At 37.4% G+C, this 72,089-nt stretch overlaps 2 protein-coding genes and 2 pseudogenes across 3 annotated transcripts; all 4 read right to left on the bottom strand.

The window, feature by feature from the left end:
- Olr565-ps (olfactory receptor pseudogene 565) lies at window positions 8,659–9,545 on the bottom strand (annotated as a pseudogene).
- Window positions 23,542–24,314, bottom strand: Or12e7b-ps1 (olfactory receptor family 12 subfamily E member 7B, pseudogene 1; annotated as a pseudogene).
- Or10ag59b (olfactory receptor family 10 subfamily AG member 59B) lies at window positions 33,927–34,871 on the bottom strand. The gene is given in 1 exon segment (NM_001000666.1): window positions 33,927–34,871. A coding segment is annotated over 1 exon segment (945 nt).
- An 11,496-nt stretch (window positions 34,872–46,367) lies between these two features.
- On the bottom strand, window positions 46,368–47,590 carry Or10ag58 (olfactory receptor family 10 subfamily AG member 58). Of its 2 annotated transcripts, XM_087653684.1 has the most exons (2): window positions 47,572–47,590; window positions 46,368–47,347 (listed from the first exon to the last, which is right to left on the bottom strand). In XM_087653684.1, the coding sequence occupies exon 2, from the start codon at window positions 47,322–47,324 to the stop codon at window positions 46,368–46,370; it is 957 nt and encodes a 318-aa protein (XP_087509810.1). In that variant the 5' UTR covers window positions 47,325–47,347; window positions 47,572–47,590.
- Between the last annotated feature and the right edge of the window lie 24,499 nt (window positions 47,591–72,089).

The following is a 72,089-nucleotide window of genomic DNA, read 5'->3' as shown; positions in this document are numbered from 1 at the left end:
GGAAAATTGTAGGCCAGAGGTTTTCTGGCTGGGTTCATGTCTTACCTAGTCACAGGAGATGGTTAGTTCAGACTTCATATCCCCCATTCTGAGGAGTCTTAGCTAGTGTCACCCTCATAAGTTACTAAGAGTTTCTATTGTTCTAGGTTTCTAGGTTGTCCCAGGGATGTTCTCCTACCCCATTCCACTTGTCTCTCCCAGTACTCTCTTCCTCTGCCCTCCCAACACCTGACCACTCATGCTTCCACCCACCCTTCCACAAATATAGAGTCTATAGAGGAATTTTAGTCTAGTAACATGGGTGCTCTGGCAAATGATCACTTCCAAAGATATGATCTGGCTGGAATGCAGACAGTCACACACCTTTAATCTCTTCGGCTGGAATACACATTTTTAACTCCTCTGTCGAGAATTCTGCCATGTCCCTAGGACACACCTTTGAATCATCTGGCTGGAATGCACAAGGCCCTTTAGTATACCCTTTAATCCATGGCATCTAGTTGAGGGGCAGATAAAGTTATGAAGTGATGAATCTGAGAAAAAAACTGATAGAATGAGTTTGAGATAAGATATTCCCAACTCTCAGAACAGAGAGGAAAGAGGCTCCTTAAAGAACAGTGAGAGAGAAAAAGTTCAGTTCAGTTCAGAGAGGAGAGGAGTCAGTTGGGAGCAGTTTAGTTCAGAGGCAGTTTTTCCAAGCAGAGCAATTCAGTCAGAAGCTGAGAGAAGCCAACTGCAATCAATGAACTTGGAGATGAGTTTCATCCAGAACAGCTTAATTAAACCAGCCAGCCTGACTTCAAAAGGACCTAGGAAGAATAAGTTTTGTCTGCAGTAAGTCTCAAGAGGTTTGAAACAATCTAGGCCTAGGTTAGCTGACAAAGGCTGGACGTTAAAGCCTTCAAGGCCTGGGCTTGCTGAGTATTAGATTGTATGGAGTCTAGAAGCTTCCACATCTAGGCTCTGGGATACATAGAACTTAGAAGAAACTACTTTGTGATCAGCCCGAGCCATGTAACTTAAAGCTTGAGTATGGCACTTATCTCATCACTTCATCTGAGGACATAAAAGTGACATTTACCTTTCCATCTGTCCATGTATGTGCTTAGTTTTGAACATTATGACTTACCTCTATCCCTTTCTCAGTGAGATTCACCTGTGGCCCTTATTCCTTCTTGTTACATAGCTCCTTTGGGTTTGTGGACTGTGGCATGGTTATCATTTACTTTGTAGCTAATATCCATATGTAACTTTTTTTAAAGATTTATTTATTTATTATATATAAGTACACTGTAGCTGTCTTCATATACACCAGAAGAGGGCATCGGATCTCTTTACAGATGGTTGTGAGCCACCATGTGGTTGCTGGGATTTGAACTCATGACCTCTGGAAGAGCAGTCGGGTGCTCTTAAACGCTGAGCCATCTCTCCAGCCCCATATGTAACTTAATACATACCAAATTTGTCTTCCTGGGTTTAGGTTACCCTGCACAGGATGCTTTTGTGTTTGTTTGTTTCTAGTTCCATCTGTTTACCTATACATTTCACAATGACATTTTTAATAGCCAAGTATATTCCATTGTGTAGAAGCACTACAATCTACTTATCCATTCTTCCATGGAGGTATATCTAGTTTGTTTCCAGTTTCTGGCTACTATGAATAAAATTGCTGTGAACATCATCAAACAAGTGTTCTTGTCCCATGGTTGATCAACTTTGGGTATATCCCCAGGAGTGGTACAGATGGGTCTTAAAGCTATTTACAATTTTCTGAGAAACCACCAAATTCATTTCCAAAGTGACTGCACAAGTTTGCACTCCCACCAGCAAGGGAGCAGTGTTCCCCTTGTTCAACATCTTTACCAGCGTGAGCTGTCCCTTGAGATTTGGAACTAAGCCATTCTGATCAGTATAAGATGGGAACTCAGAGTCATTTCCATTCGTGTTTCCATGATGAATAAGACTGTTGAGCATTTATTTAAGTGCTTCTCAGCCATTCAAGATTCCTCTGTTGAGAATTCTTTTAGAAGATCTGTATCCCATTTTCAAATATGATTATTTGATTTTTTTGCTGTCTAGTTTCTTTCATTTTTTAATATATATTTTGTATACATGTCAGGTGTGGGATTGGTGAAGATTTTTCCACTTCTCTATGCTGGTGTTTTGTCCTTTTGATTACAGAAGCTTTTCATTTCTACGTGGCCCCATTTATTTATTCCCCATTTATTTATTGATCTTACTGCCAGTGCTATTGGTGTTCTGTTCAGAAAGTCTTCTCCTATGCCAATGCATTCAAGGCTATTTCACAGTTTCTCTGTCAGGTTCAATGTGTCTAGAATTATGTTGAGGTTTTGGACCACTTGGATATAAGTTTTATGAAGGGTGATAGAATGGGCCTATTTTCAGGGGCATGCCCACCTGCTCTGAACCAGTTGCAACCTCTCTCCTCAGCTCCCTTGTCTGCCCGTTGCTCTGTTGCCTTCTATAACTCCCACAGAACAAGCTAGATTCTGCTACACTAAGTACCCTCAGATCAAGGCTGCCACTGGAGTCTTGCTGAAGGGGGACAGGAGAACATCAGGTTAGGCCTTCTTTCGGGATACCTACTGTACCAGGAATAGCAAGGGAAAACCACATGGCCAAAGGCTAGTGTAAGAACACAAACAATAAAAGCCAGGGCTACAGGGCACTTTCAGAGTAAAGCTATCCCACTACAGCAAGCCATGAATATTCTAACACAAATGATGTACAATAAAATGATCTTAAATAAAACCTTAAAAAGATAACTGATACCTTTAAAGCAGAAATGAATAAATCCATCAGAGAAATACAGGAAAATTCTATCAAACAGAGGGTTTTAAAAAGGAAAATACTAAATCCCTTATATAAACATTGGAAAAAATAATTAAACATGTGAAGTTTGATGCATCATTTAAATCTTGGTAATATTTATTTCACAAATGTGTGTTCCTTGCATTTGGGGCATAGATACTTTAATTGAGATGCCATCTTGATGGATTTTTTTCTTTGATGAATGTGCAGTATCTTTTCCCTTTTCTTTTTATTAATTTTGATTGAAAGATTATTTTGGAAGATATTAGAGTGACCATGCCAGATGGCTTCTTGGGTCAATTTTCTTGGAAAATCTCCTAGCCCTTAACTTGGAGATTTGATGTGAAGATGTTTTTCTTGTATGCAGCAGAATGATAGATGCTGTTTTCACATCTATTTTGTTTGTTTTTTTTTTAACTGGAGATTGAGTTCATTATATTAAAGGGTATTGATAACCTATGGTTATCAATTCTTGTTACTTTGATATTGACAGGTGACAGGTGTATGGTTTTCTATGTCTACTCGTGTTTCCTTTCTTTTGGTTTGGCTGGTATAAAATATTTTCCTGTGTTTTTACAGGAATATTTAATTTTCGTGGGTTGGAATTTTTCTTCCAGTACTTTCTGTACTTGCTGGAAGCAAGGATAGATACTGTTTAATTTGGTTTTGTTATGGAATATGTTCTATTCTCTATCTACAGTGATTGAAAGTTTTGCTGATTATAGTAATCTGAGCTGATATCTGTAGTCTCCTAGAGTCTTCAAGATTCTCTTTTGAGAAGTCAATTGTAATCTGATAGGTCTGCCTATATAGTAGTTGGCCATTTTCCCTTGCAACTTTTAACACTCTGTTTGTTCTTTATATGTAGTGTTTTGATTATTATGTAGCTAGAGGCTTTTTTTTTTTCTTCTCCAATCTATTTGGTGTTCTGTAAGCTGCTAATACATTTATAGGTATCTCATTCTTTTTTATTTTTTTTGTAGTTGTTGCATTGTTCTTTTTTTTTTTTATTATTATTAACTTGAGTATTTCTTAAATACATTTCGAGAGTTATTCCCTTTCCCGGTTTCTGGGCAAACATCCCCCTACCCCCTCCCCTTCCTTATGGGTGTTCCCCTCCCAACCCTCCCCCCATTGCCGCCCTCCCCCCAACAGTCTAGTTCACTGGGGGTTCAGTCTTAGCAGGACCCAGAGCTTCCCCTTCCACTGGTGCTCTTACTAGGATATTCCTTGCTACCTATGAGGTCAGAGTCCAGGGTCAGTCCATGTATAGTCTTTAGGTAGTGGCTTAGTCCCTGGAAGCTCTGGTTGCTTGGCATTGTTGTACATATGGGGTCTCGAGCCCCTTCAAGCTCTTCCAGTTCTTTCTCTGATTCCTTCAACGGGGGTCCTATTCTCAGTTCAGTGGTTTGCTGTAGGTATCTCATTCTTTAAGTTAGGAAATTTTTCTTCTCTGATTTTGTTGAAAGGCCTTTCAGCTAAGAATTTTCTTCTGTTGCTATTAGTCTTAGGTTTGTCCTTCTCATAGGTCCCCTCTTTCCTGGATAATTTGTGTCAGAAACTTTTTACACTTAAAGCCTTATTCTAATATATCAATTTGTTCGACAATATTTTCCTTTTTTGTTTTTCAAAAGAGTTATTAATTTATTATATATAAGTACACTGTAGCTGCCTTCAGACACACCGGTAGAGGGCATCAGATCCCATTACAGATGGTTGTGAGCCACCATGTGGTTGCAAGGATTTAAACCCAGGACCTCTGGAAGAGCAGTTAGTGTTCTTAACCAATGAGCCTTCTCTCCAGCTCTTCCTTGACAATATTTTCTATGCCTGTGATTCTTTCATCCATCACTTTCAGTGTATTGCTTGCAATTGTAGTTCCTATTGGTTTACCTAGATTTTCTGTCTCCAGGATTTCCGTAATTCAGGTCCGTGTATGTGTGTGTGTGTGTGTGTGTGTGTGTGTGTGTGTGTGTGTGTGTGTATGCTTGCGTGTATTGCTGCTTCCTTTCTCATTTTCAGGACTTTAACAGACTTATTCATTTCTTTTAAGCAGTTGACTGCATTTTTATATCTTTATTTATTTATGGGATTTATTTTCTCTTTAAAGATCTCCATCATGTTCATAAGATCGAATTTAAATAATTTTCTCGTGCTTCATCTATGTTAGAATATCCAGGGCTTGCTACTGCAGGGTAGCTAGACACTGGTAGAATTATATTGCTTTGGCTATTGATTGTTTTTATGCTGGCCTGTAGCAATTTGTATTTTGGGGTTATTACATTTTTAGATTCTGATTTTGTTAAATGGGTATATTTTTACATGTTTTCCTCCTTTGTTTCTGTTTGCTCTTTGTTATTCTAGCCTTAGTGGCCTTGGTTTCTGGTGATTAGCAAGTCTTCAGATCCAGTAGAGTGTTTCCCCAGTGCCTTTTTTATTGCCTGTTAAGATCAGTGGGGTTTTTTGGTAATAATGTTACTTCTGCATTTCCTAGATGAAGTTTAGCTTGTGTTCTCTGATGCCAGTATGGCCTCCAGAATAGCAGGAAGGTGTGGGCTGAAATATGAAGCCAATGGGATGCAGTCCAGTTTATAGCTCCTGGATGTGCTTTAAGGGAAATTGATAGATATATGGGATAGAGCATTGTGCATCATCTTACATGGAGCCTTTGTTATTTGTGTGACTTAAGGGAAAACAGGACTTAGGGAAAGAGTTCTGAAGTAGAATATGGATCCCAGAGGATGATATCTCATATTAACATCTTAGTAACATTTATTTTCTTTCATAGCAACATTTATCATATATAAAACTTCATCTATAATCAAACATATATTGTACTTAATACAGTCATTACTAATAGAACTATGGACATCTAAATGATATTTTTAAGTCCTTATGCATTTAGTTAAGTAACATAAACTTTTCTTTAGTATGTGTGAGGCACTTGGTATTATTCTCAATACTACAAAAACCTGAATAAGGAAACCTGGCGATCTTATGTTTAAACTGAGTTCTTTGTAGAGTCATTTCTAATCCAAACTAAGTACATGAGTGCCTGTTTTTGAGCATATACTCATTGTTTACTATACATTTTCTTTCTCTTGATGTGCTAAAGGCCATGATCAAGCCTTGCTAATTGATTTAATTCCTCTGATTTGTTCAACCAAAGGAAGCAACAAAAAACACACGCACACACACACACACACACACACACACACACACACACACACAAACCAGGGAAAGGTAGCACTACTCACAGCATGTTAGAGTACCCTAAATAATTCAGAAACTAAGAAAATTGCCCACAGACATGTTCTGGGTCCAACTTGATAGTGGCAGTTCCTCAATTAAGTTTCTGCTTGCCACAAGACTGACATTACCTTATGGTAAGTTCACAAAAACTGAAAAACATACCTATCTTCTTTAAGAAAAAGCCCACCCTAACAAGACTATTTCTTGTAAGAGAATTACAAGATTTGTTGTAATATAACAGCATTTCTGCTAATGACTAAAGATATTCCCAGTGTGCATTTTTGCCTAATGCTTGTGGTTTGAGATTAGAACTCTCAACTCTTCTAAGAGCTTCGTCATCATGTAGTCTAACTCACTGAACTAGTAAACCTAAGTAAATGCTTTCTTTAAAACCAATGAAATTTGTAAGTGAATATTATGCAAAGTTGTATGTATGAAAACTGAATGTCTAGTTATTTGGTAGTGTGTACAACACCATCCTTCAGCACATACAAATAAAATTTTATTTGGCAATATTGGCCATTTAAAAAACAAATGATACATACATAAACATGAATAGTTCTGAAATGTTACTGTGAACAAATTTAAAATCATTTTTTTCTCCATCTTTATTAAATTGGGTATTTCGTTTTTTTGTTACATTTTTTCTCCATCTTTATTAAATTGGATATTTTTTCTTTACATTTTTTCTCCATCTTTATTAAATTGGATATTTCTTATTTACATTTCAATTGTTGTTCCATTTCCTGGTTTAGAGGCCAACATCCCCCTAACCCCTCCCCCTCCCCTTTCATATGGTTATTCCTCTCCCCATCCTCCCCCCATTACTGCCCTCTCTCCAGCAATCCTGTTCACTGGGGCTTCAGTCTTGGCAGGACCAAGGGCTTCCCTTTCCACTGGTGCTCTTACTAGGCTATTCATTGCTACCTCTGCAGTTGGAGCCCAGGGTCAGTCCATGTATATAGTCTTGGGTAGTGGCTTAGTAAATTGGATATTTCTTATTTACATTTCAATTGTTATTCCCTTTTCTGGTTTCCAGGCCAACATCCCCCTAGTCTCTCCCCCTCCTCTTCCATATGAGTATTCCCCTCCCCATCCTCTCCGCATTACCACCCTCCCCCGAACAGTCATGTTCACTGGGGTCCAGCCTTGGTAGGGCAAAGGGCTTCCCCTTCCACTGGTGCCTCTGCTAGGTATTCATTGCTACCTATGAATTTGAAGCCCAGGGTCAGTCTTTGGGTAGTGGCTTAGTCCCTGGAAGCTCTGGTTGGTTGGCATTGTTGTTCATATGGGGTCTCAAGCCCCTTCAGCTCTTTCAGTCCTTTCTCTGATTCCTTCAACGGGGGTCCCGTTCTCAGTTCAGTGGTTTGTTGCTGGCATCCGCCTATGTATTTGCCATATTATGGCTGTTTCTCTCAGGAGAGATCTACATTTGGTTCCTGTCAGCCTGCACTTCTTTGTTTCATCCATCTTATCTAGTTTGGTGGCTGTATATGTATGGGCCACATGTGGGGCAGGCTCTGAATAAGTGTTCCTTCAGTCTTTGTTCTAAACTTTGCCTCCCTATTCCCTCCAAAGGGTATTCTTGTTCCCCTTTTAAAGAAGGAGTAGAGGGGTTGGGGATTTAGCTCAGTGGTAGAGCGCTTGCCTAGGAAGTGCAAGGCCCTGGGTTTGGTCCCCAGCTCCGGGAAAAAAAAGAAGCAGGAAAAAAAGAAAAAAAAAAAAAAGGAGTAAAGCACAAATTTAAAATCTTGTTTGGAATTTGCCATAATAAATTTCAGATAATTCTTTATGTTATACTTTCTCAATGTTGACATAATATTCTTCTTTTTTAAAGATTTATTTATTTATTTACTTATTTATTATATATAAGTACACTGTAGCTGTCTTCAGGCACACCAGAAAAAGGCATACGATCTCATTATAGATGGTTGTGAGCCACCATGTGGTTGTTGGGATTCAAATTTAGGACCTCTGAGAGCAGTCAGCACTCTTAACCACTAAGTCATCTCTGCAGCCTCATAATATTTTTCTTTCTTGGAGATAAATCATCAGAGTCACAATAATAACACCACACTTCTAAGTTGCAATGCACAGAAAGAGCAGGTTTTTAATTTTCATGCCTACATATGGCTGATGGCCATTTTAAGATTGTATATATGATTATACTTTAGTAGAAAATTATGAATATAGATGGAACATAAATAATAACACAGCACTAAGAAAGATCAGTGTCTCATTCACAAAGATTATCACACATAGCAAGTGAATCATGGGTGGGGGCCAATGTCAAAGAGGTGACTGGTTTGGTAGGAATACTCAAATGACAAGGAGAACATGTGCAAACCTTCCCTATGTAAACCAGGATTCTACTGATCTAAAAGCCCACCACTAGGCCTTAGCATAGAGGCCTACAGAAGGTGCTATAGCAGTAGCTAGAAAGTAGCTCTCTGTGACATCCAGGATAAGAGTATCCCCGTGTCATAGTTAATCAAAGAAAGTACTTCAGTTATTAATACACACAAGCATGCCATTATTTCTCATGTAACAATTTTCTCAGTGCAACCATGACTGCTACTTAACCTGTATTTAAGAGTTGAACATGAGGATCACAGTGGGGTTAAGAAGAGGAAGCAGTTTGTCAGTTCCTAGAGAATTGGAGGACTTTGACCTCTAATAAGTAACAGTGGTTGATCTAAAACTCCAAAAACAACACATTCAAATTAAAGAACATATTGTGAATGCTTTTGTCTCTCACATGGCTCTTGGCAACTTCAGGATGGTGGTAATGACTTTTCTATATGAAACAAGTATCAACATATGATGGGCTGCCACAAGGAGGATCACGATAAGTAGACAGACAACTCATTAAGAGAAATGTCTCCAGAGGCCAGCTTGAGAATGGTGGTATGTCACAGAAAAGGGGGTGGATTTGGTTTGAATTGAAGAAGTTTATAGGGAGTATCTGAAATGCTTGCCCAAACTGGAATGGTATGCTACTGAGCCAGAAGCCTTTTGTAAGCTATATGTACTTTTTTACTTTATTGGATTCATAAGGGATAGTGCAGAGGGTTGCAGATTGGAATATAAGGGTTATAGGACATCACAGCTAGAAGGAAACTGTCAATGGTTCCCTTCACAATAAGAAGCAGGTTTGTATTGCACAGGCTAGGGTGGATATACTTCTATTTTGACTACCAATGTTGAACAGAATCCTCAGAAGAGTGACTGATAAAAAAACAGATTTCCTGAGAAGAAAAGCTTGGCATAAAAATATACATAGGCTTCTGTAGTGCAGGAGCAATTTTCATAAGGAAAGTAATGAAGCTAATTCCAATTATGATAATCAAGTAAATTATAGAGAACTTCCCTAACTAAAACTATTGGGGATTGGGAAGTTCAGAACACCCCCAAAGGATGAATTATAATTGTGGAGGCCTTGTTCTTTGTCCTGATCTCTTGTGTTCAGTGCTTGGAAGTGATTCAGTCAGTAATACAAGTCACATTACTGTATTTGCTTTTCTTATGTTATATATCGGCTACAGGTACCATAGTCCAGAGCTTCCTAATACTTTTACAAGAATGTAAAATAGTACACATCATATATATTTTCTCCAATGTGAAATTTGTTTCTTGCCAGTGTGGAAATGCAGTAATAATTTTCAGTATATTTTTGCTTATTTATTTATTTATTTATTTATTTATTTATTTATTTATTTATTTGCATTGGTGTTCAGGAATTGCCTCACAAACCAGTTGCACTAGGGTCTCATTTAAACAGGACTGGTTTATTGAAACTATTCCCCAAGACTCAGAGTTATAGCTCAGACTCAGAACCTGGAAGCTATGGCGTTGGACACAATCCAGAGTGAAAGGGAAAGAGAAATTTGCTCCTAAGGAGATACAGATGTGTGGCAGGGTGTTTGGCCTTCTTCCAAGTTTCTTCAGCAGTCTAGACATAACAGTTCAAACTAGCTTGGATTTGAATGAAAGCCACGTTTGGAAAATTTCCATGAATAATAGTAATAATGAGATTTTGAACATAACAGGACATATGATCAGCCTGACCTCATCCTGAGCCAAATTATTTTTCTTTCTCTATACTCAACCTGCTTTTTATGTCAGCAACATGGGATGCCTTAAACATTTTAGTGTTATAAACCTTTAAATTTTTTTCTTTAAATTTTTATTCCTACTATACTTATCATAATTTATAGGGCCATATGCCTGATGCATGGAAAAGAAAAGAAAAAAACAAAACTAAAACAGATTTTAAAAGCATCCTCAGGGTTTGGGGATTTAGCTCAGTGGTAGAGCGCTTGCCTAGCAAGCGCAAGGCCCTGGGTTCGGTCCCCAGCTCTGAAAAAAAGAAAAGAAAAAAGAAAAAGCATCCTCAGGAATGTATACTTAATTGAATTCATATTGCATTAGTCAATAGCTGCATTTTTTCAATGAAAATCTTTTGTTACAATCGCCATTATTCCCATCATCAGATCCATAGCTCTCATCTTGGGGACTTGCTTCTCTTATCATAATTGTCCCTGATTTGTGGGTCTATAATTTGATTGCTGTTGTCCATTATAATTTCTAAAGTCATTATAGTTTCTTTTTTCTCTTTTTTATTGGATATTTTCTTTTTTTACTATTTTTTTTTTTTTTTGGTTCTTTTTTTTTTTCGGAGCTGGGGATCGAACCCAGGGCCTTGCGCTTCCTAGGTAAGCGCTCTACCACTGAGCTAAATCCCCAGCCCCTGGATATTTTCTTTATTAACATTTCAAATGTTATCCTCTTTCCTGGTTTCTCTTCCTGAAACCAGCTCTCCCACCTCTCCTCCCCCTGCTTCTATGAGAGTGCTCCCTCCACTCCCACTCCCTCCAGGCTCCCTGCCTTGACATTTCATTATACTGGGGCATCCAGCCATCACAGGACCAAGGCCCTCTTCTCTCATTTATGCCCAACCAGGTCATCCTCTGCTATATATATAGCTGGAGCCATGGATCCCTCCTTGTGTACTCTTTGGATGGTGGTTTAATCCCTGGGAGCTCGGGGGGTATGGTTGGTTGATATTGTTGTTGTTCTTATGGGGTTGCAGCTCCCTTCTGCTGTTTCAGTCCTTTCTCTAAGTCCTCCACTGGGATCCCGTTCTCAGTTCAGTGGTTGGCTGCAAGCATCAGCATCCGGTATTTGTCAGGTTCTAGCAAAACCTCTCAGAAGATAGCTATACCAGGCTCCTATCAGCATGCCCTTCTTGGCATCCACAGTATTGTCTGGGTTTGGTGTCTTTATGTGGGATAGATCCCTAGATGGGGCAGTCTCTGGTTGGCCTTTCCTTCAGTCAGTCTCTGTTCTACATTTTGTCTCAGCATTTCCTTCTTGGGTCACCTCTTCTTTTGACTGGTGTGCCCTGACTTATTCACTTTAAAAATTCAAATGTACTATTAATGTTTGTATTATGTTTGTGTCATGCATGTGGCAGTGGAAGTACACTTTTTTTGGAGCTGCTTTCCTTCTCCATTTATATGGTTTCTAGGAACTCAAGTCATGAAGCTTGCACAGCATGGATCCTTATCTGCTGAGTCATCTTGTCAACCACACTGGCTATTTTTTAAGTTATTGTATCAGGGTTCTCTAGAGTCTAAGAACTTATGGAATGTATCTATGTATTAACGGAATTTACTGTGATGACTTACATTCTATAGTTCAACTAACAGAATAAGAGCAGGTGTGAGTGGGACGTCCAAGAATCTAGTAGTTGCTCAGTCCACGAGGCTAGTTGTTTCAGCTGGTCTTCTGTATAAGCTAGAATCATGAAGAAGTAGGTTCCAATAGATGTGCTGGCAAGTAAGTGCAAGCAGTCAAAGAAGAGTGTGTCTTGCTTCTTTCCTTGCCCTTATGTAGGCCTCCAGCAGAAAGTGTGGCCCACATTAAATGTGTGTACTACCCCCTGGATCTGGAGCTTGCTTTGTGTCATGCTGATTTGAATTAAGAGACTTGCTAGCCTCAGTCTCCTGAGATTAAAAGCATGTATTATCTTTCCTGGGCCTAAGATTTTCATGGCCACAAAGCCTCAAGATATCTAAATAAAGATCTAGGTGAGAAGGCTATGCCTTCTAGCCTCATGTTCTGTATCAAAGCTGTATCCTTCATTTCTGGTTTGTAGTTCTTTCCAGATGTAGTCAACTTAACAAGCAGGAATAGTCATTTCAGTTATTATATGTGTATACACGTATGTTTGTGTGGTTATGTGCAACTTGTATATCACAGTAAACAAAGACCAGAAACAACAAGATTTGTCTGTGTCCGTAATTACAGGCAATTGTCAGCAAACTTCCATGAGAAATGGGTCTTAAGCTCATGAGTCTAGAGGAATAATATATATTCTGCGTTGATATACTGTCACTCTACAACACCAACATCCACCACTAGCCTGCCTTTTATCTTTTAGATGGTAGTCATTTCAACTGGAAAAAACGTGACAGCACAATGTACTATAATATAGTTTCTTTAATGACTATAGTATTTAACAGATTTTATGCATTGGTCAGATATCTTAATGTCATACGCATGTCCTCTCATGAGCTTCTCACAGTCTTACTACTTATTTGTTGTCTTAGTATTGAATTGTTGAGTTCTATGTGTCTTTTTTTTTAATTTAAAAAATAATTCCTTTATTTTGAGAAACTCTTTTTTTTTACTTTTTTAATGTTTTTTTGTTTTTTTTTTTGTTTTTTTTTTTGTTTTTTTATTAACTTGAGTATTTCTTATATACATTTCAAGTGTTATTCCCTTTCCCGGTTTCCGGACAAACATCCCCTCCCCCTCCCCTTCCTTATGGGTGTTCCCCTCCCAACCCTCCCCCATTGCCGCCCTCCCCCCATAGTCTAGTTCACTGGGGGTTCAGTCTTAGCAGGACCCAGGGCTTCCCCTTCCACTGGTGCTGTTACTAGGATATTCATTGCTACCTATGAGGTCAGAGTCCAGGGTCAGTCCATGCATAGTCTTTAGGTAGTGGCTTAGTCCCTGGAAGCTCTGGTTGCTTGGCATTGTTGTACATATGGGGTCTCGAGCCCCTTCAAGCTCTTCCAGTTCTTTCTCTGATTCCTTCAACGGGGGACCTATTCTCAGTTCAGTGGTTTGCTGCTGGCATTCACCTCTGTATTTGCTGTATTCTGGCTGTGTCTCTCAGGAGCGATCTACATCCGGCTCCTGTCTGTCTGCACTTCTTTGCTTCATCCATCTTGTCTAATTGGGTGGCTGTATATGTAAGGGCCACATGTGGGGCAGGCTCTGAATGGGTGTTCGTTCAGTCTCTGTTTTAATCTTTGCCTCTCCCTTCCCTGCCAAGGGTATTCATTTTCCTCATTTAAAGAAGGAGTGAAGCATTCACATTTTGATCATCCGTCTTGAGTTTCGTTTGTTCTAGGGATCTAGGGTAATTCAAGCATTTGGGCTAATAGCCACTTATCAATGAGTGCATACCATGTATGTCATTCTGTGATTGGGTTAGCTCACTCAGGATGATATTTTCCAGTTCCAACCATTTGCCTACGAATTTCATAAACTCATTGTTTTTGATAGGTGAGTAATATTCCATTGTGTAGATGTACCACATTTTCTGTATCCATTCCTCTGTTGAAGGGGTTCTGGGTTCTTTTCATTTTCTGGCTATTATAAATAAGGCTGCGATGAACATAGTGGAGCACGTGTCTCTTTTATATGTTGAGGCATCTTTTGGGTATATGCCCAAGAGAGGTATAGCTGGATCCTCAGGCAGTTCAATGTCCAATTTTCTGAGGAACCTCCAGACTGATTTCCAGAATGGTTTTACCAGTCTGCAATCCCACCAGCAATGGAGGAGTGTTCCTCTTTCTCCACATCCTCGCCAGCATCTGCTGTCACCTGAGTTTTTGATCTTAGCAATTCTCACTGGTGTGAGGTGAAATCTCAGGGTTGTTTTGATTTGCATTTCCCTTATGACTAAAGATGTTGAACATTTCTTAGATGTTTCTCAGCCATTCGGCATTCCTCAGCTGTGAATTCTTTGTTTAGCTCTGAACCCCATTTTTTAATAGGGTTATTTGTTTCCCTGCGGTCTAACTTCTTGAGTTCTTTGTATATTTTGGATATAAGGCCTCTATCTGTTGTAGGATTGGTAAAGATCTTTTCCCAATCTGTTGGTTGCTGTTTTGTCCTAACCACAGTGTCCTTTGCCTTACAGAAGCTTTGCAGTTTTATGAGATGCCATTTGTCGATTCTTGATCTTAGAGCATAAGCCATTGGTGTTTTGTTCAGGAAATTTTTTCCAGTGCCCATGTGTTCCAGATGCTTCCCTAGTTTTTCTTCTATTAGTTTGTGTGTGTCTAGTTTGATGTGGAGGTCCTTGATCCACTTGGACTTAAGCTTTGTACAGGGTGATAAGGATGGATCGATCTGCATTCTTCTACATGTTGCCCTCCAGTTGAACCAGCACCATTTGCTGAAAATGCTATCTTTTTTCCATTGGATGGTTTTGGCTCCTTTGTCAAAAATCAAGTGACCATAGGTGTGTGGGTTCATTTCTGGGTCTTCAATTCTATTCCATTGGTCTATCTGTCTGTCTCTGTACCAATACCATGCAGTTTTTATCACTATTGCTCTGTAATACTGCTTGAGTTCAGGGATAGTGATTCCCCCTGAAGTCCTTTTATTTTTGAGGATAGCTTTAGCTATCCTGGGTTTTTTGTTATTCCAGATGAATTTGCAAATTGTTCTGTCTAACTGTTTGAAGAAATGGATTGGTATTTTGATGGGGATTGCATTGCATCTGTAGATTGCTTTTGGTAAAATGGCCATTTTTACTATATTAATCCTGCCAATCCATGAGCATTGGATATCTTTCCATCTTCTGAGGTCTTCTTCAATTTCTTTCCTCAGTGTCTTGAAGTTCTTATTGTACAGATCTTTTACTTGCTTGGTTAAAGTCACACCGAGGTACTTTATATTATTTGGGTCTATTATGAAGGGTGTCGTTTCCCTAATTTCTCTCTCGCCTTGTTTCTCTTTTGTATAGAGGAAGGCAACTGATTTATTTGAGTTAAATTTATACCCAGCCACGTTGCTGAAGTTGTTTATCAGCTTTAGTAGTTCACTGGTGGAACTTTTGGGATCACTTAAATATACTATCATGTCATCTGCAAATAGTGATATTTTGACTTCTTCTTTTCCGATCTGTATCCCCTTGATCTCCTTTTGTTGTCTGATTGCTCTGGCTAGAACTTCAAGAACTATATTGAATAAGTAGGGAGAGAGTGGGCAGCCTTGTCTAGTCCCTGATTTTAGTGGGGTTGCTTCAAGTTTCTCTCCATTTAGTTTAATGTTAGCAACTGGTTTGCTGTATATGGCTTTTACTATGTTTAGGTATGGGCCTTGAATTCCTATTCTTTCCAGGACTTTCATCATGAAGGGGTGTTGAATTTTGTGAAATGCTTTCTCAGCATCTAATGAAATAATCATGTGGTTCTGTTCTTTCAGTTTGTTTATATAATGGATCACGTTGATGGTTTTCCGTATATTAAACCATCCCTGCATGCCTGGGATGAAGCCTACTTGATCATGGTGGATGATTGTTTTGATGTGCTCTTGAATTCGGTTTGCCAGAATTTTATTGAGTATTTTTGCGTCGATATTCATAAGGAAAATTGGTCTGAAGTTCTCTTTCTTTGTTGGGTCTTTGTGTGGTTTAGGTATAAGAGTAATCGTGGCTTCGTAGAAGGAATTCGGTAGGGCTCCATCTGTTTCAATTTTGTGGAATAGTTTGGATAATATTGGTATGAGGTCTTCTATGAAGGTTTGATAGAATTCTGCACTAAACCCGTCTGGACCTGGGCTCTTTTTGGTTGGGAGACCTTTAATGACTGCTTCTATTTCCTTAGGAGTTATGGGGTTGTTTAACTGGTTTATCTGTTCCTGATTTAACTTCGATACCTGGTATCTGTCTAGGAAATTGTTCATTTCCTGAAGATTTTCAAGTTTGTTGAATATAGGTTTTTATAGTAAAATCTGATGATTTTTTGAATTTCCTCTGAATCTGTAGTTATGTCTCCCTTTTCATTTCTGATTTTGTTAATTTGGACGCACTCTCTGTGTCCTCTCGTTAGTCTGGCTAAAGGTTTATCTATCTTGTTGTTTTTCTCAAAGAACCAACTTTTGGTTCTGTTGATCCTTTCTATGGTCCTTTTTGTTTCTACTTGGTTGATTTCAGCTCTGAGTTTGATTATTTACTCCCTTCTACTCCTCCTGGGTGTATTTGCTTCTTTTTGTTCTAGAGCTTTTAGGTGTGCTGTCAAGCTGCTGACATATGCTCTTTCCTGTTTCTTTCTGCAGGCACTCAGCGCTATGAGTTTTCCTCTTAGCACAGCTTTCATTGTGTCCCATAAGTTTGGGTATGTTGTATCTTCATTTTCATTAATTTCTAAAAAGTTTTTAATTTCTTTCTTATTTCTTCCTTGACCAGGTTATCATTGAGTAGAGCATTGTTCAATTTCCACGTATATGTGGGCATTCTTCCCTTATTGTTATTGAAGACCAGTTTTAGGCCGTGGTGGTCCGATAGCACGCATGGGATTATTTCTATCTTTCTGTACCTGTTGAGGCCCGTTTTTTGACCAATTATATGGTCAATTTTGGAGAAAGTACCATGAGGAGCTGAGAAGAAGGTATATCCTTTTGCTTTAGGATAGAATGTTCTATAAATATCCGTTAAGTCCATTTGGCTCATGACTTCTCTTAGTCTGTCGACATCACTGTTTAATTTCTGTTTCCATGATCTGTCCATTGATGAGAGTGGGGTGTTGAAATCTCCCACTATTATTGTGTGAGGTGCAATGTGTGTTTTGAGCTTTAGTAAGGTTTCTTTTACGTATGTAGTTGCCCTTGTATTTGGGGCATAGATATTTAGGATTGAGAGTTCATCTTGGTGGATTTTTCCTTTGATGAATATGAAGTGTCCTTCCTTATCTTTTTTGATGACTTTTAGTTGAAAATTGATTTTATTTGATATTAGAATGGCTACTCCAGCTTGCTTCTTCTGACCATTTGCTTGGAAAGTTGTTTTCCAGCCTTTCACTCTGAGGTAGTGACTGTCTTTGTGTCTGAGGTGTGTTTCCTGTAGGCAGCAGAATGCAGGGTCCTCGTTTCGTATCCAGTTTGTTAATCTATGTCTTTTTATTGGGGAGTTGAGGCCATTGATATTGAGAGATATTAAGGAATAGTGATTATTGCTTCCCGTTATATTCATATTTGGATGTGAGGTTATGTTTGTGTGCTTTCATTCTCTTTGTTTTGTTGCCAAGACAATTAGTTTCTTGCTTCTTCTAGGGTATAGCTTGCCTCCTTATGTTGGGCTTTACCATTTATTATCCTTTGTAGTGCTGGATTTGTAGAAAGATATTGTGTAAATTTGGTTTTGTCATGGAATATCTTGGTTTCTCCATCAATGTTAATTGAGAGTTTTGCTGGATACAGTAACCTGGGCTGGCATTTGTGTTCTCTAAGGGTCTGTATGACATCAGTCCAGGATCTTCTGGCCTTCATTGTTTCTGGCGAGAAGTCTGGTGTGATTCTGATAGGTCTGCCTTTATATGTTACTTGACCTTTTTCCCTTACTGCTTTTAATATTCTTTCTTTATTTTGTGCGTTTGGTGTTTTGACAATTATGTGACGGGAGGTGTTTCTTTTCTGGTCCAATGTATTTGGAGTTCTGTAGGCTTCTTCTATGTCTATGGGTATCTCTTTTTTTAGGTTAGGGAAGTTTTCTTCTATGATTTTGTTGAAGATATTTACTGGTCCTTTGAGCTGGGAGTCTTCACTCTCTTCTATACCTATTATCCTTAGGTTTGATCTTCTCATTGAGTCCTGGATTTTCTGTATGTTTTGGACCAGTAGCTTTTTCCCCTTTACATTATCTTTGACAGTTGAGTCAATGATTTCTATGGAATCTTCTGCTCCTGAGATTCTCTCTTCCATCTCTTGTATTCTGTTGGTGAAGTTTGTATCTACAGCTCCTTGTCTCTTCTTTTGGTTTTCTATATCCAGGGTTGTTTCCATGTGTTCTTTCTTGATTGCTTCTATTTCCATTTTTAATTCCTTCAACTGTTTGATTGTGTTTTCCTGGAATTCTTTCAGGGATTTTTGTGTCTCCTCTCTATGGGCTTCTACTTGTTTATTTATGTTTTCCTGGAATTTTTTCAGGGATTTTTGTGTCTCCTCTCTGTGGTCTTCTACTTGTTTATTTATGTTTTCCTGGAATTTTTTCAGGCATTTTTGCCATTCCTCTCTGTAGGCTTCTACTTGTTCTCTAAGGGAGTTCTTCACGTCTTTCTTGAAGTCCTCCAGCATCATGATCAAAAATGATTTTGAAACTAGATCTTGCTTTTTTGGTGTGTTTGGATATTCCATGTTTGTTTTGATGGGAGAATTGGGCTCCGATGATGCCATGTAGTCTTGGTTTCTGTTGCTTGGGTTCGTGTGCTTGCCTCTCGCCATCAGATTATCTCTAGTGTTACTTTGTTCTGCTATTTCTGACAGTGGCTAGACTGTCCTATAAGCCTGTGCGTCAGGAGTGCTGTAGACCTGTTTTCCTCTCTTTCAGTCAGTTATGGGGACAGAGTGACTGCTTTGGGGCGTGTAGTTTTTCCTCTCTACAGGTCTTCAGCTGTTCCTGTGGGCCTGTGTCTTGAGTTCACCAGGCAGCTTTCTTGCAGCAGAAAACTTGGTCTTACCTGTGGTCCCAAGGCTCAAGTTCGCTCGTGGGGTGCTGCCCACGGGCTCTCTGCAGCGGCAGCAACCAGGAAGACCTGTGCCGCCCCTTCCGGGTGCTTCAGTGCACCAGGGTTCCAGATGGTCTTTGGCTTTTTCCTCTGGCGTCCGAGATGTGTGTGCAGAGAGCAGTCTCTTCTGGTTTCCCAGGCTTGTCTGCCTCTCTGAAGGTTTAGCTCTCCCTCCCACGGGATTTGGGTGCAGAGAACTGTTTATCCGGTCTGTTTCCTTCAGGTTGCGGCGGTGTCTCAGGCAGGGGTCCTGCTGCTCCTGGGCCCTCCCCCACGGGAACCCAGAGGCCTTATACAGTTTCCTCTTGGGCCAGGGATGTGCGCAGGGGTGAGCAGTGTTGGTGGTCTCTTCCGCTCTGCAGCCTCAGGAGTGCCCACCTGACCAGGCGGTTGGGTCTCTCTCTCTCCCTATGTGTCTTTATAGTGGGGCTTCCACAGTTTTGTAGGTTTGACATCAAAGCTGTGGACATTTTATGTTGTTTGTTCTAATCTCATGGAGAATCATGTTGAAAGTATATGTCTACCTGAGCAAAAATATAGATAGCAGCAGAGAAGAACTTACTTCTGGAGGCTATCATGAATAATTAATTTATTTTTATTTTTTCCACCATTCCCTGAACAATTAATTTATATCTTCATTAAAGTTATTAGAAATTTTTGCTCCTTCAGGAGGAAGGAGCAATTTCAGTGTTTTATCAAAGAATGTTAATTCAGTACCCTTGTATCTACTTTATTAAATTATTGCTTAATCAGTTTGCTCAATTGAAAACTGTAACATAAATCTTGTGCCTCATTTTCCATTCTCATTTGTAATTGTCTCTTAGCAGGCTACACCTCTTTTCTTTCTAGTTTAAATGTTTACATAATTAATTAGAATGCTTGGATTATCTTTTATTCATCAGTACAAGTATCTAATTTCACAAGTAACTGTTTTATTCATATAATCTTTGAAAAGGACTTGATGAAATTTAAGAAATGTGAATGGATTAATAAAATCTTCCACAGAGATGGTCTGAATAAATTCAATGTCCTTCATTTGCTTTGTTTCAAACTGTCATACATTGTTTGCTGATGATCTATATAGAAATGTATTTCAGATAAAATCAGACATTTATTAGTCAAATTCTATTTTGCTCATATTAATAAGCTCAAAATTGTAAGGGCCACATGTGCCACAGAATAGCTATAAATGTTGTCTAACAAAAAATTATAACATAATCATTAAGGATGTAGTATGTATGCACCTGTGTGTGTGCATGCATGCTGAGTGTGCAAACGTGCACAAGAACAAATGCGTACACTTACAAGTGCTTGTCTGTGCCCACACAGACGACAGAGGAGAATATATATAACCTTCTCTATAGATATTCACAGTATTTTTTTTAATTTTTTATTTTATTTTTCCATCTTTATTAAATTGGGTATTTCTTATTTACATTTCAAATGTTATTCCCCTTTTGGTTTCCAGGCCAACATCCCCCTAACACCTTCCCCTCCCCTTCTATTTGGGTGTTTTCCTCCCCATCCTCCCCCCATCACCGTCCTCCCTCCAACAATCCTGTTCACTGGGGGTCCAGCCTTGGCAAGACCAAGTGGTTCCCCTTCCACTGGTGCCCCTACTAGGTTATTCTTTTCTACCTCTGAATTTGGAGCCCAGGATCAGTCCATGTTTTTTAGGATATCTAAAAAGAATTTTTTTTAAAAAAGAAGTTAGAGAAAGGTCTGAAGGAAGGGAAGGAGTTTGCAACACTATGGGAAGAACAACAATATCAACAAACCAGATTCCCCTAGAGTTTCCAGGGACTAAATCACCAACCAATGAGTACACATTGGGGGGACCTGTGGCTCCAACCGCATATGTAGCAGAGGATTGCATTGTCTGGCATCAGTCGGTCCTTGGTCCTGTGAAGGCTCTTTTCCAGAGTGTAGGGGAATGCCAGGGTGTTGAAGTGGACATGAGTGGGTGGGATGGGGAGCATCCTCATAGAAGCAGGGGACAGGGCGATGGGATAGCGAGTTTCTGGTGGGAAAACTGGGAAAGTGGATAACATTTAAATTATAATCAATGGCATTTCTCATGTTGGCAACAAGCTGGCCATGCAAGAGTTCATGATCTTACCTGTGGAGGCATTAGTTTTCCAGGAAGCCATGTGCTTTGGGGCAGAGATTTACCACAACCTGAAGAACATCATCAAGGAAAAGTAGGGAAAGATGCCACCAATGTTGAGGTGAGGGCAGATGAGTACCTAACATCCTAGAGAACAAAGAAACACTGGAGCTGCTCAAGACTACCATTGAAAACTCTGGCTACATTCACCAGGTTGTCATTCGCATGGATGTGGCTGCCTTCAAGTTCTAGAGGGCTGGCAAGGATGACCTGAACTTCAAGTTCTCATGTGACTCTAGCAGGTAAATCATACCCGACCAGTTGACTGACCTGTACAAGTCCTTTATCCAGCACTACCCAGTGATGTCCATTGAAGACCCCTTTGACCAAGACAACTGGGATGGCTGGTAGAAGTTCACAGCTAGTGCAGGCATGCAGGTAGTGAGCAATGACTTCACAGTGATCAACCCTAAGTCGATTGCCAAGACCATAGGCAAGAAGTCCTGCAACTGCCTCCTGCTCAAAGTGAACCAGATCAGCACTGTGACCAAATCTCTGTAGGTGTGTAAGTCGGCCCAGCTCAATGTTTGGGGCGTCATGGTGTCCCATCGACCTGGAGAGACTGAGGACACTTTCAGACTGACCTGGTGGTGGGGCTCTGCACTGGGCAAATCAAGACTGGTGCCCCTTGCTGATCTGAGTGCCTGGCCAAATGCAATCAGATCCCTAGAATCGAGGAAGAGCTGGGTAGAAAAGCTAAGTTTGTTGGCAGGCCCTTCAGGAAACCCTGGTAAAGTGTGGATTGGAAATCCTTGGAGCCACCAACTGCTTAGGTCTTCTGTCCCTGATGTCATCCAGGTGGTTCAAGGATGGCCCAGTGCTTGCACCTCCCATGTCACTACTACCTTAGAAGTGTACACCTTACCACCAGGAACACTGCTGAAGACCACGGTTTTGTAATCATGAGATTAGTCTGAATCGTTATTTCTGTCATATGACTTCCCAGCTAGTGTCTGGAGCCCCAAGAACTCCAGTGCAGTTTCTAGGGTGCCCACCATCAAGACTCCCCCATGGTTTACATGCAAAAATAAAAGCTGCAGAAGACCCATCCCCTCCCCAATAAAAGCCCAAAACCAAAAACCTAAGGTTATATGATTGCAAAGAAAGCTCTCTTACCCATTGAAACATTTTATCACCTTCCCATAAAACGATTTTATTTTTTGGACTTGATTATAGTATCCTGTACTGTGAATTTTCTTGAGAAGCATGTCTGTTGCAATATCAGAAAGCTGGACACAGTTGTTAGAAATTAAATACAGGGACAAAGAGTGGAGCAGAGAGAAAAAAAGGCCATTCACAGACTGCCCTACCTGGGAATCCATCCTACATGCAGCAACCAAACCCAGACACTTGGTGATGATAAGAAGTGTTTAATACATCTGTTGCCTGAGAGGCTCTGACAGATTCCCACCAATGCAGATGGGGACGGGGACAGGGACGCTCAAAGCCAACCATTAGACTGATCTCAGGTACCCCCAATAGAGGAGTTAGGGGAAGGACTGAAGGAGCTGAAGGGGCCTTATCTGGTATCCATGGGAGGGGAGGTCCTTGGTCCTGTGAAGGCTTGATGTTACAGTGTAGAGGAATGCTAGGGTGGTGAGGAAGGAGTGGGTGGGTGGGTGAGGGAGCACACTCATAGAAACTGGATAAGGGGGATTGGGACAGGGGTTTTGCAGAGGGGAAAACAGGAAAGGGAATAAATAAATAAAATATCCAATTTAAAAAATTAAATGAAATAAATACATAATCAAGATTTTCTGCACTAATAAAAAAACAGTTGCGAGCATAAAAGCAGCTATTTATCACAGTGTTATGGCTATATGCTATACAAAATAATAGTAGGTTTAAATATTTTTTATTTTTATTTATACTATGGTATATATAGTAGATTCCAGAACTCTGAGAAACAATATATTAACATTTTCTTCAACTATTTTAGCAATTCAGCCAACACACATTGATATTAAAGTGCACATGTTAAGTATGTATAATGAATAATTATTTGTTAAACTATTTAGACAAATTATCTGTATATTTATATCATGTTTCAATATTTTAATTCTGTTCAAAGTTTTCCCATAGAAACTGCTATTTACACTGTATGTACTTTACATTACATAGCCTTTTCTTTTATTATATTTTCTTGAAGGCAGACAGATTCATACATGCATTTAAAACAAGGTTCAGGCGACTATTCAAAATAAAAAAGCATTTGAGAAACATTAAGTGATTATATTTCAAAAACTGAATCAAAATGTACCTATTAGTAACTGTGTAAGAAGCACTTTAATCATTTGTTCCAGAACCATTATTTTATAAGTGACAGCTTTCTCAGTGCAGCAACCATGTCCTTGTTCCTCGGACTGTATATCAGTGGATTGAACATTGGAGTCACAATAGTGTAAAACAGAGACAGCAATTTGTCAGTTCCTGGAGAATGAGTGGATTTTGGCCTCAAGTATGAAACAGTAGCTGATCCAAAAAAACAAAAACACCACAAGCAAATGGGAAGAACATGTGGGAAATGCTTTTGCCCATCCTGTGGCTGTTGGCAATTTCAGAATGGTGGCAATGATTTTGCTGTAAGAGGAAAGTATCAACATAAAAGGAAAAACAACAAAGAGCATAGCCACTAAGTAAACAGACAGCTCATGCATTGAAGTATCCCAAAAGGCCAGCTTGAGAATGGGCGGTAAGTCACAAAAGAAGTGGTGTATTTGGTTAGAATTGCAGAAATGTAGAGAGAATATCTGACAGGTTTGTCCTATCTGGAATGGAATGCCTCCCAGCCAGGAACCTGCAGCCAGCTGAGTGCACTTTGTTGGGTTCATGAGAAGAGGATAGGGCAGAGGGTTGCAGATGACCACATAGCGGTCATAGGACATCACAGCCAGCAGGAAACACTCAGTGGTCCCCAGCATAATGAAAAAGCACATTTGTATGGCCCAGTTCGACACAGATATGCTTCTGTCTTGAGTAGCAATGTTGAACAGAATCCTAGGAAGTGTGACTGATACATAACAGATTTCCAGAGTAGAAAAATTTGCCAGGAAAAAAAAATACATGGGCTTCTGTAGTACAGGATCAATTCTTGTTTTCACAATTATGAAACCATTTCTAATCAAGATAATCAAGTAAACTATGGAGAACATTCCAAACAGAAATCCTTGGAGGTTGGGAAGGTCTGAAAATCCCAGGAGGAGAAACTGTGTCACAGTGGAAGTATTTTTCTTAGTCCAGATTTCTATGAATTTCATCTGTGGGAATTATTCAAGCAAAAGTGAGAAATAGTTCCTTGTCCTTGGACTCTTTATCTCACATATAAAGTAATGATAACACAGGTTCAAAATTTCCAATGCCCTTAAAGAAAAATTATATGTTTTGTATATGCTCCAAATTTTTAAAAAGAAAAATTTTATTTTTACAAAGGCATGCAAAACAGTCATATATATTTTCGAACTCATGAAGTGTTTTGCATTTTGTGGGAAGTGATGAAAATCCATAGCATATTAATTTTTATCTTAATCCCAATTAATAATCTCTGCTTCTACTTACTTTAATAATTAATCTTTATTTTAGATTACATGTTTCTACTTCAGTTTGTTCTCTCGCATGATTAATTGAACACGGCCAAATCATCCTTGTTGAGAAGGGTGAAGGGAATTCAGGGGTCTCATTAACATCTGTGGTCAAGAAATGAAGATAAATGGAGGATACCTCATTTTATTCCTTGTCTGCTTCTACTATAGAGAAGCAGCTTTTTTGCAGCTCATCCTGAACGTGTTCCAAGTACTTGCATCGTCCCAATCAACTTTACTCTACACATCCATGTGGGAACGGATATGAGTAATCAGTGTGTTTCTTTTCAATTTCTTTATTTTGTATTAGTCTCTGAACTTTTAACTATTAAATTGTTTTAGTCTTACAAAACTCACTAGGAATTGTCTGAAAATGGATACACCCCAAAAGAATTTCCTAAAAAGCTATCAATGCACACACCTCTTATTTCAAAATTAATATTTCACTGCTCCCAACATTTCACTTGTTTACCCACTTCCCTATATTTATACTATATACTCCCATACATGTATTTAACTTCATTTTATAGCACCTGTATTTTTCTACATACTGTGTGTGGCTCTGAAATCACAGTTGAGTATGTAAGAATTAAAAATTTTTACTTTTTCAGAGGTATTTCCATTAGGATATTCTTTTCATTACTTCCTGTCTAATTGCCACAATTTTAATTATCTATAGACAAATGGAGAAACTGTCAACAAGGAGGATTCTGACTGCTAATCATGATTTATGGAATGTGTAGGGTTTGCTTTTAAGAGTTGACAATCAAAATATTGAAGACACATAAAAATGAGTACTGATCTTGCAAAAACTTTCACTTCCCACTAATTTTATAATGATTAAATGTTAAAAAGTATCTCCTTTCTATTTTCATTTTTATATTAATATTAAAGTACTACCCAAAATAGGTACTATTTCAATAAAACTATAAAATACTTTCAAGGAAAATATAGATACTTCAATGTTAACTTAACATATAAAATACCGTAATTGAATATATAAAATAAATAGAAAATTTCAGATTAAACCTAAAATTACTAAATTAATGCTCCAAGGAAAAGCTACACTAAAAATGTTTAATTCTTTAAATTAATTACAAATATTTAAACTTCTTTTTAACATCCTTAATTAAATCTATGACTTATCATAAAGTCAATAACTTGAATAGAAAAGAAATATTCTTTTAAATTATTTCATGTTATGTTCATAAACATAATGCATGTTGTATTTCATTGCATAAATATTGCTCTCAAAGATTGTCATCACAGAAGACAGAAAAGTTCAAATGGAAAATCCCTGATGTAATAGATTTCTAAATCAAAGTCTAATCACACTTCCAAAGTGCTAAAAATGGATGAATCATTAGCAAGTGTTTAATTTTCTATCTATCTGAACAAAATGTTTTCATTTTTATTTTGTTTTCTGTATTTGGGTGGGAATATTTTAAATTTTCATTTGTAACATCATCTTAAATTTTATTTGCATTTTAATAATTGATCATTCAAAGCTATACGTTAAAAAGTTGATGAAACTATACTGATCCTTCCAAATTATACATATATAGTTTTCCTGTCATGCTGCATTGAAGTACCAGCCTGATATACACTAGGCAAGCATCAGTTCCTATTGTACTTCTTGAACTTCTGTGTCTATAATACTTAGTGCTTCCAAAATAATTGTTATTGTTTCGGACTGTTACAAACCTTTAAAAAACCAATTCATACTTTAAAAAAGAAAGCCACTAGTACCTTTGGAAATAGGGAGTTTTGTTCCATTTGAATACTTTATGCTTATTTATCTGACATCTTCAACAGAATGATATTTTTGCCTACATTTCCTCCAATTTTAACTAATGTATTCAACATGGAAGTGTACACAGGGACTATTCTCTGACAAAATTAAGAAAAGAGGTTGAAAGTCATTTGAAGTTACACGAAATTAAAAAGTTTTTCTTTTAGCAAAAATCACTAAAGACATACACACATATGCTATAGTTGTATATATATTTTTATAATCACTTATAGATTTAATCCTTCAGTAATAGGAACACCTTGACTGTATTTGGAGGCTGACGTGCTTTAATGACACTAATTTTTTACCATTTTAAAGTATAGATTTTTTAAGAACCATGAACTCCAACTTATTCATATAAAACAGTCAAGTACATTTACAACTGAAAAGAAAGCTTGACAGATAAATACTTTTTTTTTTATTAACTTGAGTATTTCTTATTTACATTTCAAACGTTATTCCCTTTCCCGGTTTCCCGGCAAACATCCCCCTCCCCCTCCCCTTCTTTATGGGTGTTCCCCTCCCCACCCTCCCCCCATTGCCGCCCTCCCCCCAACAATCACGTTCACTGGGGGTTCAGTCTTAGCAGGACCAAGGGCTTCCCCTTCCACTGGTGCTCTTACTAGGATATTCATTGCTACCTATGAGGTCAGAGTCCAGGGTCAGTCCATGTATAGTCTTTAGGTAGTGGCTTAGTCCCTGGAAGCTCTGGTTGCTTGGCATTGTTGTTCATAAGGGGTCTCAAGCTCCTTCAAGCTCTTCCAGTTCTTTATCTGATTCCTTCAATGGGGGTCCCGTTCTCAGTTCAGTGGTTTGCTGCTGGTATTCGCCTCTGTGTTTGCTGTATTCTGGCTGTGTCTCTCGGGAGAGATCTGCATCAGGCTCCTGTGGGCCTCCACTTCTTTGCTTCATCCATCTTGTCTAATTGGGTGGCTGTATATGTATGGGCCACATGTGGGGCAGGCTCTGAATGGGTGTTCCTTCTGTGTCTGTTTTAATCTTTGCCTCTCTATTCCCTGCCAAGGATATTCTTGTTCCCCTTTTAAAGAAGGAGTGAAGCACTCACATTTTGATCATCTGTCTTGACTTTCATTTGTTCTAGGCATCTAGGGTAATTCAAGCATTGGGGCTAATAGCCACTTATCAATGAGTGCATACCATGTGTGTTTTTCTGTGATTGGGCTAGCTCACTCAGGATGATATTTTCCAGTTCCAACCATTTGCCTACGAATTTCATAAAGTCATTGTTTTTGATAGCTGAGTAATATTCCATTGTGTAGATGTACCACATTTTCTGTATCCATTCCTCTGTTGAAGGGCATCTGGGTTCTTTCCAGCTTCTGGCTATTATAAATAAGGCTGCTATGAACATAGTGGAGCACGTGTCTTTTTTATATGTTGTGGCATCTTTTGGGTATATGCCCAAGAGAGGTATAGCTGGATCCTCAGGCAGTCCAATTTTCTGAGGAACCTCCAGACTGATTTCCAGAATGGTTGTACCAGTCTGCAATCCCACCAACAATGGAGGAGTATTCCTCTTTCTATGCATCCTCGCCAGCATTTGCTGTCACCTAAGTTTTTGATCTTAGCCATTCTCACTTTTAATTGAATAAAATATGCTAACATTGTGATACAAGTTAACACATAGTATTCTCTCCATATCATTATTATTTTTTTGTATTGGATTTATCGTAAAACATATTTCATAGTTCATTCTTTCTTCTAAAGCTTAAAATGTCAGAAGAGTAGAAGGAAATTTGAGCAATATTTGTGATTAGTTAAAATTATATACAAAATTACTTTCACTTATTTTAATGTTTGCTTCCAACTGCTGATATTTAAAAAGAAGATTCGTGCTATGGCCATATTAGTTATTTGGAAAATGTAGTTTGAAGTTATCTGTGTAGTATTGAGTCAATCATAATCCTTAACTTTATTGTAAGTTTAAATTAACAATAAGAATGTTTTGTTTTGGGAACTGGAGAGATTGCTCAGTGGTTAAGAGCACTGACTGCTCTTCCAGAGGTCCTGAGTTCAAATCCCAGCAACCACATGGTGGCTCACAACCATCTGTGATGGGATCTGGTGTGTGGGAAGACAGCTACAGTGTACTCATATACATAAAATAAATAAATAATTAATTAATTAAAAAAGAATGTTTTGGTTTTAAGCCTTAAATACTTCAATTACTTCAAACAAGCCAATAAGCATGTAGTGTACTGTCAGAAGACTCAGTGAGGTTTAAGTAGGAGATGTGCTCTACTCTGGGATTAAGTTCCATTCCCATGCTACATTCTGCTAGAAGAAAACTCATGTATCCTCCCACTGTAGGATTTAAGCATACAAAATTGAAACCAAGGAAATTCCTTGGGTTTTACACAAATTGTGTTTTACTTTTCCATGTTGTGATTATTAAGAGAAATTGAACATTGAAACTATCAGAAACTGGCATGTATATATTTGTGTGTGTGTGTGTGTGTGTGTGTGAGAGAGAGAGAGAGAGAGAGAGGGAGAGAGAGAGAGAGAGAGAGAGAGAGAGAGAGAGAGAGAGAGAGAGAGAGAGAGAGAGAGAGAGGGAGAGCGAGTCTGCCTGTATAGTACTAGATCTGGAACTCATTGTACTATCATTGCTGGCCTTAAATGGTCTTTCCCTTCTGGATATAATGGTATTCATCCCATAACTAGAGTTATCACAATTTTTTCCCTGTGATATAAAGAAAGAATAAGAAGATGATTATGATACAATCTATAATACATATTGGTAATCTTCATTCGTACTTTAATTTTATATGTATGTAAAATTCACATGTGAGGTGCCAACATTTTAACAAACGCATACTTACATATAAGTGTCTTTCTTGTTTGCTAATTTTATGTACTTTATATGTTCTCATAAAAATACTTTTGTATTGAACTCAAGAAGTTAGACCGCAGGGAAACAAATAACCCTATTAAAAAATGGGGTTCAGAGCTAAACAAAGAATTCACAGCTGAGGAATGCCGAATGGCTGAGAAACACCTAAAGAAATGTTCAACATCTTTAGTCATAAGGGAAATGCAAATCAAAACAACCCTGAGATTTCACCTCACACCAGTGAGAATGGCTAAGATCAAAAACTCAGGTGACAGCAGATGCTGGCGAGGATGTGGAGAAAGAGGAACACTCCTCCATTGTTGGTGGGATTGCAGACTGGTAAAACCATTCTGGAAATCAGTCTGGAGGTTCCTCAGAAAATTGGACATTGAACTGCCTGAGGATCCAGCCATACCTCTCTTGGGCATATACCCAAAAGATGCCTCAACATATAAAAGAGACACGTGCTCCACTATGTTCATCGCAGCCTTATTTATAATAGCCAGAAACTGGAAAGAACCCAGATGCCCTTCAACAGAGGAATGGATACAGAAAATGTGGTACATCTACACAATGGAATATTACTCAGCTATCAAAAACAACGAGTTTATGAAATTCGTAGGCAAATGGTTGGAACTGGAAAATATCATCCTGAGTGAGCTAACCCACTCACAGCAAGACATACATGGTATGCACTCATTGATAAGTGGCTATTAGCCCAAATGCTTGAATTACCCTAGATCCCTAGAACAAAGGAAACTCAAGACGGATGATCAAAATGTGAATGCTTCACTCCTTCTTTAAATGAGGAAAAAGAATACCCTTGGCAGGGAAGGGAGAGGCAAAGATTAAAACAGAGACTGAAGGAACACCCATTCAGAGCCTGCCCCACAGGTGGCCCATACATATACAGCCACCCAATTAGACAAGATGGATGAAGCAAAGAAGTGCAGACCGACAGGAGCCGGATGTAGATCGCTCCTGAGAGACACAGCCAGAATACAGCAAATACAGAGGCGAATGCCAGCAGCAAACCACTGAACTGAGAATAGGTCCCCCGTTGAAGGAATCAGAGAAAGAACTGGAAGAGCTTGAAGGTGCTCGAGACCCCAAAAGTACAACAATGTCAAGCAACCAGAGCTTCCAGGGACTAAGCCACTACCTAAAGACTATACATGGACTGACCCTGGACTCTGTCCCCATAGGTAGCAATGAATATCCTAGTAAGAGCACCAGTGGAAGGGGAAGCCCTGGGTCCTGCTAAGACTGAACCCCCAGTGAACTAGACTATGCGGGGAGGGTGGCAATGGGGGGAGGTTTGGGAGGGGAACACCCATAAGGAAGGGGAGGGGGGAGGGTGATGTTTGTCCGGAAACCGGGAAAGGGAATAACACTTGAAATGTATAGAAGAAATACTCAAGTTAATAAAAAAAAATACTTTTGTATTGATGTGCCAAAGACATACTCAGGAGGGGCCCCACCCGCTCAAAGGAGAAGGGTATGGAATGATGAGGGAAGACTGTGGGGAGGATTGGCAAGGGGGCAGTGATCATGATGCAAAATAAACAAATAAATTAATTAATGGAGAAAAATATTTTTATAAAACACTTGTCAATATTCATTAAAAAGCTACAGGCAAGTGTACTGAGACATTCTTCTCTTAGTTCTTATACATTAATAGCATTTACTGTATTAAATAGCATGATTTCGCATATAGAACCCTTGCCTATAAAGAAACAAACCATATTTAATACCTATGGTCACGTCTAATGAAAATATGAACACCCAAATGAGACCTTCTATGTATGTAGCTAAGAATAACATTTTCTCAGCATATGTGATGATCTAGGGAAGTGTAGAGACCTGATCCTTTAAATCGAACTGTAGCCACTTTGTACTCAGTCTTCATTTTTGCTCATTAAGTACTTTCAAGTTCAGGTTCTCAGACTCTTCTTCCCAGAAGTAATTATCCATAGGTGACATTAAAAATGTCACTAATAAACCAAATCGTTACAGTTGATTCATTTGTATCCTGTTATCTCAATGTTCTGAAGTTCCCCTTTACCACCTATCACTCTTCTTACCTCAATCAGAGCCAATCAGCTTAAAGATTAGCTGATAATACTTTGTCTAGTTAGCCAAAAATTACTCTACCACGTCCTAACTTACCTTTGAACTTTTAAACAAGATTTTCCTACAGAAAACCTCCCCTGAGGACTGACTAGTTCCACAATTAGGTTTTTCCTCTTGTGGTCTTGGACATCCAGCAGTATGCTGTGTGTTCATTAAACCATTTGTCCTTAACTGAGATTGGTGTACTTGTCCAAATCTCAACAGTAAAATTCATAACACTACGAACAAGCAAGAAAACGTAACTGAGTGGTTTGGAGAGGCATTTTGTAAACCAAACTGTTCACATGTATCTTATTTTTTTTAGCTTTTTCTCTTTTTATAACTATGAGTCTTTCCTATGAACAATGTAATAACATGTAATATTATTATTAGAAATATATTTGGTTGACATCTTTTCCCATCTTTATTAAATTGGGTATTTCTTATTTACATTTCACATGTTATTCCCTTCCCAGGTTTCCAGGCCAATATGCCCCTAACCCCTTCCCCTCCCCTTTGATATGGGTGTTCCCCTCCCCATCCTCCCCCCATTACCGCCCTCCCCACAACAATCACGTTCACTGGGGGTTCAGTCTTGGCAGAAGGGCTTCCCCTTCCACTGGTGCTCTTACTACGCTATTCATTGCTACCTATGCAGTTGGAGCCCAGGGTGAGTCCATGTATAGTCTTTGGGTAGTGGCTTAGTCCCTGGGAGCTCTGGTTGGTTTGCATTGTCGTTCATATGGGGTCTCAAGCCCCTTCATCTCTTTCAGTCCTTTCTCTGATTCCTTCAACGGGGGTCCCGTTCTCAGTTCAGTGGTTTGCTGCTGGCATTCGCTTCTGTATTTGCCTTATTCTGGCTGTGTCTCTCAGGAGAGATCTACATCCGGTTACTGTTGGCCTGCACTTCTTTGCTTCATCTATCTTATCTAGTTTGTGTATGTATGGTCCACATGTGGGGCAGGTTATGAATGGGCGTTCCTAACTGTATCTTTTTGTTAATATTTTCTTTTACTATCTACTGTTCACACTTTGCATTTGCTGTCTGTTTGTGTCGTAGAGAGTCTGATCACAAGCCACTTGGGAGTGGAAAAGTTTTGTTTTTGTTTCATTTGCATTTGTGTGTGTGTGTGTGTGTGTGTGTGTGTGTGTGTGTGTGTGTGTGTGTTTCTGAGTGATAGTTCACCTAACTGTCAATAAAGAAAGTTAATGTGAAGGCTTAAGCAGGAAGCTGGAAAGAAGAAGTACTTCTAAAGAGTTTACTTCATGTGTCTTGCTCAACTATGTCCATCTTACTAGGGATAACATCACTCATAGGCTGTGGGCCTCCTACTTCAAGCAGAAATTGAGAAAACATCTCATTGATATGCCCAGAGTCCAATCCAATGGAAAGAAATCTTCAGTCAGGGCTCTGACTTTCTATGTGTCTCTAGTTTTTTAATCACAAACTAGTGTTTGTTGACAAAAACTAACCAGTTCATCTATGTCTTAAAACAGAAGCAAAGTAAAACCAAACAAAACAAAATCACCACCTTAAAAGTTTGTAAAAGAGAATTACTTTGAGATAGTATATCAAAATATCTGCTCAAAGGCTCAGTACATTCCCAGTCTATATTGTCCCTGCTATCTGAGGTTTTAGATTAGAATTCTCAGTTCTTCTGGTAGCCTTGCTTTGTTCTGTTATTATGGACCCCAACCAACTGGAGTAGTAAATTAAATTAAATGTTTTTGATTATAAAAACATGAACTTTGGAAAGTGAATATTGCACAAAAATGTATGAATTAAAATGGAATAGTTATTTGTTTGATAGTTCATACAGAATTTTGCCTTAACATATACAAATTAAATCTTATTTGGAAATCATTACTACAGTAGAGTCAGATAGATATCGTGTAACTAAATCGAGTTCTATAATGTTAATATAACCAAATATAACCAAATATAAAGTGAAATATGCCCATAGAGTTAAATATTAATTGCCATTATGATATGGATGTTACTTGGAATAATTATGGAAATTACAAAAATATACAAAGGCAAAAACTTGTTATATAACACTGCAACTATAAAACACAATGAACAGAAAGCTGTTTTAGCCTAATATATGGCTGATAGAAATTTCAAGATTATGAGACAATTTTACACTAAGAGAAGATTATTAGCATAAAAAGAAGCAAGGCAAAAAACAGAACCAAAAATATCATCTAAATCTTTTCAGCAATGTTCACACTACAAAGATCAATATCAAATGGATAGCACAATAGAAGTATCTGATTAGATAGGAACCATTAAAAAGACAAAAAAAAACCATTTGCAATTCACCCTTTATAAGTGAGAAATCTCCTGACCTCAGAGCACACCACTATCTGGAGGCATAGATTGGATGTTAGTTACTAGAGATTAGCAAATAGGGTTACAGATGACCACACAGAAGTAGTTAAGAAGTAGCATTCTGTGACCCCCAAGACAAGAGTACACTGCGTCGCAAGAAGTTAATAGAATACTTTAGTTTTCAGGGCATACACTGTGACATTATTTTCTATATAACAGTTTTCTCAGGGCACCAATCACATCCTTGTTTCTGAAGCTGTATATCAGGGGGTTGAACATAGGGGTTACAATGGTGTAGAATAGAGAGAAGACTTTGTCAATTTCTGGAGAGTGGCTTGACTTTGGCCTTGAGTATGTAACAGTGGCTGATCCAAAAAACAAAAATACAACAAGCAAATGGGAAGAACATGTGGAAAATGCTTTTGCCTGTCCTGTGGCTGTTGGCAACTTCAGAACAGTGGCAATGATTTTGCTATAAGAAGCAAGTATCAACATAAAAGGGACTGCAGCAAATAGTATAGCCACTAAGTAGACAGACAGCTCATTAATAGAAGTGTCTCCACAGGCCAGCTTCAGAATGGGAGGTATGTCACAGAAGAAGTGGTTGATTTTGTTAGAACTGCAGAAATGTAGAGAGAATATCTGACAGGTTTGTCCTATCTGGACTGGGATACCTCCCAGCCAGGAACCTACTGCCAGCCGAATGCACTTTGTTGGGTTCATGATCAGAGGATAGTGCAGAGGGTTACAGATGGCCACATAGCGGTCATAGGACATCACAGCCAGCAGGAAGCTCTCACTGGCTCCCAGCATAAGCAAGAAGCATGTTTGTATGGCACAGCTCGGCACAGAAATGTGTCTGTCTTGAGTAGCAATGTTGAACAGAATCCTAGGAAGTGTGACTGATACATAACAGATTTCAAGAGTAGAAAAATTTGCCAGGAAAAAATACATGGGCTTCTGTAGTGCAGGATCAATTCTAGTTATCACAGTAATGAAGCTATTTCCAATTATGATTATCAAGTAAATTATGGTGAAGATTCCAAACAGAAACCCCTGGAGATTGGGAATTTCGGAAAATCCCAGAAGAATGAATTGTGTAATGGTGGAGGCATTGAGCTTTGCCCTGATCTGTGTGTGCTCCATGCTTGGAGTTGATTCAGTCAGCATTGCTACTGCTGTTACTGCATTTGGTTTTCTTATCTTATATATAAGCTACAGTTACCATGTTTAGAACTTCTTAACATTTCTAAAAGAATAAAAACAAATATACATTTCTTTGATATATTCTCAAATTTTGTGAAGTCTATTTCATGCCAGTCAGGATATGCAGTGGAAAGTTTTATTTTATTTAATTTTTGCATTTTTTGCTCTTTTGAATTATTATGCATGCTATTTTAATTTTAGGTATCAGTATTTTAAACGCAAAATTTGAGTTAACATTTAGTTTAACAATAAATCATTCTTATAGTTGAATTTTTCTCTGTCCAGTAATTTGTTTTTATGATTACTAACTTGAGATTAATTTCATAAATTCTTAAATAATATATGAGCATTTTCTAAAAGACCTTAAAAGTTTCAGAAATAACACATATTAACATTTAAACCTTCTTCCTCTTTTAGGTTTAAAAGTTTTATTTATACACAGTATATTTTGGTACAATTCTTCATTAACTGTCCACCAAATACTATATGGAATTTATTATCTGTGCTTTCTTCTTTTCAGGATACAAACTATGAAAACCAATATCGTAATTTTTTAAGCAGATACTAAACTTTCTCTCCTTAAAGTAGGAACTTAATATAAAATAAAGAATGTTAAGGTCTTTCTATCTCAGTATGTTCAAGGATCATAAGCTGTACCCCCTTTCTCATCTGCACACATGGTCAAGGAAGTATAACTAAGGCTATTATCTCTCCATTTTGAAGATGCATCTATTGTAGCAAAATCTGGTCCTTCAGAGCTTACTTCATGCTCCACCATGCTCTTCATATTTGTCCTTATTTTTCTTACCCACCTAGTTCACTTGTTCCATTCTTCATTTTTTTGATTTTTGCTGGGTTTTATGACTTGGAACACTGGCAAGTTATTATTCCTTTCTCTTATGCTTTATATACCTCTAGAATTATAATTTCCTTTTAAAACTCCTTTACATTATTTTTTGCTTTTTAATATTCATTATAAAATTTCAATTATTTAGAACCTTTTGTAAGCATTTCTTTCATAAATAACAAACCCAAACACACCTTTATCCAAAAATTATCATATACTCTTTTCATGTTACCCATTATCTTCCAGGTACATATTGTCTAACTACACATTTCATTGTTTTCAATAGTAGATGCATTGTCTTTAGTTGTAGAGCCTTTGGGCAAAATGTTAAATTTACAATGATCATCTACTCTATGAGAAACTGACTGTGGTATTCTCAATATTGAAAGTGGTGGGGGGAGGGCGGCAATGGGGGGAGGGTTGGGAGGGGAACACCCATAAGGAAGGGGAGGGGGGAGGGGGATGTTTGCCCGGATACCGGGAAAGGGAATAATACTCGAAATGTATATAAGAAATACTCAAGTTAATAAAAAAAAAGAAAGTAATTAACAAGTTCAGTGATATTCACCTAAGGATTAATCAGTAAATTCACTTCAAAGAAGAGTTTGGCTTTCAACTGAGTTTTGAAATTGTTATGTATAGTTGGTGTTCAAAAATTTATTCCAAAGCATAGATGCAAATTTGGTATGTGGAGGGTTTGAGACTAACTTGGTTGTGACAAGGATAGGAATAGTAAGTAAAAAAATATTTTCTCCTTTGTACTATTTCATATGTTATAATAGAGTTAATGTAGTAATAGAACTTGATTCTAACATTCTAACATTAAAATTTACACTTCTCTTAATAAAAATTTAATATGAAAATGCAAAATTATTATAACGGAAACCAAAAGTTACAAATATTTTTTATTAAAATGTCAGGTCTAAAGGGTCATCTCAAGATCATAACACATTACAAAAGTTTCTCCCTTCTTGATTACACTACATAATTCATTTAAACATGTTTCCTGGTCTCCTTAATTCAGTGTAGAGTTATATTCACAGATTTTGACAAAATCTTTCAGCCAGATCATCTTCCTGAAAACCAGGAATTATGTAGGTGACATCTGCTTCCTTAATGATGTCCTGAAATGATGAATAGTATAAAACATGCCTTTTGATTTGGTTTTACTCTACTCAATTAAGGAATAGGAGAGCAGGGTCTTCCTAATATTGTGGTCTCCATGTGTTTACATTTAAAACAATTTTAATAAAACCGTATGTTTCTAAGTAGAACTATAATGTTTCTTAAAACATATAGATAAAAATTATATTAGTAGATATTTTGCATTCTCTACTTCTACATGAAATTTTTTGGTTATTTCTGTCTCAGTGGGAAGTATCAATATTTTATCCAGAAAATAAAGTCATCAAAATATATTGTAATCCTATATAAGATTCTCAAATAACTAATAAGTGGTATAAATAAATAACATTTTCAATGGAAAAGCCATCCACTTTATTCACATTTATTTAGTTTTCCATTTTAAACTAAGGTTAGCATGAGCAACTGTAAATGTGCATACTTACAGAAAACATACCTCCATCTTCCTTTGTTGCTTATTTCAATGTTTAGCATCTGAATCCCTGGCTTTGTGCATGCTAGGCAAGTGGTCCATCAATGTACTAAACGATCAACTCCTGCATAATAAGCATCTTTTCCCATGAAGGATCCTCAAGTCTTTTAGCAGTTCTCCTAATTTTCTGTTAGAAAACTTCATAACAATTAATTTTTACTAAGAAATGGAGTTCAAAAGAAATATATAAAAATTATGTAAATATAATATTCACATATGAAATAATAAAAATAAATTGAAAAGCTGTTATGTTACACAGTGAGATATAGTCCTTTTGGCATTGACTAAAGATATTTGTACTTATTTAAATCGCATACATTGTGAAAGAATGAAGTTCTTGAATGTCAATACTGTAATATCCAATAATGTAGTAACCCAATATACAGAAAGCATATAGAAACCCTATAGAGCAAATATATAAAATAGAATCAAAGTAGGGAATTAAAAGTAGATTTGAACACATAAATGTTCTTTTGAAAAAAATCTAAACTCAGGTGAAGCATATGCTAATATGTCCCTAATAATTTTAAAATCTGTTATCAAAGATCTTAATTTTCAGCAACCATGAGTACTTTTGATAACTGTAGTTAATAGGCATATTTCAATGATGTTCATTCAACATTTTGATCATTTTTCATAGTTAGATTTTTATGAGATATGATCTCTAAATCTTATATTAGTAAAAAAGCTAAATATATATAAGAAAAATTATTACTTTGAATGTAATTAAAAATGAAAAATCAATTATTACTTGACTTATGATAGCACATAAGGAGAAACTCATCCTCAATGATGTTGAGAATGTTTTCTGCTCCATAACATTTTATAATTAATGGTATTTCATATTTTGTTCTCAACTAACCTACATCATATCATCCTACAGCTAACATAAAAAAACACATGAAAATACAAATTTGATATATATCCAAAGTAAAATTATGCTAAACATGATCCTTACCTTTATAAATTTACAGAATAAAAATTTCAAATATGTGTGGTTTTCTAAGCTTAAGTATTAATTTATTTAAAGACAAGTTAGTCACCTTCTCAAATGTATTTCACATTGTGTGCTTTAAGTACAATACTGTCTCTGCTCTGGGAATAAATTCTTTCCCAAGTCACTTTTTAATTGAAGGGAATATGTGTCCTCATGAATCAAGAGGCTGAACAAAACAAAACAAAACAAAACAACAAAGAAGATACACTTTAGTAAACTATGTTTTGTAGTCTAAATATTCTTTTCCTATTTTGTGATTATAAGAAGATAATAGGAACAGGACTGGTATCTCAAAGTTGACAGGCAGAGGCAAAAGAATTGTTATTTTGAAGCCTCCTAGGGCTTCATAGGAAGACTTTGTTTCTAAACAAATAATGAAATGAAAAAAAAAAGTTTAGAGAATGTATTAACTTTCAAAAAATAAAACCATTAAAAACCATCAAAAATTTGTAACTATTTTATTTAATTTCATATATTTATTTGAAACCTGAGTCTTTTTTATTCCTTCTTTTTATTTAATCATTTTTTATACTCCAGATTTTATTTCTCTCTGAGTCCACCCTATGACTGTTCCACATCCCATACCTCCTCTCCAGGGCCCTGTCTCCATGAGGATGTCCCCAACCCTCCCTAACACCCCACCAGACTTCTGAACTCCCTGGGGCCTCCAGTCTCTTGGGAGTTAGGTGTATCTTCTCTGACTGAAGACAGACCCAGCAGTCCTCTGCTGTATATCTGTTGGGTGCCACATATCACCTGATATATCCTGCCTGGTTAATAGTCCAGTGTCAGAGAGATCTCAGGGGGTGGAGAGTAATTGAGATTGCTGGTCCTTGAACAGGGCTGCCCTCCTCCTCAGCTTCTTCCAGGTTTTCCCTAATTCAATCACAGGGAGTAGTAGCTTCTGTCTGCTGGTTGAATGCAAATATCTGCATCTGATTCTTTCACTTCCTTGTTGGGTCTTTCAGAGAGTAGACATAACAGGTACATTTTTGTGAGTCCTCTATAACCTCAGAAATAGTGTCTGGCCTTGAGGTAACCCACTTTGGGCCTGTTGCTGGACCTCCTTTCCCTCAAGCTCCTCTCCATTTCCATTCCTGCAGTTCTTGCAGACAGGAACAATTATGAGTCAGAATTTTGATATGTAGGGTAGCAACCCTATCACTCATTTAATGCCCTGACTTTCTGCTGGAAGTGGGCTCTACCAGTTCAATTTCCCCACTGTAGGACATTTCATCTAAAGTCCCTCCCTTTGAGTCCAGAAAGTCTAGCACCTCCCAGGTCTCTGATACATTCTAGAAAGTCCAATGAATTTCCTACCTCTCAAGGTTGCCTGTTTCCATTTTTTTCTGATGGCCTTCAGGGCTTCAGTCCTTTTCCCTCACCCAATACCAGATCATGTTCTCCCCTTCCCCCCATCCTCTTTCTCCTCCGGTTCTGTCCCTCCCTCCCCACTTGTGATTGCTTTCTTCTCCCTCCTAAGTGGGACTGAGTACTTACTTCGGCCCTACAGCTTTTTGAGTTCTGTGGAATATATCTTGGGTATTATGTACTTTTATCTTTGGCTAGTGTCCACTTATTAGTGAGTTATACCATGCATGTCCTTTTGGATCTGAGTTACCTCACTCAGGATTATATTTTCTAGTTCCATCCATTTGCCTGCAAAACTTAGGATGTCTTCTTTCTTAATAGCTGAGTAATATTCCACTGTGAAAATGAACCACATTTTCTATATTCATTCCTCTGTTGTGGGACATCTGAGTTCTTTACAGTTTCTGGCTATCACAAAGAAGACCACTATGAATATAATAGAACAAATGTCCCAGTGGCATGATGGGACATCTTTTGGGTATATTCCCAAGAGTGGTATTGCTGGGTTTTCAGGTAAGTTTATTTCCAATTTTCTGAGGAACCTCCAGATTGATTTCCAGAATGGTTGCACCAGTTTGCAATCCCACCAGCAATGGAAGATTATTCCTCTATCTCCACATCTTCACCAACATGTGTTTTCACCAAGGTTTTCTTATCCATTCTGATTGGTGTAATGTCATTTTGATTTGCATTTCTCTGATCACTAAGGATGTTGAATATTTCTTTAGGTGCTTTTCAGCCATTCATGATTCCTCTGTTGTGAATTCTTGGTTTAGTTCTATACCTCATTTTTTGATTGTGTTGTTTGGGTTTTTTGGTGGTTAGCTTCTTGATTTCTTTATATATTTTAGATATTAGCCTTCTATCGGATGTAGGGTTAGTAAAGAATTTTTCCCCAATCTGTAGGTTGCCAATTTGTCTTATTGACTATATCCTATGCCTTAAAGACACTTTCCAGTTTCATGAGGTACCATTTATCTATTTTCAATCTTAGAACATGAGCCATTGAAGTTCTGTTTAGGAAATTTCTCTGTGTACCAATGAGTTTAAGACTTTTTCCCACTTTGTCTTCTATTAGATTCAGTATATCTAGTTTTATGTTGAGGTCCTTGATTCACTTGGACTTGAGCTTTGTATAAGGTGACAAATATGGGTCTATTTTCATTTTCCTACATACAGACAGCCAGTTAAACTAACACCACTTATTCAAAATGACTTTCCATTGTATATTTTTAGCTTCTTTGTCAAAGGTCAAGTGCAAAAGTGTGCGCTTTATATTTGGGTCTTCAATTCTATTCCATTGATCAACATGTTTGTCCCTGTACCAATTTGTATCACTATTGCTTTGTTGTAGAGCTTGAGGACAGGTATGGTGATTCACTCAGTCATTCTTTTAGATGCTTAGTCCCTGTATTTTCTTTAGATAAGAAAAATTCTGGACTAAAATTTTTGAGATGGGTGGGTAACTTCATCCCTCAAATGCTGGCTGTGCCTATCCACTGGATATGGTCTCTATAGGTTTTCTCTCTCCTGTGTTGAGTATTTCAGCTAATGCCATCCCAGTTGCATCTTGGGAGCATCTTGCTTCCCTGGCATTTGGAACTTTCTAGGAGCTACCTCTAGTTCCCGATCCCCAACTACTACATACCTCCATACAATTTCCTGATTTTCTGTACTTCTTCTTTATCTCTCCCTACACTTGATCCTGCCCTTTCTGTTTCCCTCTCCCTCCTCTCTCTCTCTCTCCCAAGTCTCCCCCTATCTCTACCTCCTGTGATTATTTTGTTCCCTCTTCTAAGTACAATTGAAGCATCCACACTTTGGTCTTCCTTCTTCTTGAGTTTCCTATGGTCTGTGAGTTGTATTGTGGGTATTTGAGCTTTTTTCCTAATATCCACTTATCATTGAGTACATACTATGTGTGTTGTTTTGTGACTAGGTTAGTATACTCAGGATGATATTTTCTAGTTACATCCATTTGCCAGTGAATTTCACGTGGTCATTTTTTAAATAGCTGATAAGTAGTCCATTGTATAAATGTACCACATTTTTGTATCCATTTCTCAGTTTAGGGACATCTGGGTTGCTTCTAACTTCTGGCTACTGTAAATAAGGCTGCTGTAAACATAGTAGAACGTTATAAAGTAATATAACTAATTTTTTTGTAGACTCACAGATGCTCCCATTCAAATACATGTTGATGTGTCAAAATATGGTGGAGAAGAATACTAGAACAATATGCAGCAATTTATAATGTTAATGCAGATGAAAGTTTTTAGAAAAGAGAAATGGACTATATACCTTAGATACTTCAACCATCATGTCCCTTGAAGTATCTCGTACTCAATAACAGTTGTAATATTTTTACTTTAGTGTAGTCATTAATATTTTATAATACTAAATAATTGTTATTTATAGAGGAACTTTTATCCACTAACACATGGCTAGAGTCTGCCGTGACAGGGGACCACACACCTTTAATGCCTCTGACTGGAATACAGCAAAACCCACAGATAATCATTAAAGTAAAGTTAGTAGAAGAAGCAGGCATGTTTCAAAGTGGTGTCTAATTGAAGAGCAGACAAAGTGATGAATCAGAAAAACATTTGACAGAATGAGTCAGAGACACAATATACACCACTCTGATGAGACCAACCTATGAAAGATACCCTATTTAAGAACAGTGTGGGCAGAGAGAGACTGCAATGGTAGTCCATGCAGTACTGCAGTGGAGTTCAATTTTTTTCATAAGTTCATGCAGTTCAGTGCAGTTCAGTGCAGTTCAGCAAAGGCAGTTGAGGCCAGAGAAAAAAAAAGCCAAAAAATTAGAAGTAATTACCATGTTTAGTTTGATGTCAAGCAGAGCAATTTCATGAGAAATTGAGAGAAGCCAAATGGAATCAGTCAGCTTGGACAGGAGTATGATCCAGGGCAGCTGAGTTTAACCTCCCTCTCAGGGTCCAGAAATAATAGAATGGGTGAGGTTATTCAGCAGAGAGCCTCTGAGAAGACAGTTACATCACATTAGCAAAAGTTACTTTTATAATTATTATAGTTTATATTCAAACCATTATATAATGATAGTAAACCTCTGCATCATTTAGAAATAGTTTTTTTATTTATGTGAATATGTGTGCATGCATGTGGTGACATAGAGGCTAAAACAGGACACTTGAGGTTATAGAGCCCGAGATACAGATGGTTGTGAGAAACCTCATATGATTTGTGAAATAAACACCCACAATCTTGAAGCTCAACAAGAACTGTTAGATGCTAATGCAACTAACATTCCAACTTCTGATAAACTTCCCTAAATTAATAATAATATTTTTTCACTAAAATATTATAAGAGTAATAATACAACAAGAAGTAAAAATGTAAAAGAAGTCATTGAACTTTAAGTTTCCCAAAATTCTGTAAAGGGATCAAATTCCTAAAGCAAGTTGGAAAATCTTTAAGGAAAATGAATTTGCCTACATAAAAGGTTTAGAGATTTGATGAATTTAGCATTATTGGTTATGAGTTACATGGAGTAGATAAACTAGAGTTTCATTTGACAGAAAGTTCTTTTCAATGTTAAAAGTAATATATAATATTTAGGACACTGACATCCAAACTAGTCATGACAACTAGTAAATGTTAGGTATTTATAACATTTATTTATGTTACAATATACAATATATGAAATTAGTCCATTATATTATATAATGTATAGTATATAATACAATAAAGATTATTTCTCATGACTTTGTAGCAATAAATAAGCTATCTAGATGACATTGATTTTTAAAATTTATTTTAAATGTAATAAAACTTGTGAGTACTCCTCAGTTCCACTTAGGAGGGAGAAGAAAGCAAGGAAAAGGGGGAATGGAGGGACAGACATGGATGGGAAAGGGGACAGGGAGGTAAGAGGGGAACATGATCTGGTATTGGGTGGGGGAAAAGGACTGAAGTCCTGAAGGTTAACAGAAAGAATGGAAACTGGCAACCATGGTAGGCAGGGGGTTTAGGGGACCTTCTTAAATGTATCAGAGACCTGGGGGGTGAGAGATCCTCAGGATTCAAAGGGAGGGACTTTAGATTAAATGCCCTAAAGTGGGGAGAAGGAACATGAAAAGCCCACCTCCAGCAGAAAGACAGGGCATCAAGTGAGCGATAGGGTTGCTAACCTACAATCAAAACTCGGACCCATAATTGCTAATTGTTCCTGTCTGAAAGAACTGCAGCAATGGAAATGGAGAGGAGCCTGAGGAAAAGGAGGTCCAGCAACAGGCCCAAAGTGGGATACAGCTCAAGGGGTTGCCTTAAGGCCTGACACTATTACTGAGGCTATGGAGGACTCACAAAAAGGTACCTATTATGACTGCCCTCTGAAAGACCCAACAAGGAGGTGAAAGAATCAGATGCAGATATTTGCACTCAACCAGCGGACAGAAACTGCTACTCTCTGTGTTTGAATTGGGGAAAAGCTGGAAGAAGCTGAGGAGGAGGGAAACTCTGTAAGAAGACCAGCAATCTCAATTACTCTGCACCCCTGACATCTCTCAGAAACTGGACTGTCAACCAGGCATGATATATCAGGTGATATGAGGCACCCAGCAGATATACAGCAGAGGACTCCTGGGTCTGGCTTCAGTCAGAGAAGATGCATCAAGAGAATGGAGGCCCCAGGTAATTTAGAGGTCTGTAGGGTAGGTGTGTTTGGAGGGGTATTGTGGGTGCTGGGGTCAGCTTCCTGGAGACAAGGACCTGGGGAGGAGGTATGGAATGTGGAACAATCAGAGACAGTCAGAGAGTAGACAGGGAGGGGTGTTAAAAACAACAACAACAACAACAACAACAACAACAACAACAACAACAACAAAAACCCAATAGGTAGAATGTCTAGATAACACAAAATTCATTGCTGCAGTTAAGGTGGCCATGACTTTTATTTCCACATGTCCCTACCAGAACTTAGGAAATCATTAAATTGGAAGTAATCCTAGTGCATACACATGATATTTGCATAGTAATAGGAATTGTTTTAGTTTTTAGCAAAAGATAAAGCAAGGTTCTATAATACAACTGAATGCTGCCATCTGAGGTATTTCAAGTGGACTGACAACAGAAGGCATGGCAGATTGAAGAAAGAAGTTCAAGAAGTTAGAGATACTAAACAGATCATGACTCTAGCCTCTTTTTTATTGACAGTAGAAGTTCTAGTTTACTAACTTTACTTCTCAATGTCAAACCACTTTATTAAACTGTTATAACTACATAATTGCCATTGTGGGAAACATTGGGGAGATTTGTGACTCTTCAGAAGTGTGATCTCCATGAGATAAACAGAGTCCATCTCTGCAGTTTGGTGCTGTTGCATGACTTCATCAGATCTTTGTGAACAATCGTGCTAAGCTGACATTGAATATTCTCATATAATTATTTAGTCTACCTTTCAGTATGACTTTTCTCTGTGCTCAGAAACAGGAATGTCTCTCGTCTCCTTTCTGATTTTCTAATAAAATTTACTGACATAAATTAATAAATAATTAATATAATCTTATTGACTATTAGACAGAATTCATTTGTAGTAAGTTAGAATGAGTTTGTGCAAGGATGTTGGAAGACAACTTCCCATTGGTGCTCTCAGGTTGATGAGGATGACTCACAAATTGCCAGTCTTTCAGAAACAGAGACAATGCCAAACCCTGCCTTTGGCATCGCTCCCTGTGTTCGTTTATAGCTCTCTATTGGTAACTGATTTCATTGGACTTTTTCCATGACATATGTGTTTGAACTTTACTTTTTTAAAAACAATCCTTCCTTCTGACCAACTCCCTCCCCTCACCCCGTTCCCCATTTTTTCCTCTTTAGTAAGGGAATATCTCAGTTTCTATTTTATTCCATTATATCCAAAGTAGCTTGAGAGGGTGTTTACTTTCTGGAGTTTTTTTTTTAATATTTTCTTCATTCTTTGTGAGGTACACTCATCTCCCAGACCCTCTCTATCCTCCCTTCACCATTGCAAACTCCCTCTGCAAAGGAAACAACCAAAAAAAAAAAAAGAAAAAAGGAAAACAAGAACAAAAATAAAAACATCTCATCTCTCCTGGGGAAGAGGCAGTATGTCACACATAGTACACCCTTTTGTCTCACATTTCATTTAAATGAGTAATTGTTCTAAGTCCTCTGACTTCTACTATACCATCAATATTGGATCCCTACCAGTATTTCTGTCAAATATCTTCTTGTTGTTATGTGCCATGCAAATACTGCTGCTTTGGTTTTGCAGTCCCCATCATCTCCCTTAGAGGTTGACAGATGGGGTACTGTTGAGATGGACCACCTCAAAGTCCTGGTTCTGGGGCTGGGCGGTAACTGAGTTGGTCAGCTTATTAACTCTACCACCTCCAAGTCACAGGACCATGCTGTCTAAGTGAGGGGCCAGGACATTTCGGCTGCTTATGGCAGTCTGTAAGGGTGAAGCCAGCTCTTCCACATCCCTAAAAAGGTGGGTGGGGGTAGAGCCAGCTTATCTCAGCCCTCTGACATTGACATGAACCCAGGTTGTAGCCCAGATCACAGACATTCACACTGATGATATCTCCAATATAAGTCATATTACATTTTTACAAATTGTTTGCATAAGAATTTTCTCAGTGCTATTGTGACATCCTTGTTTCTTAGACTGTATACCATGGGGTTAAACATGGGAGTCACAACAGTATAGAAAAGAGAAATCACTTTATCTATCTCACCTGAATGACTAGTATTGGATCTAAAATATGTAATCATACCTGATCCAAAAAATAACATCACAACTGCAAGATGGGATGAGCAGGTAGAGAAGGCTTTGGCTCGACTTTTGGCTGATGCCAATTTCAGGACTGCAGAGATGATTTTACTATAGGAAAAGACTATTAACAGGAGTGGAAAGAAGGAAAACAATGCAGCACCTAGGAAAACCATCAGCTCATTGATAAAGGTGTCCCCACAGGCCAGGTGAAGTATTGGGGGAATGTCACAGAAGAAGTGGTTGATTTCGTTGGAACCACAGAATGATAGAGAAAATATCTGTGATGTCTGCCCTATCTGTACTGGCATTCCACTGATCCAGGAGCCAATCACCAATTGAGAGCATACTCTTTGATTCATAACTAGAGGATAGCGCAGGGGGTTACAGATGGCAATATAGCGGTCATAGGACATTACAGCCAGCAGGAAGCACTCTGTGGCCCCCAGGATAAGAGTGCAGCACATTTGTGTAGCACAGCCAATGAAAGAGATGGTCCTTCTCTGTGTTCCAAGGTTGAAGACCATTCTGGGAAGAGTAATTGATACAAAACAAATCTCTAAAAAGGAAAAGTTACCAAGAAAAAAGTACATAGGGGTCTGAAGAGCAGAGTCTACCTTTGTGAGTAGTACAATGGTGCCATTGCCTAATATGATAAAGGAATATATGGCAAGCAACAGTCCAAATAGAAGCCACTGGAGATCTGGAACATCTGAAAATCCAAGAAGAACAAAATCCTTCAGATTCGTTAGATTTCCTTCTTGAGGTTTTGGCTGATGGTTCATCTGTGAAGCAGATTCAGTCAGCATGGGTTCCTTTCTTTCCCTTTAGTGTAAGAGGCTTTTATCCTAATATACAGACATTCTGATTAATTTTAAGTATCTGGTAAATTTTGTCTACTATAAAACTACTGATGTTTACAAATTTTACTTTCAGCTGTATTAGACCATATGTGTTATTGCTGTATAAGGTCTCTAAAATGCTTTCAAAAATTAATGTTAACCTGTTTCAGTCTACAAATCATGGTATATTCTAAACTATGTTCCAGACAGCAGAGACCTTTCAACTATGAGAAACCATTTCTGATACACACAACAACCTCTGATATCATTAGTTATATTTCCTGACAATCCTTTCATTGGAGTGGAGAGTTGGCTCAGCAGTTCAAATCACTGGGTGTTCTTACAAGAGAAGCAGGTTTGATTATCAGCACATACATGGCAATTTACAACTTGTCTGGAACTACAATTCAAACTGACCTGGAATGTACACTTGCTTGACCAATAGTTATACAAATAAAAGAGAATTTAATAAAAGTTTAAAAGACAGTCCATTTCTGTTTAAAGTGAACTTTTTAGATATCAGAAAATTATATCATTGGTATTTTCCAAATAAAAATTTTAAAACATTTACTGGAAATATAAAATCCATAAGTTGTTTCCAAATGATATCTACTGAGGAAAAATAATTTTCATCAACACAGTCTCCCATGATAGACAAACCACTCTTAAGGGCAGACCCCATGCCAAGAAGTAGATGGCTAACACAAATTAATTCAATGGCATTTTGGAAGGTTCTTTGTTCCATAATCTCTTTTTAGGGAATTATTTATTAAAATTACTGGTGTTTTGCATACATATTACAGTTTCTGGTTTTGTGATTTGGGGGACTTTAGTGTCTAAATATATGTGTCTCTATGATATGTGCTTGTGCTTTTCTTGGATTTTTTTCTTCTGTTTCGTGGTTTTGTCTTCCTTTGGTATGTTTGCGTATACTCTTATTACTTTTTAGATACCTTTTATATTCTAATGAGGGAAAGAAAAGGTTGTGGATATATGTGGGAAGATTTCTGTGAGGGCAAACAATAATTGGAATATATAGAATCATCAAACATTTATTTTAGTTCTAAAAGAAAAAGCAGTGGAGTAATATATAATGGTACATACCAATGTCTTAGCACAGTGTATTTCAAATATGCATACTACTATTTATTCATTTCTTCAAATATTTTAATATCAATTTATGATTAAAATTTCCAAGTGTTTCTATTAGCTTGTTTGAGAACTACAGCATATTTTGTTTATTTATTTCAGGGGTTCCCTCTGTTTTAGAATTTAAAATTTGCACATATTTCCCTAATTTTTCAATTCATAGTTACAAACAATTTAAAAATAACCACAAAAATTTGAATAGCACAGTTAAAAGAAGTATCTTTCTGAATTATATGAAGTAGAGATTTTAGAACATTTCATTCATTTAAAGCAGCTTTTTAAAATGTATTTTATTGTATATATTATTTGTTTACATTTCAAATGTTATTTCCTTTCCCAGTTTCCCCTCCAAAACCCCTTATCCCTGGAATATTATTTCTTATAAGGTAGGAGGCCAATAGAGAAGAAATGGCACTGTCTGTAGAGGGAAAGGAGTACACTCCTATGACTCTGTGAACCATAACAATTTTGAACTTCTCCAGTAATCAGAAATTCAGGTAAGAATTTTAACTTTAACTTTTAAAAGAATGATTATAATATAGAAATTAGAAAATCTAATAATTTTGACTAGACTTTTATGGCTATACCTTTTAGTAAATTTTCTTTATTAGTCTTGAATTTCAATCCAAACTGTTTGTATTTTTGTCAGTGAGACAATAAAAAATACACCTTGATCATGTTTGCTTTTTGAGAGCTAAATAAATCAGTGTTAAGATATCATTTATTCCAAGGGAATACAAATTGGAAAGAAAAACGTCAAAATATCACTATTTGCAGATGATATGATAGTATACAAAAGTGACCACAAAAATTCCACCAGAGAACTCCTAAGCCTGATAAAACAATTTCAGTAAAGTGCTAAACAGACTGAGAATGAAATTGGGGAAATGACACCCTTCACAATAGTCACAAATGATATAAAATACCTTGGTGTGACTCTAACCATGCACATGAAAGATCTATGTTAAAAGAACTTCAAGTCTCTTAAAAAGGAAATTGAAGATCTCAGAATATTGAAAGAACTCCTATACTTATTGATTGGACATATAAATATAGTAAAAATGGCCATCCTGCTAAAAGCGATCTAGAGATTCAATGCAATTACCAACAAAATTCCAAATCAGTTCTTCATAGAATTAGAAAGAGCAATTTGCAAACTCATTTGGAATAACAAAAAAAACCCAGGATAATGAAAACTATACTCAACAATAAAAAAACTTCTGGGGGAATTAACACCCCTGACTTTAAGCAGCATTGTAGTGCAGCAGTGATAAAATCTGCTTGGCATTTGGACAGAGTCAGGCAGATAGATCAATCGAATAGAATTGAAAACCCAGAAATCAACCCACACAACTGGGGAGGAACCTCAAACAAATGGGCACAGGGGAAATTTTCCTGAACAGAACACAAAAAGCTTATGATCTTAGGTCAACCTCATTAAGTTGAAAAGCTTCTGTAAAGCAAAGGACACCATTGTTAGGACAAAATGACAACCCATCAATTCAGAAAAGATATTTACCAATCCTACATCTGATAAAGGGGTAATATTCAATATATACAAGAAACTCAATAAGTTAGATTTCAGAGAAATAACCCTATTAAAAATGGGGTACAGAGTTAAACAAAAAATTCTCAGCTGAGGAATATTGAATAGCAAAAGAAGAACCTAAAGAAATGTTCAACATCCTTAGTCATCAAGGAAATGCAAATCAAAACAACCCTGAAATTCCACCTCACACCAGTCAGAATGTATAAGATCAAAGAACTTCTGGGGGAATTAATATCCATGACCTTAAGCACCATACAGGTGATAGCAGATACTGGGAAGGATGTGGAGAGAGAAGAACACTCCTCCATTGTTGGTGGGATTGTAAGCTGGTAGAATCACTCTGGAAATCAGTCTGGCAGTTCCTCAGAAAATTGGACATTATTCAATCTGAGCATCCAGCTATACTTCTCCTGAGCATATACCAAAAAGATGCTACAACAAGCAGAACACATGCTCTACTATGTTTATAAAAGCCTTATTTATAATATTCCCAAGATGAAAAGAACCCAGATGTCCTTCAGTGGAAAAGTGGATACAGAAAATGTGGTACATTTACACATTGCAGTACTACTCAGCTATTAGAAACAATGACTTCATGAAATTCATAGGGAAATGGATGGAACTAGAAAATATCATCCTGAGTAAGGTAACCCTGTAACAAATGAACACACATGATATGCACTCACTGATAAGTGGATATTAACCCTAAAGCTCAATTACCCAAGATACAATTCATAGACCACATGAAGCTCAAGAAGGAAGACCAAAGTGTGGATGCTTCAGTCTTTCTTAGAAGCAGTAGCAAAATACTCAAAGGAGGAAATATGGAGACAATGTGTGGAGCAGACACTGAGGGAAAGGTCATCCAGACACTGCTCCACCTGGGGATCCATTCCATATTACAACAGCAAGCCCAGACACTATTGCGATGCCTAAAAGTGCTTGATGACAGGAGCCTGATAGAGATATCTCCTGAGAGACACTGCCAGAGCCTGACAAATTCTGAGGCAGATGCTTACAGTCAACTATTGGACTGAGCATGACATCCTCGATGAGGAGTTAAACAAAGATTGAAGGAGTTGAAGGGGTTTGAAACCCCAAAGGAAGAATAAGAATATCAACCAACCAATCCCCCTGAGCTTCTAGGGAGCAAACCACCAACCAAAGAGTACACATGGAGCCACCCATGACTCTAGCTGCATATCTAGCAGAGGATAGCCTTGTTGAACATCAAAGTGGCTGTTGGTTCTGTGAAGGCTTGATTCCCCAGGAATGCTAGGGTTGTGATGTGGGAGTGGGTGGGAGGGTAAGTGAGTGACACCTCATTTCTTCTGCATTGGGAGGGGGGAATGTAATAGGGGATTTCTGGAAGGGTAATCTTGAAATCAGACATTTGAAATGGAAATAGATGAAATATTCAGTAATAACTTATTTATTTACTCAAAGAGATTTTTGTTTTGTTTTGCCACTTTTGTAAACCTTTAGATATTTTGTACTACTGGGTTATTTTCTTCCAGGAATGCATCACACTGCTTAGTAAAACTTTATCTAAAGACTTTATTGATTTACTTTACTGAAAACTTTTTTTTTCTGGCTCAGGATTTTGGTATGTTCAGAGGAAGTATTTTCATATAGAGACAAAGAAATTCATGTTAAGGAATCAAATTGTACTTTTTTAAATCTTGAAAAGTTTGCTTCCTAAGAAATTCATCTGAGATGAAGTCTGACTCTTCATGTGTACCTGTTTGCCTTTCATCTCTTCAATACCATATTTTGAATAGTGCCCAGAAATAAAAAAAATGTAGTAATAGAATTAGCAGTATAGGACAAAGTCCTACTAACATGTATGCAGCTGAATTGTTTTCAACTTTTTTTTCACTGTATAACATACAGTCTGGTGTAACAATTGGGCATAATTTGTTAAGCTATCAAATGAGCTAATAATTCTAAAACTACTTAAGATTATTGTGTGAATCATACATCTTAATACAAGCAAACAAACCAAAACAAAACATGCTTGAGTTATTCATGACACATATGTTTCTTCAAATGTTATCTATATTTGTTCTCAAATTTTACCTTTGATTCTTCTATATTTTCTGTTTGACTTAGTCCAAATGATTTAATCGAAACTTAGTCCAAAAAACATTCTCTGAGTCTCTCCATTTGCTTGACATTTATTATGGAAATGAATGTCATTTCCCTAGAATGATAAAAAACTAAAAGAAAGTCATAAAGCCTTCCTGAAGGTAACTTACCCATGAATCTGTTTTTACATTTTTTTTCTTCTTTCTGTCACCTCTCCTTAATGTGGCTCAAACATCAGGACTCCACATGAGAACCTTTTGTTGAAATTTTCTCTATGGTTTGTTATGGCCTTTATCATACAAATAGTAAGTGATATTTCAGAAAAGGCTATGACTAATTTCCTACTTTAGTCTGTTTATTCTTCAATTAATGGTCTACTGCATGGTCTGTTGTGAGTTATTTAAATTTGAATTAAAGTCTGTCTAAAGAAAAATTTCACTTTCAAGCAGAAGAAAATGATAATTAATGTGGAGAAATGAAAAATAAAATGTTTTACATCATGTTTTTAAGCCTTAATGATTATTATAATATACTGCTATAAAATATTTCCTAAGTCATTCAGTTTCAAGTTGTGTAATATGAAATTTTAGTAAAACAACACTCCGACTACTGATGTATCTTCTACTCCAGAGGAGAAGAAACTACAGATAGCAGAAATTATTCAGTGTGCTCTACTCAAATAGCATTCTTCTTTGTAATAAGTGTTTACAATAATAAAAATGATGCCAGGTTATTTGTATTTTAACTCTCTCTTTTCTGAATAAATCCAAAGACTTAAAAGAATTTCTAACAGTGTTCTAAGTCTTCCAAAGTTCAGAATTTCCAAGTTTTCAGGGTGTATTTTGGTATGCATAAGAACTCTATGCAAATGCTTTAATAAATTTAAAGTACTACATTGAAATTAAAATAATTTTTAATATTTTAAAACATCCTTATTCCATTATCTTTTTTCTAGAATGATTATTCTTTTAATTTCTGTTCTATAATCTATTTCCTTGGTTGTTTAATTTTTAGTTTCATAATAAAATATGATTAAAATTAAACATAGAAATTTGCCACTTAATTTATTAAAATTTTGCTGCTTCAAAGTTTCCTCTAAAATCATGTTTAACAAATTATCATAAGTACAACTTTGTCTATTTTGATGTATTTCAACATCTTTGCTTACTATAAGAAACACAATATAAATTATATTTATACAACTAAATACTTGTTAACTTTTAAATTAATTTAATTTATAAAATAGGTAGAATGTTATATGTAGAATTATTAAGATTGATTGAATTGATATTAATCTAATGATATCAGTATAAAATAATTCATATTTACCTTTCTTACACAATTAATTTTGACTTTTTGTCACCCAAATTTAGACATTCCATTTATTTTAAGTGGAACCAGTCGTATCTTCAAAGGTTTGTAATCTTCTGTTAAGTAATTTTGTTTCTGAAGACAATAAAGTAAATGTAGTTCTATCTCCCACTAGCTTTCTGTCATAGGTCTCAATTTCTACCTCAGGGAATGTCTTTTATGTTTACCTATTTGCCCATTTTATTTTTTCCAGATTATGTTTAGTCCACCTTGACATAAAATTTGGCTCCCAGTGGAATTGAAAACACAGTGTAGTTTATTTCCTGGATACTGACAGCATTAGGCAAGAGAGTCCAGAATTCACAGCTTGACATTAATTATCTATTTTGGCAAGTTTACAACTGCGATGTTCTCTATTTTGAAGGCACTAGATATTGTCTTGGTTCACAGTTCACTGACTCTGTAAGCTTGTTTGTTTGTTTTTTTTTCTCCAGTCACTATTCTATAATGGCTTCTGTGTCCTTTATTCACAGAAAAGTTTATGCTATAGTTTTAATAACAAATATAAAAAAGGCAAGCTTTTTTTAGGAGGGAATGAAAATCTGGAATAAGTTCAGTTGCAATAATAAAATGTCCATGAAGAACAATGTCTATATATTCCAAGCTTCTATGTTTTCCTGAGAATGACAATCACTCCTAACATTTAGGTAGCTTAAAAATCTTCTTCAATGAATAGGGGAAACAATATAATCAAAATATATTGCAAGAATAATATTTAAATAAAAATGATTTTAAAAATGATTCTCACTGAAGGTAAACTGTTATGGCTCTAATATAACACTAAATATTATTATTCATTAGTGACTTTTACAATTCTGATTATTAAAAAAGATTCCTGATAATACCTCCTATATCTTAGTACTATGAAAGCAAACCATACTTGGTAAAGTTAATGAGAAGTGGAGAAGACATGAAAACATCATGAAAAAGGGGAGAGGAACAAGCAGTACGGCCTCATGTGGGACCAGCGATGGCATTGCTCAGGATGGCAATGAGAGGCCAACCAAGAATAAGCTCTTTTCTGTGTACATACAAACCGTAGCTAGGTGAAGGGTGAGATAAAAGCTTACGTAAGAACCTAACCCCTTAAAAGAATGGACAGAGACATCTTCTGATGGCAGAAAAAGAATATCCTGCCAACCACGCAAATATAAATGAAAATTATATGAAGCATAGTAAGACAAATTCATAACATATGGGTATTTAAAACATAATAATTTAGAAAACAATAATTTTTAAGCAAAGAAAGGAAATGTTATTTTTTTCTTTTTTTTGTTTAAATAATATTTTTATTAATGCTTTGAGAATTTCATACAATGCATTTAGAACATATTCATATTCCCTCCCCCAACTTCCCACTCAATTTTGAGTCGTCGTCATCTTCTTCTTCTTCTTCTTCTTCTTCTTCTTCTTCTTCTTCTTCTTCTTCTTCTTCTTCTTCTTCTTCTTCCTCTTCCTCTTCCTCTTCCTCTTCCTCTTCCTCTTCCTCTTCCTCTTCCTCTTCCTCTTCCTCTTCTTCTTCTTCTTCTTCTTCTTCTTCTTCTTCTTCTTCTTCTTCTTCTTCTTCTTCTTCTTCTTCTTCTTCTTCATCTTCATCTTCTTCTTTTTTTTTTAAGATTTATTTTATTTATTATATATAAGTACACTGTAGCTGTCTCCAGATACACCAGAAGGGGGCATCCGATCTCTTTTTACAGATGGTTGTGAGCCACCATGTGGTTGCTGGGAATTGAACTCATGACCTCTGGAAGAGCAGTCGGGTGCTCTTAACCGCTGAGCCATCTCTCCAGCCCCTTCTTCTTTTTTTTTTAATTTGGAGAATACTTTATTAGTTTTTGTAATCAAACCCACGTATATAAGACCTTACATATTTAATACAGTGTGTTACCCCTGTACAAATGGAAAAAACTTAAGTTCAACATTTCTAGACCAATATGGCTGTTAATTTCTGTACAGTGCCAACTCAACACAGTAAACGGGGATACTTTTTTCCAAAGTTGACAGCACAGGTAAAGTTTCAAAAAATTCAAATTATATATCTGTATATATATATTTATATTTATATAAAAAGACCAATAATAGCAGTGTGTTATGCATCAACAGCAGCAACAGTTTTTCCAGGTTCTGCAGTCATCTGAACAAAACTGTAGAGACATCCAGCACACTCCATTAAAAAAAAAAAAAAGTAAAAAAAACAAAACCCGAGAAAACAGCACAGTTCTGTTACTCTTGTGGTACCTGGCACCATTTTTTTTTAAATTAGCTTCTCAATCATCATCTGGAAAGAAAACATTCTGAGCAACATCATTAAAAACAGCTCTGATAAAGCACGGTCACTACTACGTATCATAAAGCAGGTACAAGCTATTTTACATCCACAGAGGTATGATACAGTACTGTCCTACATCTATAATACTAGAGGATACAATTTAAAAGGCATTATTTGAGACTTGATTCTACTTTTCCAGCAGAGGGCCCAAAGGATGGTGTGACACAGCTTTGTAAAGAAACTCTAGACAGGATTTCGAAAGGAAATGTTATTAATAATTTAAATTATAGCAAACTTCATCTAAAATTATGTATAGTAGTCTTTAAAATGTAAAATTATTAAATCATCTAATGTTTTATTTTTAAATGTTACTAATCTAGCTATATCTAAATTTTTCTAAAACAAAATTAAACTTAAAAATAAACTATAAAATAAAATAATTTTGCATAGGCAAAATAAACAAGTTTCACATTTTGCAAGGCATTGTTGATAAATAAGAAAACACTAAAATTCATGTCTCAAATAAAGAGCTACTTCCCCTTAGTAATAGATCTTTACATACAAAAGCAAAGCCCAAAATAAAATTAATATTTTTATCACAGAAAAGAAGGGGAAAATCATGTAAGTTTTGGAACAGATACCAAACAGTATTAATTATCTAAATCAGAACATTTATAGTTACCAATAACCTAGAACTTCTTTTATTGCATGCATAAATTTTACATGAGGATACAAAACTAATATCACTGAACTTAACTGATTGAATGATTAAGCTGTATATGAATGAGAGTGTTCTCAGTATTAAGAGAGTTTTTTTCTCTAATTTGGTAAAGTAAACTTTGTGTGAGACATCATATAATTGGCTATTTAAGACTATTTTTTAAATATATTTTATCTTGCCTTCTCTTCTAAAGCATTTGAGTAGTATGCCTATACAATAGAAAACATTTTTTGAAAATTGTAGTTTATTAGGATCATTAGTTTGGAGTCATTTTTATTAATGTTATTAATTATAACATCTTTTAAAAATAATTCCTTAACATATTAGTGTACTTAGTTCAATGTACAGTAGTAGATGGCAAAAAAATAATCCACTGTATTTTTTCTATAATAAGAGCAAGGATTTATATTTCTATTATATGTTGTATATATATATTTATACCTAGACTAGGCATCTAGTTGTTTAGACAACCCTAGACATTTATCTTTTAAACAGTAAATATGCACAAAATAACATTATAGAGCTACATGAAATTTAATTACAGTTTTTCTCTATAGAGTTTATCATCTTGTATTTTTTATATTACTTTTAATTTTTACAGTTCAGCCATTACCCTCCTCCTAGTCACACCTCCCACAGTTCCTCAACCCATTAATTCCCCCTCACATTGTCTCCAAGAGGATGTTCCCAAAGCCCCCTGACAGGCTTTCCTATTCCCTCAAGACTCAAGGGCCTCAAGTCTCTCAAGGGTTAGGCACATCTTCATCCACAGAGGCCAGATCAGTCAGTCCTCTGCTGTATATGAGTTTGGGGCCTTGGAAAGGCTCTTGTATACTGCCTGATTGGTGGCTAAGTGTCTGAGAGATCTCAGGGATCCATGTTAGTTGAGATTGCTGCTCTTCCAATGGAGTCGCTTTCCTTCTCAGCTTCTTCCAGTCTTTCCATAATTCAACCACATCCATCTCAGTCAGCTGCTTGTTGAGACTCTCAGAGGACAACCATGCTAGATTCCTGTCTGTAAGCACATCATAGCGTCAGTAATGGTGTCAGGCCTTGGAGCCTCCCCTTGAGATGGATCCCAAGTTGGCCCAATCACTATACTGGCTTTTCCTCTGTCTCTTCCCCATTTTTGTCCCTGCAGTTCTTTTAGAAAAGAACAATGTGGGGTCAGAGTTTTTGACTGTGGGATTGCAACCCATTCTCACCATTTAATGCCCTGTCATTTTTTCCTTCCTTCCTTCCTTCCTTCCTTCCTTTCTTTCTTTCTTTCTTTCTTTCTTTCTTTCTTTCTTTCTTTCTTTCTTTCTTTCTTTCAGAAATATTATGGTCCTTTGGTTGTTTTTCTTTAATATTTTATTTATTTACATTTCAAATGTTAACCCTTTCCCAGTTTCTCCTCCAAAACACCTGTATCCCATCCTCCGTCTCCCTACTTCTAAGTGAGTGTTTCCCCACCCACCCACTACTCTCTCCCACCTCACTTTCTTAGCATTCCCCTATACTGGGGCATCGAGCCTTCACAGGACCAATGACCTCTCTGCCCATTGATGCCAGTTAAGGCCATCCTCTTCTACACGTGCAGCTGGAGCCGTGGGCCTCTCCATGGGTACTCTTTGGTTGGTGGTTTGGTCCCTGAGAATTCTGGGGTGTTTGGTTGGTTGATAATGTTATTTTTCTTATGGGGTTGCAAACACCTTGTGCTCCTTCAGACCTTTTCCTAACTCCTCCATTGGGGTCCCAGTACTAAGTCCAATGATTGGCTGTGAGTATCCTTCTCTAATTTGTTAGGCTCTGGCAGGGCCTCTCAGTAGACAGCTATATCAGGCTCCTATCATCAAGCACTTATTGGTATCCCCAATAATGGTTGGGGTTTGTGTCTGTATATGGGATGAGTCTCTGGATGGCCTTTCCTTCAGTCAGTGTCTTCTCCAAACTTTGCCCCATATTTCTTTTAGACAGGAGCAATACTGGGTTAAAATTCTGGAGATGAATGGGTGATCCCATCCCATAACCAGGGGCTTGCCTAACCTCTGGATATGGTCTTTATAGGTTCTCCCTTCCCTTTGTTGGGCATTACAGCTAATCTCATCCTTATTGAGTCCTGGGAGCCTCTTGCTTTCCTGACATCTGGGACTTTCTGGTGGCTACCACCAGTTCTTCATCTCCCATTGTTACACATCTCTGTTAAGTTTTCTAACCCTACATATATTATCTCTGCATCCTCCAATACCTGATCCTGCATCCCATTTATCCTCCCCTCTCTCTACCTCCTGTGAGTATTTCTTCTCCATCCTGAGACGACTGAGGAATCTACACTTTGGTTTTTCTTCTCCTGTAATCTGTAAATTGTATCATGTGTACTCTGAGCTTTTAGTCTAATATACACTTATCAGTGAGTACATACCATGTGTGTTCTTTTGTGCCTGGTTACCTGACTCAGCATATTTTCTAGTTCCATACATTTGCATGTGAATTTCATAAAGTCATTGTTTTAATAGTTGAGTAGTACTTCATTGTATAAATGTACCACATATTCTATATCAAATACTCTGTTGAGGAACATCTGGGCTCTTTCTAGCTTCTGGCTATTATAAATAAGGCTGTAGTGGAGCATGTGTCCTTGTTATATATTGGGGCATCTATAGGGGATATAGTTACGAGTTGGATCCTGAGGTAGTACTATGTCAGATTTTCTAAGGAACCTCTGCACTGATTTCCAGAGTGGTGGTACCTGTTTGCACTCAATCCCACCAACAATGGAGGAGTGTTTTTCTTTCTCCACCTCCTCTCCATCATCATTCCAACTAGTGTGAGGTGGAATCTCAAGGTTATTTTAATTTGCATTTCACTGAGGACTAAGGATGTTGAACATTTCTTTAGGTGCTTAGTGGCTATTTGATATTCCTCACTTGAGAATTCTTTGTTTAGCTCTCTACCCCGTTTTTTTTTTTTTTTTTTTTGGAGCTGGGGACTGAACCCAGGGCCTCGCGCTTGCTAGGCAAGCGCTCTACCATTGAGTCAAATCCCCAACCCCTGTACCCTGCTTTTTAATAAGGTTTATTTTAATAAGGTTTAATTTGGTTCTCTGGTGTCTTTGGAGTTCTTTGTACATGTTGAATATTAGCCCTCTATCAGATGTAGTGTTGGTAAGATCTTTTCTCAATCTGTTGGTTGCCATTTTGCCCTATTGATAATGTCATGGGTCTTACAGATGCTTTTCAATTTTATCAAGTCCCATTTGTCAGTTGTTGATTTAGAGCATAAGCCACTGTTGTTCTGATTAGGAAAATTTCCCTTGTGGTTATGTGTTTGAGGCTCTTCCCCACTTTCCCTTCTATTAGATTCAGTGTATCTGGTTTTACGTGGATGATCACTTAGTCTTGAGCTTTGTACAAGGAGATAAGAATGGGTCAATTTGCATTTTTTCTACATGCTGATGGCCAGTTGAACCAACATCATTTACTGAAAATGCTGTCTTTTTCCCACTGGATGGTTTTAGTCCTTTGTCAAAGATCAAGTGACCATATGTATGTGAGTTCATTTCTGTGTCTTCAATTCTATGCCATTGATCTACCTGCCTCTCTCTTTACCAATACCATAGAGGTTTTTTTTTTTTTTTTTTTTTTTTTTTCATGATTGCTCTGTAATACAGCTTAAGGTAAGGGATGGGGATTCCTCCAAAAATTCTCTTATTGTTGAGAATAGTTTTTATTATGCTGAGTATTTTTTATTCCAAATAAATTGAGGAATTGCTTTTTATAACTCTATGAAGAATTGAATTAGAATTTTGATGGGGATTGCATTGAATCTATAGATTGTCATTTTTACTATATTAATCCTGTCAATCCATGAGCGTAGGCTATCTTTTGATCTTCTGAGATCTTTAACTTTTTTCTTCAGAGACTTAAAGTTCTATTAATATATATCTTTCACTTGCTTGGTTAGAGTCACACCGAGGTATTTATGACTATTATGACTTTGTTAATTTGAATATACTCTCTGTACCTTCTGGTTATTCTGGTTAAGGGTTTATTTATCTTGTTGATTTTCTCAAAAAAAAAAGTCTCCTAGTTTTGTTGATTCATTGTGTAGTTCTTTTTGTTTCTACTTAGTTGATTTCAGCCCTGAGTTTGACTATTTCCTGCCATCTACTTCTCTTGGGTGTCTTTGTTTCTTTTTGTTCTAGAACTTTTAAGTGTACTGTCAAGCTGTTAGTGTATGTTCTCTCCAGTTTGGTTTTTTTTTTTTTTTTTTTTTTTTTTTTTTTTTTTTTTTTGGCACAAAGAGCTATGAGTTTTCCTCTTAGCGTTGCTTTCATTGTGTCCCATAAGTTTGGGTTTGGGTATGTTGTCTCTCATTTTCATTACATTTGAAAAATTCGTTAATTTCTTTATTTCTTCCTTGACCAAGTTATTATTGAGTAAAGTTTTGTTCAACTTCTATGTATATGTGGGCTTTCTGTCCTTTTTGTTGTTATTGAAGACCAGCCTTAGTCTGTGGTGATCTGATAGGATGCATGGTATTATTTCAATCTTCTTGTATCTGTTGAGGCCTGTTTTGAGACAGATTATATGATCAGTTTTGGAGAAGGTACCATGAGATGCTGAGAAGAAGGCACATTCTTTTGTTTTTGGATGAAATGTTCTACAGATATTTGTTAAATCCATTTGGTTCATAACTTTTGTTTGTTTCACTGTGTCTCTGCTTAGTTTCTGTTTCTATGATCAGTTCTTTGATAAAAGCCATGTGTTGAAGTCCCCCACTATTATTCTGTGAGGTTCAATGTGTGCTTTTAGCTTTTGTAAAGTTGTTTTTTTGTTTGTTTGTTTTTTTGTTTTTTTGCTTTTTGTTTGTTTGTTTGTTTGTTTGTTTGTTTTTTGATTGTGGTGCCCTTGTTTTCGGAACATAGATGTTAAGAATTCATAGGTCATCTTGGTATATTTTTTCATTGATGAATATGAGTGTCTTTCTTTTTCTTTTTTGATAACTTTTGGCTGAAATCTATTTTATTTGATATTAGAATAGCTAGTCCAGCTTGTTTTTTGGGACCATTGGCTTAGAAATTTTTTCCAGCTTTTTACTCTGAGATAGTTTCAGTTTTTGTCACTGAGGTGCATTCCCTATATGCAGCAAAATGCTGGGTCCTTACAATGTCTTTTTATTGGGGAATTCAGTGCATTGATATTAAGAGATATGAAGGACCAGTGACTGTTGTTTCCTAATGTTTTGTTATTAGAGATGGAATTATGTTTGTGTAGCTAACTGTGATACCAGTTCTCCCAGGGCAGGATTTGTATATGGAGAGATGTGACACAGCCTTAGTGGGATTTGGGGAAGGAGAGAGACCCTTGCATTATATCATGACACAGTTTCAGGTCCTTTCTTTCTCAATATTGAAAACAACAGGAAAAAACCCATAAGAATCTCTCTCTATCATTATCTTTCTTCACAAATATAGAGACATGGGAGAGAGAGAGAGAGAGAGAGAGAGAGAGAGAGAGAGAGAGAGCAAAATCTGAAACCATAATAATGGAACAAAGGTCAAATAAGACCAAAACTTTGTTGAAACAAAGAAACATGAGACAAAAACATCATTGTGTTTGTTTGGTGTTGACTATCTTGCTGTCTTGCTGATGGGCATGGGACCTCTCCTGATGTGTGGCTGATATTCTCAGTATCTATAAAAGGAGGCTTTAAAAAAAACAAGTGGTTATCAACTGCAGATAGCTTCCTTGTTAGGGATGGGAGCTCTTTTCTACTTCCCCCATTCAGCACAGGGAATCCATCTAGCATGAATCCGTGCAGGTCCTGAACATGATGTAACAATATCTGTGAGGTTCATGTATGTATCAGTCTTAATTTGTCTATAGTATGCAGTTTCCTTGGAGTGCTCCATCCTTTTAGCTCTTCTTTTTAAATATTTATGATTTTTATTCTTGAATCCTTTTTTACAGTTTAGATTTCATATCCCTCCTAGTCTGCCCTGCAATTGTTCCCCATCCTATATCCCTCTGCAAGAGGATGCCCCCATCCCTCCATATCCCCCACCCTCTGTCTCCCCACTCCCTCAGGTCTCAAGTCTCTTGAGGATTAGGTGTATCTATTCTCACTGAGGCCAAACCAGGATAGGCAGGACACAAACCACAAGACTCAAGAAGGTTAACAAGTTGATGGTCCCAAGTAAGGATTCCTCAATCTCACTTGAGAGGGAGAAGAATGCAGTCACCTTGGGTAGAGTGAGGGACAGACCTGGGTAAGAGAGGGGGCAGAGAGGGGAAGGAGGTAACATGATAAAGTATTGGGAGAGGGGATTAGGCTGAAACTCAGAAGGCCAGCAGAAAGATAGAAATGGGCAACCTTGGGAGGTAGGCGGAGATGAGGGGGTGTCTCTTGAATGTACCAAAGACCTGGGAGGTGAGAGATTCTTAGGACTCAAGGGAGGGGAGCTTTGAATGAAGTGCTCCTTCCAGCTATTACAATCTTCTCCGTTTCTCTTCTGCTGAGTCCCTTGAGTACTGAGGGAGTTAAATAAAGACATCTATTTGGAGAAGCTGTGAACCTCTAAGCTAGCTTCCATGAACTGCAGGCAGAAGCTTATTGGTGGAAGGTTAAGCAAAGTACAGGCCTATGAGTATGGCAAAAATGCCATTAGGTGTAATTTTATTGTGAAGTTCCTTCAGCAGAATAAATAGTTACCTAGGTCCACGGCTTGTCTAATTTCAGGATATTGGAAACTTAAGCTGTGTGATGTATGAGTGCCAAGAGCAAGAGATTTTTATTTTTATTTTTTGTTCTTTTGTTTTTTGTTTATTTGTTATTTTTAACTTACATTTCAAATAATATCCCCTTTCCCAGTTTCCCATTCATAAATTCCTTATCCCACCTCCCTCCTCTTCTTCTATGACTGTATTTCCCCACCCAATCACCCACCCCTTCCTGCCTCCCCACTCTGACATTCTCCTTCAGTAGTGGGGGGGGGTGTCCAACCATGGCAGGACCAAGGGCTTGTCCTCACATTGGTACCCAATAAGGTGATCCTCTGCTGCACATGCAGCTGAAGCCATGGGTCTATCCATGTGTGGAACATAGATATTCAAGATTGAGAGTTCATCTTTGTGGATTTTTCCTTTGAAGAATTGTCAGCGCCAGCACCAACATGGCACCGAGAATAGGGTGAAAGCCTTCGGGATGAAAGAAACAAACACACACACACACACACACACACACACACACACACACACACATACACACACACATACAGGTTATTGTGCCAAGCCAGGAGAGGAAGAGAGAGAGAGAGAGAGAGAGAGAGAGAGAGAGAGAGAGAGAGAGGAAGAGCAGAAGAGAGTCAGAGAGAGAGAAGAAGGAGGAAGAGAGGGAGAGCGGAAGAGACGCCTGTAGCTTTATTCACCACTTACATACCCAAGTCTCCAGGTAGAGAATATCTGGGAAGCACAGTGGGAAACCCTGGCTCATGACTACCTGACTCGTGACTTCGGTGACAAAAGACCTACTAAGAGACCTGAATTAATTAGGGAGAAATCCAAGAAGACCAGCCTAAATCTCAAGGATAAAGGCTGAGGAAGCAAAAGGCAGAAGTAAATTGACCACCACCCAGGCGTGGTCCAGGCGTGTCAGTTCCACATGCATCAGCCGGGCTCAGCAGAGGTCATGCAGTGGAGACACCGGGTGTTTACTACTTGGTCTTTTCTTCCTGTGCCTTAAATACATGGGAAAGACCTCTGTCCAACAATCCCATGACTTTATGGCAGTAATCTTAACTGTGGCCATACAAGTTACAAACTGGCCAAGCCCAAATCCAATATGGCTCACTACAAAGAATAAGAAGTGTCCTTCCAGGGAGAGAGACCTCACCGCCTGATCAGGTGGGCACTCCTGAGGCTGCAGAGCGGAGGAGACCACCAACACTGCCCACCCCTGCCCACATCCCTGGCCCAAGAGGCAACTGTATAAGGCCTCTGGGTTCACGTAGGGGAGGGCCCAGGAGCGGCAGGATCCCTGCGCCTGAGACACCGCCGGAACCTGAAGGAAACAGACCGGATAAACAGTTCTCTGCACCCAAATCCCGTGGGAGGGAGAGCTAAACCTTCAGAGAGGCAGACACGCCTGGGAAACCAGAAGAGACTGCACTCTGTGCACATCCAGGCGCCAGAGGAAAACACCAAACGTCATCTGGAACCCTGGTGCACGGAGGCTCCCGGAAAGAGCAGCGCAGATCTTCCCAGTTGCTGCCGCCGCGGAGAGGACTTAGGCAGTACCCCACGAGCAAACTTGAGCCTTGGAACCACAGGTAGGACCAACTTTTCCCCTGCAAGAAACCTGCCTGGTGAACTCAAGACACAGGCCCACAGGAACAGCTGAAGACCTGTAGAGAGGAAAAACTACACGCCCCAAAGCAGAACACTCTGTCCCCATAACTGACTGAAAGAAAACATGAAAACAGGTCTACAGCACTCCTGACACACAGGCTTATAGGACAGTCTAGCCACTGTCAGAAATAGCAGAACAAAGTAACACTAGAGATAATCTGATGGCGAGAGGCAAGCGCAGGAACCCAAGCAACAGAAACCAAGACTACATGGCATCATCGGAGACCAATTCTCCCACCAAAGCAAACACGGAATATCCAAACACACCAGAAAAGCAAGATCTAGTTTCAAAATCATATTTGATCATGATGCTGGAGGACTTCAAGAAAGACATAAAGAACTCCCTTAGAGAACAAGTAGAAGCCTACAGAGAGGAATCGCAAAAATCCCTGAAAGAATTCCAGGAAAACACAATCAAACAGTTGAAGGAATTAAAAATGGAAATAGAAGCAATCAAGAAAGAACACATGGAAACAACCCTGGACATAGAAAATCAAAAGAAAAGACAAGGAGCTGTAGATACAAGCTTCACCAACAGAATACAAGAGATGGAAGAGAGAATCTCGGGAGCAGAAGATTCCATAGAAATCATTGACTCAACTGTCAAAGATAATGTAAAGCAGAAAAAGCTACTGGTCCAAAACATACAGGAAATCCAGGACTCAATGAGAAGATCAAACCTAAGGATAATAGGTATAGAAGCGAGTGAAGACTCCCAGCTCAAAGGACCAGTAAATATCTTCAACAAAATCATAGAAGAAAACTTCCCTAACCTAAAAAAAGATATACCCATAGGCATACAAGAAGCCTACAGAACTCCAAATAGATTGGACCAGAAAAGAAACACCTCCCATCACATAATAGTCAAAACACCAAACGCACAAAATAAAGAAAGAATATTAAAAGCAGTAAGGGAAAAAGGTCAAGTAACATATAAAGGCAGACCTATCAGAATCACACCAGACTTTTCGCCAGAAACTATGAAGGCCAGAAGATCCTGGACAGATGTCATACAGACCCTAAGAGAACACAAATGCCAGCCCAGGTTACTGTATCCAGCAAAACTCTCAATTAACATAGATGGAGAAACCAAGATATTCCATGACAAAACCAAATTTACACAATATCTTTCTACAAATCCAGCACTACAAAGGATAATAAAGGGTAAAGCCCAACATAAGGAGGCAAGCTATACCCTAGAAAAAGCAAGAAACTAATCGTCTTGGCAACAAAACAAAGAGAATGAAAGCACACAAACATAACTTCACATCCAAATATGAATATAACAGGAAGCAATAATCACTATTCCTTAATATCTCTCAACATCAATGGCCTCAACTCCCCAATAAAAAGACATAGATTAACAAACTGGATACGCAATGAGGACCCTGCATTCTGCTGCCTACAGGAAACACACCTCAGAGACAAAGACAGACACTACCTCAGAGTGAAAGGCTGGAAAACAACTTTCCAAGCAAATGGTCAGAAGAAGCAAGCTGGAGTAGCCATTCTAATATCAAATAAAATCAATTTTCAATTAAAAGTCATCAAAAAAGATAAGGAAGGACACTTCATATTCATCAAAGGAAAAATCCACCAAGATGAACTCTCAATCCTCATCTTCGATTGGTTTATATACAAGTGTGCAATTTCTAGGCTTGAAAGTAAAATGATGCTATCTGGTGCTGGATAGAGGATCCTTATTTTTTATTATGGCAGCTTGCTATTTTTGTAACATGGTGATTTGGTTGAACACAATAAAGTACAGTAGTAACTGATCTCCCCCTCTTCCTGGATGAGTGAGGAGATGATTAAATGTTGATGTCAGCATCCATGAGCATATTCAGATGAGCTTCTGCTTCTGTTGAGAAGGATGCTGTGTTTGATTGTGGTCTGAAGCTTTGAAGCACTACTTGGCATCTCCTTCCTTGGAGGTCTCACTGTTTAAACATAACAGATTTGATAGCTTGTTGGTAAGGTGAGGTCCAGCTTGTCTCCACTAGGTCATCTTCATGTGAATCCGGTGGTTATACGGTTTTGTTCTAGGGATATTTCATTTTTTTAATAACGGTTTTAGCTGACATTCATGGAGAGAATGAATCCTTAGAAGTGTGCCACTAGTGAAAGGAAATCCTGTCTAGAGTATGTTTCTTTACAAAGCTGTGTCACACCATCCTTTGGGCCCTCTGCTGGAAAAGTAGAATCAAGTCTCAAATAATGCCTTTTAAATTGTATCCTCTAGTATTATAGATGTAGAACAGTACTGTATCATACCTCTGTGGATGTAAAATAGCTTGTACCTGCTTTATGATACGTAGTAGTGACCATGCTTTATCAGAGCTGTTTTTAATGATGTTGCTCAGAATGTTTTCTTTCCAGATGATGATTGAGAAGCTAATTTAAAAAAAAAATGGTGCCAGGTACCACAAGAGTAACAGAACTGTGCTGTTTTCTCGGGTTTTGTTTTTTTACTTTTTTTTTTTTTTTAATGGAGTGTGCTGGATGTCTCTACAGTTTTGTTCAGATGACTGCAGAACCTGGAAAAGCTGTTGCTGCTGTTCATGCATAACACACTGCTATTATTGGTCTTTATATATATATATATATATATATATATATATATATATATATATATATATACAGATATATAATTTGAATTTTTTGAAACTTTACCTGTGCTGTCAACTTTCGAAAAAAGTATCCCCGTTTACTGTGTTGAGTTGGCACTGTACAGAAATTAACAGCCATATTGGTCTAGAAATGTTGAACTTAAAGTTTTTTCCATTTGTACAGGGGTAACACACTGTATTAAATATGTAAGGTCTTATATACGTGGGTTTGATTACAAAAACTAATAAAGTATTCTCTAAATTAAAAAAAAAAAAGAAGTGTCCTTCCTTATCCTTTTTGATAATTTTTGGTTGAAAGTTGATTTTATTTGATATCAGAATGGCTACTCCAGCTTATTTCTTCAGACCATTTGTTTGGAAAATTGTTTTTCAGCCTTTTGCTTTGAGGTACTATCTGCCTTTGTCACTGAGGTATATTCCTGTATGCAACAAAATGCTGGGTTCTTTTAATGTATCCAATCTGTTAGTCTATGTCTTTTTATTGGGGAGTTGAGCCCATTGATGTTAAGAGATATTAAGGAATAGTGATTGTTGTTTCCTGTTATTTTTGTTGTTAGAGATGCAATTATGTTTGTGTGGCTATCTTTTTTTTGTTGTTGTTGTTTTTGTTTTTGTTTTGTTTTTGTTTTTTTGGGGGGGTTTGTTTTGTTTTTGTTTTTGCAAGAAGATCATTTTATTGCTTTTTTCTAGGGTGTAGTTTCCCTCCTTGTGTTGGAGTTTTCCGTCTATTATCCTCTGTAGGACTGAATTTGTAGAAAGACATTGTGTAAATTTGGTTTTCTCATGAAATGTCTTAGTTTCTCCATTTATGTTAGTTGAGAGTTTTGCTGAATATAGTTGCCTGGGCTGGCATTTGTGTTCTCTTAGGGTCTGCATGACATATGCCCAGGATCTTATGGCTTTCATAGTCTTTGGTGAGAAGTCTGGTGTAATTCTGATAGGTCTGTCTTTATATGTTACTTGACCTTTTTTCTCTTACTGCTTTTAATAGTCTTTCTTCATTTTGTGCATTTGGAGTTTTGACAATACATGAAGGGAGCAATTTATTTTCTGGTCCAAAGTATTTGGAGTTCTGTAGGGGTCTTGTATGTTTATGGGCCTTTCTTTCTTTAAGTTAGGGAAGTTTTCTTCTATAATTTTCTTGATGATATTTACTGGGCCTTTAAGTTGGGAATCTTCATACTCTTCTATACCTATTATCCTTAGGTTTGATCTCATTGTGTCCTGGATTTCCTGGATGTTTTGGTTTAGGACCTTTTTCCATTTTCCATTTCTTTGCCAGCTGTGTCAATATTTTTTATTATATCTCTGCCCCTGAGATTCTCTCTTCTATCTCTTGTATTCTGTTAGTGATGCTCACATGTGTGACTCCTGATCTCTTTCCTAGGTTTTCTATTTCCAGGGTTGTCTCTCTTTGTGATTTCTTCATTGTTTCTATTTCCATTTTTAAATCCTGGATTGTTTTGTTCAATTCCTTCACCTGTTTGTGTTTTCCTGTAATTCTTTAAGGGATTTTTGTGTTTCCTCTTTAAGGGCTTCTACTTGTTTACCTGTGTCGTCCTGTATTTCTTTAAGGGAGTTATTTATGTCCTTCTTAAAGTCATCTATCATTATCATGAGATGTGACTTTAAACCCAAATCTTGCTTTACAGGTGTGTTTGGATACCCAGTATTTTCTTTGGTGGGAGAACTGGGCTCTGATGATGCCAAGTAGTCTTGGTTTCTGTTGCTCAGGTTCCTGTATTTGCCTCTTACCATCCAGTTGTCCCTTGTGTTAGCTGGTCTTGTTGTCTCTAAGAGTGGCTTGACCCTCCTGTAAGCCTGTGTTTCAGCACTCCTAGATCCCAACTTTCTCTCACTGGTATCTTGGTATAGAGAGCTGTGACACAAGGTCAGCTCCAGGCACAGTCAGAAACCAGAAGGATCCTGTCTAAGACTGCTCCTGTGTTCCTGTGTCCTGGGGGCTCCAGACAGGTCCTTTAGAGCAGAATTAATAGTCTTACCTCTGCTCTCAGGTGTTCCAAAGACTGGACATTGGCTCTCAGCTCTGGTTGCAGGCAGAGACTGGACGGATCCTAGCTTCCTGTGTCCAGAGGTCCCTAGGCAGGTTCCTCTTGGGCTAAGAATGTGAGAAAAATGTGAGCAGAAGTGGTGGTCTCCACTGAGCTCTTAGGATTTTCTGCACTTCTGAGTATCCAGCTCTTTCCCCCAGGTGATTTGGGTACAGAGAGCTGTGGGACCAGGTCAACTCTGGCTATACACACTATTGTTTTGTTTTTTTAAAAGTTATTCATAAATTTCATATACTTACCTCTATTGTGTGTATGTATGATGAAAAATCTCTTCCAATTCTGTAGTCTACTATTTCTGAATGATTGTGTCCTTTCCCACACTAAAGCTTCTGGACTTCATGAGATTCCCTTTATTAGTTGTTGCTCTTAGTGTCTAGGCTACCTTTTCCTGTTTAGAAAATTTTTTCTTTTGTCTTTTAGTCTTTCAAGCATATTTTGGCCCCTTTTTTTCTATCAGTGTCAGGGCATTTGATCTGTTTTTCTTGGAGGGGAGTGTATAGAGCACTTTGATAGGTATGGAATTTTTGAATTGACACAAAGAATTCATACCTAATACTGTCAGGAAGAAATACTCTGTTTCCAAGCAAAAGAACAAATATATGTAGGTGTCATAGTTAAAGAAAAGAATGAGTTTTGGTTGTTTTAATTTCAAAGTTTACTGCCAAAAGATGAAAAATGTGAATCATTAAACAAATACCTACTAGAAAAAAGAAAGATGCCATTTCTAATCATTGTTAGTATTGCTACACAGACAAGTCTCATTAAATGTAAGTGTTTGAAAATGCCACAAAATCAGAAAAGAATAAATTTAGTTGTGAAGTACTATTTATAGTTTTAGCTTATGTATTGTCTCTAATAATAATAAAAATAATCAATTACCCTGTAATCCTGTTTTTTATTTATTATTTTTCCATTTTTATTTTTGTCAGATATTTTTTATTTACATTTCAAATGTTATACCCCTTCACAGTTTCCCCTCCAGAAACCCACTATCCTCTCCCTCCTTCCCTCTATTCCCCTGCCTCTATGAGGATGCTCCCCACCCACCCACCCACACCCTCCTGCCTTCCTGCCCTGACATTGTCCTATAAGACAACTCTTATAAGGACAACATTTAATTGTGACTGGCTTACAGGTTTCTAGTTTCATCCCATTATCATCAACGTGCAAGCATGGCAGTATCCAGACAAGCATGGTGCAGGAGGAGCCGAGAGTTCTCCATCTTCATCTGGAAGCTGCTAGTAGACATTTATTCATTATTTTAAATTGTACTAACTATAGCTGTTTCATTATATATCAATGTTATCTTCAAATTCTAACATTTCAAGTTATACTCATAAACCTCACTGGTGTTTATAAGTTAATATATAATAAAATTCTAAGGATATTAAAACAATATCTATCAGCCTTGCATTTACCTATAATTATATGGATCCCAATAGACACTTTTACTTCGACTTGTTTTTAGACTCCTTACATTTCACATATTTATATACACAGCTCTCATGTAGCATTGATTCCATTTTTAATTGTTTGATCACATGTCTATGATTACATATTTTAAATATTTTCATGTACTATGTGTGTATCTCTTGTTTACAGATTCATTGTATTTGCAGACATGCATATTTATACCTGAATGGAACCCAGAGGTCCCCCTTACTTTCTGAGACATGTTCCTCTACAGAAACTTGTTTACAATTATTTAGTCATAATTAGACTAACAACCATCCAGTCTCCAGTCTCTCAGCATTAAGATAACAAACTTGTGATAGTCTGTCCGAATTTATACGTGGTTTTCATGGCTCAACTTGAAATTCTCATAATTGAAAATGAATATTTTGCTGACTGAATAATCTCCTATGTCATAAGGTATTTCACTTTTGTTTACTGTTCTCTAATTTTAATTTTAATTTTGAAGTTTTAATATAATTTCAAGATTACTCCCTTCTTCTTTCTCTTTGCAAACCCTTCCATAAAAGTCCCTTTCTACTCTTATCAAATTCATAGCCTCTTCTGCCACTAATTGCTATTATATTCATATATAATATACAAACAACTGGCATACTCTACCCTGAAAAATATTACCTCTCTCTTTCTCAGTTTACTATAGTTCTTTCTCTGGGGTTAATGATTCACAAGGTACTTTGTGTCCACTATGGCATGTTTATTGATGGCATTTTTGTTCAGTTCATGTTTGGTAGTTTGGTATATATATATATATATATATATATATATATATATATATATATATATATATATATATATATGTTTCTATGATAAACAATCTCACAGCAAATTTCCTGGTCCTCTGACTCTAACAAATCTTTTAACCATCCATTTCTCAATATTCACTGAGCCATAGGTCTTTAGGTGTTTTATAGCTATATCTGGGTGTGGGCTTCATAATTCAGTATTTTGATGGGTTCTGGTTTTCTGTAGTGATCCCCTATAGCAAAGATATTTTTT

Source organism: Rattus norvegicus, chromosome 3, assembly GCF_021556685.1.
Source record: "Rattus norvegicus strain SHRSP/BbbUtx chromosome 3, alternate assembly SHRSP_T2T, whole genome shotgun sequence".
NCBI classification, from domain to species: domain Eukaryota; kingdom Metazoa; phylum Chordata; class Mammalia; order Rodentia; family Muridae; genus Rattus; species Rattus norvegicus.
The sequence above is the reverse complement of the archived record's forward strand: the minus strand, read 5'-3'. Positions and strand labels throughout refer to the sequence as shown.

Excerpts from the sequence above, each read along its gene's own strand:
- Or10ag58 (XM_087653684.1), bottom strand. The coding sequence starts at position 47,324 with ATGAACCATCAGCCAAAACCTCAAGAAGGAAATCTAACGAATCTGAAG.